This window comes from Budorcas taxicolor, chromosome 3, assembly GCF_023091745.1.
Source record: "Budorcas taxicolor isolate Tak-1 chromosome 3, Takin1.1, whole genome shotgun sequence".
In the NCBI taxonomy this organism is placed as follows: Eukaryota; Metazoa; Chordata; class Mammalia; order Artiodactyla; family Bovidae; genus Budorcas; species Budorcas taxicolor.
The window spans coordinates 76830715-76902803 of record NC_068912.1 but is presented as its reverse complement, the minus strand read 5'-3'; the positions used below and the strand labels follow the sequence as shown (position 1 = coordinate 76902803).

The 72089-nt window shown below is 38.1% G+C and overlaps 1 protein-coding gene across 1 annotated transcript; it reads right to left on the bottom strand.

Moving 5' to 3' along the window:
* Positions 1 to 39138: 39138 nt before the first annotated feature.
* On the bottom strand, positions 39139 to 61316 carry RPE65 (retinoid isomerohydrolase RPE65). Its single transcript, XM_052637533.1, has 14 exons — positions 61306 to 61316; positions 60075 to 60157; positions 58727 to 58877; positions 57167 to 57274; positions 56922 to 57063; positions 50142 to 50289; positions 48706 to 48787; positions 48335 to 48467; positions 48091 to 48230; positions 47290 to 47419; positions 41003 to 41117; positions 40810 to 40904; positions 40588 to 40699; positions 39139 to 39290 (listed from the first exon to the last, which is right to left on the bottom strand). The coding sequence occupies exons 1-14, from the start codon at positions 61314 to 61316 to the stop codon at positions 39139 to 39141; spliced, it is 1602 nt and encodes a 533-aa protein (XP_052493493.1).
* Positions 61317 to 72089: the final 10773 nt, after the last annotated feature.

The window sequence follows — 72089 nt, the reverse complement described above, 5'->3', positions numbered from 1 at the left end:
CTCCTTGGACGCGGGGTTGCTCCTCGCGGCCACTGCCCCTGACCTCGGGCATGGGGTAGCTCCTCTCAGCGATGCTTCTGCGTGGTCTATTGCAGCCGGTGCACTTCTGCGCAGTCTGTCGCAGCTGGTCTAACACCCCCAAAAATGTCCTTTTCATTATAGGGGACTGGAATGCAAAAGTAGGAAGTCAAGAAACACCTGGGGTTACAGGCAAATTTGGCCTTGGAATACGGAATGAAGCAGGGCAAAGACTAATAGAGTTTTGCCAAGGGAACGCACTGGTCATAGCAAACACCCTCTTCCAACAACACAAGAGAAGACTCTACACATGGACATCACCAGATGGTCAACACCGAAATCAGATTGATTATATTCTTTGCATCCAAAGATGGAGAAGCTCTATACAGTCAACAAAAACAAGACCAAGAGCTGACTGTGGCTCAGATCATGAACTCCTTATTGCCAAATTCAGACTTAAATTGAAGAAAGTAGGGAAAACAGTTAGACCATTCAGGTATGACCTAAATCAAATCCCTTATGATTATACAGTGGAAGTGAGAAATAGATTTAAGGGCCTAGATCTGATAGATAGAGTGCCTGATGAACTATGGACTGAGGTTTGTGACATTCTACAGGAGACAGGGATCAAGACCATCCCCAAGAAAAAGAAATGCAAAAAGCAAATTGGCTGTCTGAGAAGGCCTTATAAATAGCTGTGAAAAGAAGGGAAGCAAAAAGTAAAGGGAAAAGGAAAGATATAAGCATCTGAATGCAGAGTTCCAAAGAATAGCAAGAAGAGATAAGAAAGCCTTCCTCAATGATCAATGCAAAGAAATAGAGGAAAACAACAGAATGGGAAAGACTAGAGATCTCTTCAAGAAAATTCGAGATACCAAGGGAACATTTCATGCAAAGATGGGCTCGATAAAGGACAGAAGTGGTATGGACCTCACAGAAGCAGAAGATATTAAGAAGAGGTGGCAAGAATACACAGAAGAATTGTACAAATAAGATCTTCACGACCCAGATAATCACGATGGTGTGATCACTCACCTAGAGCCAGACATCCTGGAATGTGAAGTCAAGTGGGCCTTAGAAAGCATCACTGCGAACAAAGCTAGTAATGGTGATGGAATTCCAGTTGAGCCATTTCAAATCTTAAAAGATGATGCTGTGAAAGTGCTTCACTCAATAGGCCAGCAAATTTGGAAAACTCAGCAGTGGCCACAGGACTGGAAAATGTCAGTTTTCATTCCAATCCCAAAGAAAGGCAATGCCAAAGAATGCTCAAACTACCACACAATTGGACTCATCTCACATGCTAGGAAAGTAATGCTCAAAATTCTCCAAGCCAGGCTTCAGCAATATGTGAACTGTGTACTTCAGATGGTCAAGGTAGTTTTAGAAAAGGCAGAGGAACCAGAGATCAAATTGCCAACATCTGCTGGATCATGGAAAAAGCAAGAGAGTTCCAGAAAAACATCTATTTCTGCTTTATTGACTATGCCAAAGCCTTTGACTGTGTGGATCACAATAAACTGTGGAAAATTCTTCAAGAGATGGGAATACCAGACCACCTGACCTGCCGCTTCAGAAACCTGTATGCAGCTCAGGAAGCAACAGTTAGACGTGGACATGGAACAACAGACTGGTTCCAAATAGGAAAAGGAGTACGTCAAGGCTGTATATTGTCACCCTGCTTATTTAACTTATATGCAGAGTACATCATGAGAAATGCTGGGCTGGAAGAAGCACAAGCTGGAATCAAGATTGCTGGGAGAAATATCAATAACCTCAGAGATGCAGATGACACCACTCTTATGGCAGAAAATGAAGAGGAACTAAAAAGCCTTTTGTTGAAAGTGAAAGAGGAGAGTGAAAAAGTTGGCTTAAAGCTCAACATTCAGAAAACGAAGATCATGGCATCTGGTCCCATAACTTCATGGGAAATAGATGGAGAAACAGTGGAAACAGTGTCAGCCTTTATTTTGGGGGGCTCCAAAATCACTGCAGATGGTGACTGCAGCCATGAAAATAAAAGAGGCTTACTCCTTGGAAGAAAAGTTATGACCAACCTCGATAGCATATTCAAAAGCAGAGACATTACTTTGTCAACAAAGGTCCGTCTAGTCAAGGCTGTGGTTTTTCCAGCGGTCATGTATGGATATGAGAGTTGGACTGTGAAGAAAGCTGAGCGCTGAAGAATTGATGCTTTTGAACTGTGGTGTTGGAGAAGACTCTTGAGAGTCCCTTGGACTGTAAGGAGATCCAACCAGTCCATTCTGAAGGAGATCAGCCCTGGGATTTCTTTGGAAGGACTGATGCTAAAGCTGAAACTCCAGTACTTTGGCCACCTCATGGGAAGAGTTGACTCATTGGAAAAGACTCCGATGCTGGGAGGGATTGGGGGCAGGAGGAGAAGAGGATGACAGAGGATGAGATGGCTGGATGGCATCACCGACTCGATGGACATGAGTTTGAGTAAACTCCCGGAGTTGGTGATGGACAGGGAGGCCTGGCGTGCTGCGATTCATGGGGTCACGAAGAGTGGGACAGGACTGAGCAACTGAACTGAACTGAACCCCTCTTTGTAGCACTTAATTGCTATCCAGAATGCTACACATAATACCACTCTTATGATGGCAGGCAATTTATTGTCATATTCACTATTGTATCTTGAGCACCAAGAAGAAGCACCTGGTTTCTAGTAGACATTCAACAAATATTTGCTGAATAAATGCCTGTCTAGTAACATATAGATATTTTTTGAGTGAGTGAATAAATGAATGCAGTCTTGTAGATGCAACACATACAATTTTAATATGGCATTAAAATGTTACAAGTGCACGGAAGAGGGATTGCTAAGTATTTCTGGAGAGAATGGTGCTGAGCTGAGTCTTAGAAAAAACAGTAGGAATTACTTAGGCTTAGAATGGGCAAATAGGGCCTTCTAATCAAAGGAAACAAGATGCACAAAGATTTGGACATATGGAACAAATAAGTATTACTTAGGGTAATTACAAGTAATTAGGGTATTCTAGAGTCATAAAATATAAAGAAACAAAAATGGCCCTGGAAATATAAGCAGGGATTTCCTCAATCTCTCTTTACCACTGATATAGAAATGTCAAAAGAGCATAATCAACCAAGCAGAAATCATCCTGTATTAATAAATCAATGAGATGTATTAATGTATAATGTATTTATATAATTTAAAAAGTTATTATTAGTTCTCAAGCATCTTTTTTAAGATAGATAAAGGACATCTGAGACACAAGGGTACCAATTACAAACTGATAGTATATGAGCAACTCAGATTACTCCTGGATGATGAACATTTTCTGGAGCTGTAAGCCATGACTTAACTATGACACTGCCTAGAATGAAGGTATCTTCACTGGTGATATATCTCTTGCCCTAAGTGTTATTTCACTGAGAAGAGCAGCAAGTCTATTTCTTGTTGGTTGTTGATTTCTTTCCTAGATTATATGTTTCTTGAAGGCAGGACTTTACATATTTTGTTTATCACTGCATCCCCAGCACCTAAATGAACATTTGTTGAATGAACATATGGATATCCAAGTGGAGGTGTCTAGGAGGTGTTTGCATACATGAATACAGAGGTGGTTCGCTGGATTAGAGGTAAATAAAGATGGTGTTGAGATGGTCCCCCAAATTACCAGTGGCTTTGCAGATTAATTTTATATGTGAAATTTAAATTACCCTCAAAGAAGGCAGAAGTTAAATAGAAGGAGATCTGGACTAGCAGTCAAAGAGTGTGTGTTTGTGGGAGAGTAACTAGGATGTCTATAGGTGATAGCAATCATTTGGGATAGAGAGTGGTATAGATGGATATCAAAGAGGTAAGTGATTCAGCCTGAGTATGGAAAAGTAGCAAGGTACAAAAGAATAGGAAAGAATCTGGACTCTGGTACTTGGACTGAGAAAATAGGCAGCCTTGAAAGGACTTAGGAGAAGACAAATTCTCCTGGGGGATACAGATTTTTGGTAAGACTAAGAAGGTGAAGGAACACCCTGTGACTCAGTTGGCAATATAAAAAGAATTGTTGCAGTGGAATCAAGAGTTTTGTAGAGCACTGAGAAGTAGGAAAGCAATGAAAAGAAGAATCGGAGGTGAGGAAGAAGTGTGAAAGTGTTAGTCCATCAGTCGTGTCCAACTCTTCACAACCCGATGGACTGTAGCCTGCCAGGCTCCTCTGTCCATAGAGTTCTCCAGGCAAAAATGCTGAAGTGGGTAAACATTCCCTTCTTCAGGGTATCTTCCTGACTCCTGCATTGCAGGCAGATTCTTTACCATCCGAGCCACCACAAAAGCCTGAGGAAGAAGTATAGGATTGTATAGAAAGAATAGCATATAAAGGAATAGTGGATTATAAAACATGCATTTTGGCCAATTACCAAAGATGGCAGAGATGAGGGCCACAGTGGCATTGTTCTTGACAGAGGGAGCGTTCTTAATCTGCAACCATCTCCCAAAGGGTTAATTCATTCTACTGATATTTACTGAGCATTTGTCAGCTGTGTTCTAGTCAATGTTAATAGACAGGAGAGTAAAATGACTCTCACCCTTTTTCTAGTGGATGCTATAGTGTAGCAGAATAGGTGGATTTAAACAGCTATTTATGTAATGACAAACATAACAGATCCAATGAAGGACATGTAGAGAACACAATGAGAATTGATGATAAGGGAACTTACCTTAATATAGAGATTCAGAGAAACTTAATCCTAAAATATGAGTAGCAATATGTCAGCTTATAATAGCAGACAAGGGAAAAGTCACTATTCAGTTCAGTCTCTTGGTCATGTCCGACTCTTTGCAACCCCATGGACTGCAGCACTCCAGGCTTTGCTGTCCATCACCAACTCCCAGAGCTTGCTCAAACTCATGTCCATTGAGTTGGTGATGCCAGCCAACTATCTCATCCTCTGTCATTCCCTTCTCCTTCTGCTCTCAATCTTTCCCAGCATCAGGGTCTTTTCTAATGAGTCAGTTTTTCACATCAGGTGGCCAAAGTACTGGAGTTTCAGCTTCATCATTAGTCCTTCCAAAGAATATTCAGGACTGATTTCCTTTAGCTTGGACTGGTTGGATCTCCTTGCAGTCCAAGGGACTTTCAAGAGTCTTCACCAACACCATAGTTCAAAAGCATCACTTCTTCAGTGATCAGCTTTCTTTATAGTCCAACTTTCATATCCATACATGACTACTGGGAAAACTATAACTTTGACTAGATGGAACTTTGTTGGCAAAGTAATGTCTCTGCTTTTTAGTATGCTGTTTCAGTTGGTCATACCTTTTCATGGAATTCTCCAGGACAGAATACTGGAATGGGTAGCCATTCCCTTCTCCAGAGGATTCTCCTAACCCAGGGGCTGAACCCAAGTCTCCCACGTTGAAGGCAGATTCTTTACCAGCTGAGCCACCAGGGAAACTCAAAGGCACTGAGGCAAGGAGAAACTGTCTGGTACAGTAATACACAGTGTTCTGTAAAATTTAGCATGCAATAAACCTTTAGTATTCTGTTATAACATCGAAAGTGTTCCATGCCAAGTGTGGCATTGGGTAAAGTCTTTAGTATAGGCATTTAAAATGTTTTCAAGTTCTATTGTCAGATATACATTCTCAATAGGTTGGTTTTGACATTTTTCTTCAACACCATAGCTATGTCTTTCCTACTGCTAAAGAAAATTGAAAGGTTTGTATTAACCTTTAGGTAAGTAAGTAAAGTCACTCAGTTGTGTCCGACTCTTTGTGACCCCGTGGACTGCAGCCCACCAGGCTCCTCAGTCCATGGGATTCTCCAGGAAATAATACTGGAGTGGGTGGCCACTTCCTTCTCCAGGGGATCTTCCCAACCCAGGGATCGAACCCAGGTCTCCTGCATTGGAGGCAGATGCTTTAACCTCTGAGCCACCAGCGAAGTTGAATTTAATTAGCAGTCCACTGACTGCAAAATGTTGTACAAGATACAAAGATGGTCATGAGCCCAATGAAATTATAATGTCATTGAGATTACAATATATTAAAATAATGAGAGAAAACAGTCATACAATATAACAATATGGTAGATGTTACAGAACAGTATACAACAAATGAAGGTCACAAACAAGAGAGATAATACCGTCTCCTGGAGTTATCTAAGAATTCTTTCTGACGGAGTTGAAGCTTGATATAATCTGCAATATCTCAGAAGAAAGGCCATAGCCAGATATTTTTAATTTGAAGTAATCCTTTTAGAGTTTGTATTATTTAGGATCATTCTGGTTGCAACTAATGGAAAATATAACCCAATGTGGCTTTCATGATAAAGGAAATATATTAGCTAGCAAAACTAAAAATTCCACTAGTAATGCAGATATCAAACACAGTTTGACCAGGGACCTAGTTATATTTCTTTTTAATTATCTTGGCCCTAATCTTCAATATCCTCAGACTGTTTTCCTTCATGCTTGCTTGATTGCTGCATTCAACAGCAAGGGCTACATGCCTCTTTGTTCACATCAGGGACAGAGAGAGATTTTTTTTCTACACGAGTCCTGAGTTTTGCTCTAATAAATCTGTCTTGGGCTTCCCAGGTGGCACTAGTGGTAAAGAACCCACCTGCCAATGTAGGAGACATAAGAGATGTGGGTTTGATCCCTGGGGTGGGAAGATCCCCTGGAGAAGGACATGGCAGCCCACTCCAGTATTCTTGCCTGAAGAATCCCATGGACAGAGGAACTTGGTGGACTATGGTCCATAGGGTCACAAAAAGTCAGACACAACTGAAGTGACTTGGCATATGCATGCAAAAGTTGTCTTATGTCCTATCACAATGACCATGGGGACACTTTGTACCAGTTGTCTCTGGTTTGGGACACATACCCATTCTTGAACCAAGCAGCAAGGGAAGGAGGAAAGGGGAATTAAGAGCTATGTCTTAGAAATAACTGAAGGTGGGGAATAAATTGGGAGATTGGGATTGATATATACACACTACTATATATAAAATAGGTAATTTAAAACAACCTACTGCTCAGTACTCTATAATGACCTATGTGAGAAAAGAATCTAAAAAAGAGTGAATATATATATATATACATATATATATACACACACACACACAAATATATATATAAAACTGATTCACTTTGCTGTAGAGCAGAAACTAACGCAATAGTATCAACTATACTCCAATATAAATCAACTATACTCCAATAAAAATTAAAAAAAGTAACTGCAGTTAGTCAGCCATGTGACAATTAATTTCATGGTGAAATGACCTATAGTTTCAAGAAATAGCAATTTACAAACCATTAATTTTGAACATTGGCTACTTGTCCAGGCCTGTGCTGTTTGTTGTTCGCAGATTTATTTCTATTCAATAAAGATGTACTGCATGCCTATCATGGTGTTGTGCTAAGTGCTGAGGGATATGATGTCAAGAATGAATTACTTCTTATCCCCACCCACCAAAGTATCTTGAAGTGCTATGGTAAGAGTAAAGATAATAGGAAATAGTGCTTTGGGGGAGAGGAGATGCTGATGGGAACCATTCTCAGAAACAGTGCTGGGGATAAGGAAGAAAAACTTAAAGCATGCATAATAAATTTTCCTGTTCAATATTAGTGTGGATTTTCTCTGCTTAAAACAGAAGCAAAGAGTATGCTGACATATTGAGGATTTATGTAACAAAATATATTTGACTTGAAATAAAATCTGATTTAGAGTTAGGCTTATTCTTCTAGTCAATACATACCAGTCAGAAGTGTCTTTTAGTTGTTGTTATTGTTTAGTTGCTAAGTCATGCTCAACTTTGCAACCCCATGGACTGTAGCCCACCAGGCTCCGCTGTCCATGGGACTCTCGAGGCAAGAATAATGGAGTGGGTTGCCATGCCCTTCTCCAGGTGATCTTCCTGACCCAGAGATAAAACCTGCATCTTCTGCTTTGCAGGCAGATCCTTTATCAATGAGCCACCAAGGAAGTCCCATCTTTTAATGGAATGTTGCCAAATTTTGTTTCTTTGGTCAGAGTAGGGGAGGAAAAATAATTTTCCCTCTACCTTTCTGAATTCTTGGTTGAGACTCCTGTAACAAAAGACAAATTAATACGAGGAAAACAAGCAGAAGTTTATTAGCATGTTTACTTCAAGTACACATGGGAGATATCCAGAAAAAAAGAGTAACTCTCTGAGGATGCTTAGAATTCAGATTTAAATACCATCTTAGTAGAGAAAGTGCCAGGCTTCTTGTTGTTCAATTGCTAAGTTGTGTCCTACTCTTTGCAACCTGTGGCTTCCTGTCCTTCACTATCTCCTGGAGTTTGCTCAAATTCATGTCCATTGAGTCAGTGATGGGTGTGATCTAACCCTCAGTTCCATGGACATTTCCAACCCAGGGCCAGGACTGGGAAAAAAAGGTTACATGCAGCTGGGTCTGTTTGTTTCTTTTTTTCTCATCATTCTATATCAGTTAGTTTCTATTGTGTAGTAAACCGTCCCAAACTTGGTGGCTTAAATCAACAATTGTTTATTTGCTTACTCTTCTGTTTTTGACAGTCTGTTCTCCCTTACACATGTGTTGTCAGCTATCAACCATAGGTAGGCTGACTTGTTTGGCAGTCGGCATCCCTGGTGGCTCAGAAAGTAAAGGATCTGCCCGCAATTCAGGAGACCTGGGTTTGAACCCTCGGTTGGGAAGATCCCCTGGAGAAGGGCATGGCAACCCACTCCAGTATTCTTACCTGGAGAATCCACATGTACAGAGGAGCCTGGCGGGCTACAGTCCATGGGTCGCAAAGCAGATACAACTGAGCAAAGCACAGAACACAGCATAACATCAGGGCAATGAATGTTGCCCAGCGTATTCATATGGTTGTGCAATAGGGTTCTTAAAAGCAGCAAGAGACAGCAAGCCTCCAAACCCAAGTACTTTTCAGGCCTCTAGTTGTACCATGTTGACTAAAGTCCCATCGTCACATGGAAGTCACAGGACCAAGACCAGATTTAGAGGGTGGAGAGGCACTCCTCCTCAGTGGGAGAAACTGCATAGTTGCTTTGCAAAAGAGTGTGGACAAGAGGATAGGGCAAATTTCTAGTCAATGTTTATCCCACATCTACCACACACTCAGCAAGTAGTCTCTCTCTCTTTTAAGAGTACAGTGTAAAAATAGGCATAATTTAAAACCAGAGAGTGGACTAGAAGGAACTGATTCAGGCTGCTTGAAAAATCATTGTCAGCCCAGAAGATTTTCTGCATGAGCCAACTTTGAGGGAGAAAACATCAACATAGAATAGATGACAGCATTTGTGAACACCAACACTTTTTTGTTTTAAGATCCAATTAATTAGAAATTGGAAAGATATATGGAGTCTGGTATATGTTAGTAGCTAAGGACGAAACAGTGAAAACAACTCTGAACACGAGATTTGCGATCAAAAATCACCTTGCAATTGTGTACCTCATTGATAGTGGAGGGGCATTCTTGAGCTATATAAATGATAACATGATGAATTATTAGCCTTTTGGTTTCTTTATGGATTCATAGCATTTATTATCATTGGACAATGTTGATGATCTTCACTCATGGCAGGAGGTTGATTTCTCGAACATTGATGATATTATCTCTTAGCTATGCTATTTCCTAGTTATGAAATTACTTAAGGTGATTGATTTCTCTAACCTGGGCTCTTTTATTCAACGGTATCACTGAATTAGCTAATGATAATGTGGTAATATTTCACTTACATGGAATTCTGCAATCACTTTCATTCCGTTCCACAAATATTTTCTGAGCACTCGATTTGGTATAGGCATTGTATAGGCTGGGGATATAATGATGAATAAAGTAGGCATGTTTGGAGCCTATAATTTGGTAGGAAAGACATAGGTTAGTTAATTATAAATATGTTAGATATTTCAGTTAAATCAGCTATGAGATCATGTACTAGGATATCTACCTTAGTTGAGGAATCAGAGATGTCCTTCCTGAAGAACTGATACTTTAGCTAAAACTGAAGAATGGATAGGAGGTAACTGGATGGAGGTAAGGACAAGCTGTACAGAGTAGAGATGAGCTTTACAAATAGACGAAAATGTATGTGGACAGATCTGTAGGTAGAAGAGAGCAAGTATATTTGACAACCTGAGAGTAGTCCATTGTACCTGGATTAGAGACAGCAACGGAAAATGACGGGCGATGAGGCTGGAGGGTCTGTCATGGTCAGATTGTTAAAAAAAAATCACTGAGATTGATAGGAAAAGTATTATCTTTTTTGGAGATTGTCATATATATATAGAACGTGTAGATCTCAAAAAGTATGAAAAATCTCTGGCTGTGCTCTGTATATCCCCTAGGGCAAGAAAAGTGTTCAAACTCTGTTTTTCATGGATTTGCTTCATTATACAGATAGCTGTCTAGTTTCTCACATTTCCCTAAACAAAACATGTGGATTGTTTTCAGTTTTTTGGTATTATAAGCAATGTTCCAATATACATATTTCTTGCAGAAATAAGTTGACTATTTTTGTGGAATAATTCCCAGAAGTGGAAGTGCTAAGTTAAGGTGTATGTGCATTTCAAATTTTGTTAGAAATCATTGCTTCACAAAAGGGGATATATAAATGACCAAATATGTATTTGAAAACAAGGTGCTTAACATTATTATTCATCTAGGAAACGTAAATTAAAGCCACAAGGAGATACCATCAAGTCCCCATGAAAATGACTAAAATTAAAAAGGCTGATTAACCAGTGTTAGAAAGGATATGGTACAACTGGAACTCACATACATAGTTTGTGGGAGTATAAATTAATACAGTACTTTGGAAGACTGTTTGGGAATATCTATTAAAGCTAAAGACATTCTGTGGCTCAGTAATCCCAAGACAGATGAACATATATGCTCACCAAAAGACATGTGCAGGAATGTTTACATTAGCTTTACTCCTAACAGGCCCAAACTGAAAATAATCTAAATGTTTACCAATAGAAAATTGATCAAAAATTTGAACTCCTTACCTATGTGAATGAATTCACAGATGTGTTATTGAAAGAACCCAGATGCAAAAGAAAACTAACTGTATGATTTCCTTTACATGAAACTCAAGAATAGGCAAAACTAACTGTAATGATAGGAGTTACCATATCTTAATCCTGGTGATAGTTACATGATATTTTACATGTGTAAAAAATCTCCAAATTGTATAATTAATACAGTACACTTTACATGCTTTAGCATAGATATCATATCTCCATGAAAAATAAAAGTAATTAAACAGGAAAGATAATACATTTTACTAGATAGTATAAAACTGTCCTTCAAAACACTGTACAAATACACAGCCCTGTCTAAAGAAGTGGATTCCCAGGTGGCTCAGTGGTGAAAATCTGCCTGTCAATGCAGGAGATGCAGGAGACATGGGTTTGATTCCTTTCCTTCCTCTTCCTTCACCTTCTCTTCCTTCTTCCTTTTACTCTTCTCTGCAGTATTAGGCTATTTGACATTTCTTCTCTCAGATGAACTTTGGAGTCAATTTTTCAAGTCAAGTCTTCCTATCCAGAATGTAATATACTTCTCTATTCATGACGTATTTTATGTCTTTTATAAAATTCTAGAGTTAACTTCAGAGAGGTGTTGGATTTTTCTTTTTAACTTTATTCTGAGCTAGTTTAAAACTTTTTCCTTAATGGGATCATTTTCATGGCATTTTGAAAATGAACTTTGCTTGTATACAAGAAAAAGATCTCTTTCTCAGTTTTTACCACAGATTTACTTATCTGGTCTAAAATTCTCAGTTGATTTTTTTTTGAAGTTTCCAGGTAGACCATTATGTTACCTGTAGATAAAGATAAAAATTCCCTCACTTTGTAATATTTTATGCTATTTCTTTTTTCTATTTTATTCTATTTCCTAACATAGCCAGACAATATTAACTATTAAAGTCAATAGTGTTACTATCTTAGAGTCTTAGATTTTAATAGAATATTTCTATATTTGGGAGAAATAAATATATACTTATTAATATTTATGTAAATATATGAAATAAATATATAAATATGTTAGATGTTAGTTTGTGCAGATGAATTTTATTAAGGATGCTTCCATTTATTCTTATTTTACTAGGAGTTTTCATCACAGTTGTTTAAAAATGTGTATCTGTACATTTTAATTCTAAAATCATTTTGGAGGTGACTGTTAAAATTTAGGTATAGTTGATGTACACTATTATACAAGTTACAGGTGCAGAATATAGTGATTCATATGCTTTGAAGATTAAACTCCATGCGTGTGTGCATGCATTTTAGGTCGCTTCAGTTGTGTCCAATTCTTTGTGACTCTATAGCCAGGCTCCCCTGTCTATGAGATTCTCCAGGCAAGAATACTGGAATGGGTCACTCTGCCCTCCTCCAGGAGATCTTCCTGGTCCAGGGATCAAACCAAGTCTCTCATGTCTCCTGCACTGGCAGGTGGGTTCTTTACCACCAGCACTACCATGGAAGCCCTAAACTCCATGTATAGTTATCATAAAATATTGGCTATATTCCCCATGTTGCACAATATATCATTGTAGCTTGTTTTATACCTAATACTTTGTACCTCTTACTCCCCTACTCCTATAATGCACCTCCCACATCAATGGTAACCACTAGTTTGTTCTCTGTATCTATGAGTCTGATTCGTTTTTTTGGTTATATTCACTAGTTTGTTATATTTTTTTAGTTTCCTCATATAAGTTATATCATACAGTATTTCTCTGTCTGGCTTTTTTCATTAAGCATAATGCACTCCAGGCCTATCCATGTTGCTGCAAATGGAAAAATTTCATTCTTTTTATGACTGAGTAGCGTTCCATTGTGTGTGTGTGTATATATATATGTGTGTGTGTGTGTGTGTGTGTGTGTGTGTGTGTGTGTGTATGCCACATCTTCTTTATCCATTCATCTGTTGAAGGACACATAGGTTGCATCCACATCCCCAAGTGAAGTGAAAGTAGCTCAGTCATGTCTGACTCTTTGCAACCCCATGGACTGTGGCCTGCCAGGTTCCTCTGTTCATGGAATTTTCCATTCTCCACGGAATGCTGGATTGCGTTGCCATTCCCTTCTCCAGGGGATCTTCCTGACCCAGGGATTGAACTCAGGTCTCCTGCACTGCAGGCAGATCCTTTACCATCTGAGCCCTGCTATGAACATTGGGGTGTATGCATCTTTACACATCAGTATTTTTAGATTTTCTTTATAGATACATACCCAGGAGTGGAATTGCTCGGCCATATGGTAGCTCTGCTTTAAGTTTTTTGAGAACCTTCATACTGTTTCCCACAGTGGCTGCACCAATTTACATTCCCACCAACAGTGTATGAGGGTTCCCCTTTCTTCACATCCTGGTCAACATTTGTATTTGTGTTCTTTTCTATGACAGCCATTCTTACCAGTGTGAGGTGACATCTCATTATGGTGTTGATTTGCATTTCCTTGATGATTAGCAATGTTGAGCATCTTGGACATCTGAACTTACTCTTTGGAAAAATTATCTATTCAGTAATTTTGTCTATTTTAAAATCAGGTTGTCTTTTTGATATTGAGTTGGATGAGCTGCTCATATATGTATGTTGGATATTAATCCTCTATTGGTCATATTTTTTGCAAACACTTTCTCCCATTCAGTAGATTGTCTTTTTGTTTTGTTGATCGTTTCCTTTGCTGTGCAAAAAATTTTATGTTTACTTAGGTCCCATTTGTTTAATTTTGCTTTAGGAGACAGATCCAAAAAATTGACTTTAAACAAAGGAAAAGGTGCATATACTTAGCCAATTTTCCTTATATTTATATGACTGCTGCCATTAAAAAAACTCTCTATCAGTAACATTATCAAAGTACCTTACTATTTTAAAATCCAGAATTCTTGCATGCTAAGTCACTTTGGTCATGTCTGACTCTTTGCAACCCTATGGACTGCAGCCCACCAGGCTCCTCTGTACATGGGATTTTCCAGGCAGTAATACTGGAGTGGGTGGCCATGCTCTCCTCCAGGGGATCTTCCTGACCCAGGGATCGAACCAGTGTCTCTCATAAATCCTGCATTGGCAGGTAGGTTCTTAACCACTAGTGCCATCTGGGAAGCCCAAGTTTAGAATAAAATTGTATAATTAGTTATAGCTTTTGAATGTTGAGTAGAAAATATAAAGATGTGTAACATACAGTTAATAGTTTGTTTCAACTTACAAATTTTGAATAGAAACTGATTCTTATTTTTAAAGTCTTAATTGAAGCCTCAGGTGGAATTTTTTACTTTGTATCTGTTTGATTCTCATCCCAGGCAGACATTTTTCCAAAAGAAGAGCATGGTGGTAGAATGATACATAGAACATAGTATTAATGCTTTCAGTGAAAATCCCACAGGTACTATACTATTTTTAATTCTGTAAGATTTTAGAATATACATATTTAATAAACTATTTATGCAATATTTTAGTTTCTATTTGTAAAATTGCTACTTACAAATCATTCTAAATATTTGAATTTGTCTTTCCTTTGAAAACTTGTGTGTTTTCACTGTATAATATTTATAATGACTTGAAAAATAAACGACCCAATCAAAAAATGGACCAAAGAATTAAACAGACATTTCTCCAAAGAAGACATACAGATGGCTAACAAACACATGAAAAGATGCTCAACATCACTCACTATCAGAGAAATGAAAATCAAAAGCACAATGAGGTACCATTTCATGCCAGTCAGAATGGTGGCTATCCAAAAGTCTACAAAAAATAAATGCTGGAGAGGGTGTGGAGAAAAGGGAACCCTCTTACAGTGTTGGTGGGGATGCAAATCAGTACAGCCACTGTGGAGAACAGTGTGGAGATTCCTTAAAAAACTCAAAATAGAAGTGCCATACAATGCAGCAATCCCACTGATGGGCATACACACCAAGGAAATCAGAATTAAAAGAGACACGTGTACCCCAATGTTCATCGCAGCACTGTTTATAATAGCCAGGACATGGAAGCAACCTAGATGTCCATCAGCAGATGAATGGATAAGAAAGCAGTGGTACATATACACAATGGAGTATTACTCAGTCATTAAAAAGAATACATTTGAATCAGTTCTAATGAGGAGGAGAAAGGGACGACAGAGGATGAGATGGCTGCATGGCATCACTGACTTGATGGATGTGAATCTGAGTGAACTCCGGGAGTTGGTGATGGACAGGCAGGCCTGGCATGCTGTGATTCATGGGGTCGCAAAGAGTCGCACACAACTGAGTGACTGAACTGAACTGAATGAGGTAGATGAAACCAGAGCCTATTATTCAGAGTGAAGTAAGCCAGAAAGAAAAACACCAATTCAGTATACTAATGCATATATATGAAATTTAGAAAGATGGTAACAATAACTTTGTATGTGAGACAACAAAAGAGACACAGATGTATAGAACACTTTTTTGGACTCTGTGGGAGAGGGCAAGGGTGGGATGATTTGGGAGAAAGGTATTGAAACATGTATAATATCATATGTGAAACAAATCGCCAATCCAGGTTCAATGCATGATACAAGATGCTCAGGGCTGGTACACTGGGATGACCCAGAGGGATGGTATGGAAAGGGAGGTGGGAGGGGGGTTCAGGATGGGGAACATGTGTACACCTGCAGCGAATTCATGCTGATGTATGGCAAAACCAATACAATATTGTAAAGTAATTAGCCTGCAATTAAAATAAATAAATTTATATTTTAAAAAGTAAAAAAAAAAAATCAAAATTCAAAAAAGGGAAAGCAATCACCCTATAATACTGATAAAAAAACTATTTTTCTGATACATTCTTTTCTGGTGTTCTATCCATATACACATGTTTACATAATTATAATCAGAGTAAGCATGTGATCTTTGTAAGTTGTGCATTTAACTTTATATCACTTATCATCTGCATTTTCCTTAAATGATACACAGTTATCAACAATGGCTTCATAATATGAAATTTTTAGATGTATTTATAATTTGCTCAGTCATTTTTTCTTGTGTCAGAAATTTAGGTTATTCCTACTATTTCACTATGATAAAGTAATTTAATATTTTTTCCCCTGAGATCTAAATTTAAAAAAAATTTTTGAAAGTATAGTTGTGTATGATGTTAGTTTCAACTGTTCTATATAGTTAATTGACATTTGCACACACTCTGAAATGTTCCTTTCTTTAAAGGCTAGATTACTTAACACTGAATTTATTGAATAAAAGATTAATCAATTTTCTTATTTCTTTTAATGTATTTTTACAAATTGTTTCCAGAAGTTTTATTCCAATTTATACTCCCATCCATCCTTCCAGAAATGTATGAGAGTGGGATTTTCCTGGTGTTCCAGTGGCTAAGACTCCATGCCCCTAATGCAGGGGGCCCTGGTTCGACCCCTGGTCAGGGAACTAGATCTCAGCTGCTGCAACTAAGATTGAAGATCTTGCATGCCACAAGTAAGACACAGAGCAGCCAAAAAAATAAAATAAATAAATATTTTTGAAAACATAGGATTTCACAACATTCTTATCAACACTGAGTATTATCATGCTATTAAAAGTTTTATTTTGTTATTTCATAAGATGAATTTTTCAGGCATTGGCACAGAAGATAAATATAACCATATAATCTTAAGACCTGAAAGATAATAACTTTTGTTTGCTTCTCTCAGTCACTGCTGTGTGGTTCTTGTGTAGCAGGAGCTGCCTACATTCCTAGCTTAAGCTGAAGAATGTATAATTGTAAACAAAATTGGGTCTGTGTTCTTAGCTGGCCCAGCTTAATAAAAGAAGATATTTCTGTAGAAGACTTGGGAGGAGCCATTCTGAATTCTTGTAAGATAACAGATGAATGAATTAGATGTTCTCAAAAAGTATTATTTAAAACACAGGTAAACTGCATGCTATTTTTATGCAGACTGAGTAATTATAATTAGAGCATTATAAAGAAGGATCAGTTCCTCTGATTGACCCATGCTGAACATTATGCAGTGACCAGTCATAACTAGCGGCTCACCTTGGTTTAGGAATCTGACCTTGAACTTCTCAAAGAAAATCCAAAAGATTGAAATCATACAAAGAATAGACCAACAGTCTCAGTAATCATCCCAGAATGTTAAATAATAAACTCAGAAAACATTGAAATGAAGAAAAATTATATAATAAAGTCGACTGTCTCTTTGAAAAGACTAACACTGATAAGTTTAGATGGAAATTATGAAGACAAAAAGTGAGAAGTTAAAAAAAAAAAAGTGAAAAGGAATGACAAAGGGACATTACAAAGAACCATACCTAGAAGGGTGGGATGGTATGAAGGGATGGAAGAGAGGTTCAAGAGGGAGGAGACATATGTTTGACATATGGTTGATTCAGATTGTTGTATGGCAGAAGCCAACACAAGACTGTAAAGCAGTTATCATCCAATTATAAAGAAAAGAACCATAAGAGTACATTATGAACAAATTAATGTCAGAGCCTTAGAAAATTTAAATGAAACAGACAAATTTCTAGGAAAATAAAACTTACCAAAAATGAGAGATGAAGACAAACAAAATCAAGGAATTATATATAACTTCTAAAAAAAGTTAATGTATAATTAAACACTTTCCATAGAGAAAACTTTGAGTTCAAATCATTACCAATGAGTTTTTCAAAATATATAAAGAAAGAAACAATGCCTCTCACCCAAGTTTTTTTTAGAAAATAGGGGCAAAAAGAACAATTACCAACTTTTTTGTGACACCTATATAACCTTAATAATTAAACCTGATGAGAGCTTAAGAAAATTCAAGCCAGCTTTTTAAAAATAAACCTAGATACAAAAATCCTTGATAAAACAATGGGATACCAAATCCTGGAATTTATAAAAAGAATAATAAAATATAACCAACTTGAGTTTATTCCTAATAATGAAAATTTAGAAAATTTTATTTGTCACATCAACAAAACAGAGAAGGCACATCATATGTTGATAGATGCCAAAAAATCACTTTAATAGTCAACATTCATTCATAACAAAAATTCCTAGGAAATATGAAATAGAAGGAAACATTCTTAATCCAGGAAAGGGTATTTACAAAACACAAAAACCTGTTGAAAATACTTTGCTTATATCAGGCAAATTCATTTTCTCCAAGGAAGCTCATTGTTTACTGCTTGAGTTAAAATTTTCATGGTAGTTAAGAAGCAAATTATATAGATCATCTATCATCATCACAGATACTTAATGAATATTTATTGGATATGTTTAACAGTGCTGGGCACATTATAATAATTTTAAGTTTCTAGAGAAGTGTGAGAACAACTCGTTTCATACTTCCAGTTTTACTATCTAAATGTTTTATTAGTTTTATAATTTTTGAGTGACACTAGAGAGTGCTGAGATTAGGAATTGTTAGTCTTCCTTGATCAAGCATTCTAGGAAATAACTAAGACAAATGCCCTTAAAATGGGCTTTCCAGGTAGCACTATTGGTAAAGAACCTGTCTTCCAATGCAGGAGACTTAAAAGACTCAGGTTTGGATTGGGAAGATATCTTGGAGAAGGAAATAGCAACCCACTCCAGTATCTTGCCTGGGAAATCCCATGGACAAGATGAACCTGGCAGGCTACAGTCCATAGGGTCACAAAGAGTCAGGCAAGACTGCAGCAAGTTGGCACAGGTGAGGGGGCAAGCAGATCCACCTTGGGGTATGAAAGGGATGTTTCCTCAACTGGCTAGAACTAGCTGGTCATTCACGTGGACAGTTATGAAAATCAGGGCAAGGTTCAGGCAAAGAGAGTGGCTTTGGGGTTGTGCTTTAATGTAAGAAGAAAAGAGTGGAGGTAGAAAGAGGAGAGATATTGGGAAAGCAACTAATTCACTTGTTGAGACTGGGTTTCTTTGCTTATAAAAACACCAGTGAAAAAAAATGCAGTTTTATTAAAAAAAAAAAGAAAGTCAGTTCCTGCTGGGGGCCAGCGTGAGGAACTCTGCCCATGGCAAAGGTCATGAGGAAGGAGGCTTGGCATACACAAAGGCATGATCAAGCCTCAGGAAACCCCCTGTTCCCGAGCATCTACCCCAAAACCAGAGTCTGTTTTATGCTCTCACCTACATCTCTGACTTTACGGGGGGCTCTCCCCCATAACCGTTTCTCTCGGAGAAGGAGTAAACGTGCAGCTCCAAGGCAATAAAAATTCCTGAGCATGACAAGAGTTTTTCAGCTTACGGACTCCTCTGAAGGTTATCTAGCCCGCCTGTATAGGTTCATCAGGCCACATGTGATTGTTTACAGCCTCCCAACCTGAGAGGCACGAGATGTTTTAGACTTACTAAAGGCAAATTCTTATAAGGAGTTGGAAATTATTAGTATAGTGGGTTGGTTAGGAATTATATTGGTGAAGGGTTTTTCATTTGTTGTGTCAATAATTGCTGCTAATTCCCTGCCCTGGGTGGGACAAGGACGTCTCAGGTCAAAACTCTCTGCTGACAGACTAGCTTGTGTGACAGGATTATCCATACTCATGATTGTTTACTACCTCTTAACTGTAAACAGCACAGAGAGTTTTGGAGTATTTTGAGAGTCTTAATTAGCATAGGGCTTTTTCTTCTTGTTGAGTCAATGATTGCCACCAGGCCTCCATATCCTTAGGCACCTGGGAATATATTAATCAATGTATTTGGAATATAGAAAAGGAAATATAGTAGTTTTTGATGTTAGCAATACTAGACTTTTTGAGTTAATGGATTTTCTCTTTTGTAATATATCACTGTACTTTGTTATAAATCACTGTGTCCTTGCTATATGAAAATGTAACTTTATCACTATCTTAAGACTAAATAGATCTTAAGGGGAACATTGGTGAAAGGATTTTTATTTGTTGGGCTGATGTTTGCTGCTAAATCTCCATATTCCCTGCCCTTATAATGAATATAACTAGCATATAGGAGAAATAAGCATTAACCTTTAAGCATATAGGAGAAATAAGTATTAACCTTTAAGATTAATCATGTTAACCTTGGGTTAAATAAATTCCTTTCTTGATTGTAACTCACTACACCCTCACCCTATAGGAATGTAACTTTATTTGGAGGGTGGTGCCTGGTTTAAGAAAAAACACACTTGGAAGAAATAAGTTTTTTGGTTATCAGAAAGAAAGGATCATAAAATGTCAGCGGGTCACATGGCCAGAAGATGATGTAATATCCCTAAGACCTTTTTTTATACATTTATGTGAAGCACCTGATTTTGATAAAGGTCAGGACTGCTGACCCCTGCATGACTCTGTATTCATTCCTATGTGTAATAAGAGGTATATAAGCAAACCCAAAAATAAAGAAATTGGATCAGTTTCCAGAAAGACTGATTCCCCCATGTCGTTTCTTTCTTGCTCCCTGTTTTTCTGGCTGAATTCCCATCTGGAGCATGGATGCTATTCCATGTAGACCAAGTTATTCAGCCTCTTTTTCTCCACTAATCTTCCTACTACACTATCCGTTTCTAATCTCTCTATATATCTGTAATTAAATATGTTTTTTTCCAAGGACACCGACTCCGTCCCCACCCTCGAATCACCCTGGATCCACCGGGGCTGGACTCCGGCAAGTTCCTCAATCATGCTATCACCAGCAAACCCCACTAACAATGCCCAAGAATTAAAAATAGAATTATGGTAATAAAAAGTCTAACCTTTTTTCCCTTTGCATTTCATCTAGTTTTAAATTGCTCACAGGCTTAAGTCTTCTCCCTGGTACGTCAGACCAGCATTCTTAGTGCTAAATGGTTGTGCCAATAACACTTCAGCTCTAACGTTGTGTAAAGAGACACTTCGGACGTAGTTCACTGAAATCCAACATGGTGGCAGAAGGCCGTCTGCAGAGACGCTGCACCGGGCACTAAGATCTGGAGCGAGTGCCCTGAGCAGCACAGCCTAGGAGACTCGGAAGAACTCCACCCAGGCTCTGCTGAGGTAAAGCAGCCCCTCCCACGTCCTGTCGGGAGAGCATGTGCTCTAAAGTGTGAGCTCCTACCTTTCCATTCTTTGAAGGAAGAAGAAAATTTTCCTTGGCTTTTGAACTAGACTTGGTCTCGTTCTTTGGCTCAAACAACATGGGAAAGAATTCTTGTCAGGGCTCAACTTGTGAAGGTGGGTTTTAATGATGGCCACATCTGAAATGATCAATAGTCATATGTGGCCAGTGATTATAGCATCGGACAACACAATATAGAACATTCCCACCATCACGGGTCTAGACAGTACTTGGAACACAGTGGTTGCTCAATAATATTAGCTGAGTGAAAGAGTTGAATAAATAATATTTGCTTTGCCCACTTTACAAAGTTTTTGAGAATCAAAAGCTTTTTTCAGATGGTGAGGGATCTGGGCATGTTGAAGAACCTTATTTCCTTAATGGCTGCCAAACAACAAATACTTCAGTGGAGAACCTTTTGTTCCAGTGTTACACAAAGAATTTTTACTGTTAGCTGTGTTGTACGAATGGTGTTTCCTTGTGTTCCTGCAGTTAAACAAATCTTCCCTTTTGATTGTGAGAAACAGGGTAAACTTGATATAACTGTGTGACATCGTTAGTTCTTCCGTTTTTCTCTTTAACCATTTGATTTTGTTAAAAACCCCTTTGGGATTGCTCCTAGGAACATTTGGTGAAGTAGTCTAAGGGGAAAAAAAAAATGTGTGTGTGTGTGTGTGTGTGTGTGTGTGTGTGTGGTGGTGGTGGTGGTTGTGGTGGTGGTGGTGGTGGTGGTGGTGGTTGTGAGCCGAGCTGGCAGTGAAGGGGTTTGCAATCCACTTGCAGTGGTTTCCCAAGCAACCTCTCTAGATGACAAAAAAAGCTGCTTTCAATAACAGGAGTAAAAGTGATTTGACTTCTTTGTGCTTTGGTTTTAATTTATTATGTTTTTAAAATTTCCTTGCTAATTGATCTATTTATTACTCTCAAAATGAAGTTACATTATTTGAATCAGTGCCTTATACTTAAATCTGTCTCCTCAGTTTATTAAAATGTTTATATGTCATCTCACTTGTCTTAGAATGGTTTCAGAGGATGGTTGGGCAGATATAATTATTGTGGCAAACAGCATTTTGAGTGTTTTGCTTCAGGTTATGTAGCTTATGAAAAGCAAAATAGGGCTAAAATCCAGGGCTTCTGATACTTACTCCTTTACACTCTGCAGCCTAATTTACTTTGAAGGGGGAGGAACCCAGAGGTAGGTAGTATTATAGATACTAACTTGAGCCTATTTCAGTTTTCTCTAATATCCTTTAAACTGGGTTGTGTTTTGCAATTCTTTTATCTTTGCTTAACTTAGATACAATGAAGAATGGTAGGATAGAATGGATTTTTAAGTCAGACAGGTTTGAATTCTGATGTCTCCCCCACAACTAACTAGATGAATACATTTGGACAAGTTTCTTACATTTTCTGAACTTTGGTTTACTCATTAAAAAACAAACAAACAAATTGGCAAATCAGGAACATCAGCTTACTTACAAGTATACTATGACTGAGTAAGCTTCTTATAAATACAGCATTCTCCCCCTTTTAGAACTGTCAGTGACAGATCTCAGATAAAGGTTAGGCAGTCCATGTGTTCTCAAAAGGCCTACCACTTATTTAAGTATCTACTGCTGCTGCTGCTGCTAAGTTGCTTCAGTCGTGTCCGACTCTGTGAGACCCCAGAGACGGCAGCCCACCAGGCTCCCCCGTCCCTGGGATTCTCCAGGCAAGAACACTGGACTGGGTTGCCATTTCCTTCTCCAGTGCATGAAAGTGAAAAGTTAAAGTGAAGCCGTTCAGTCGTGTCCGACTCTTAGCGACCCCATGGACTGCAGCCTACCAGGCTCCTCCGTCCATGGGATTTTCCAGGCAAGAGTACTGGAGTGGGGTGCCATTGCCTTCTACTATGTGCCCCTAAAATGTGCCATGCCAGGCTCATCAGAATGCACACTCTGTGTTCTTGTCCTTTGAGGCTCTGACACAGCCTATTGATTAGTGAACAAATACTGAAAAATGGTAAGATGTAGCCTTACACATAAGATGAAATCTTAACTACTGGACCACAAGGGAAGTCCCTCCCATGTCCTATTCTTAATCTTGTCATATGCCTTACTGCGAATTCTCTACAGTCTCAGTTTCACATACTCTATTCTGCAACCATTACTGTCTATTTTTTCCTATTACAAAATGGTTTGGCTGGACATGACCAGTGACCCTATCCTAATAATCTTTTATCTTCCTGTTTCTCTCTCTGCTTAAATTCCATGTCTATTCATTATAACTTTTTTGCATGATACCACCTCAACCCATCCAAAATATACATGCCTCAGATTCCATTTTTTTCTTGTCTTTTCAAGGACATTGCCCTATAAATTTTCTTCTGTTTCTACCAACTCATCGTGTTCTCCTCTTTACTAGATCATTCTTAATAGCATAAAAATTAGCCATCATCAATTAAAAAAAAGCTTTTTGGATCCCAATTTCTCCCAGTTACCCCCACTATCATTTCACTGCCCTCCTTCCCTTTATGGAAAAGCCTGTTGAAGGTGTTTGCTATGCTTTATGTTTCTGTTTCCCCCTTTCATTTCTCTTGCACCTGTATCAGTCAAGTATCATTCCCCAGCACTCTGCAGAAACTACTCTTAACAAAGCCAGCCAATGACTTCCACATTAGTAAGCTAAATGAGCAGATGAGGTTAATTCTCAATCCCTCTCTAACTTGACCTATTGATGACCACCCACCTTTTCTTAAAACACTTTGCTTCCATAACATCCATTTTCTTTTTTTCATGTATATTTCTGTCTACCCTTTAAAAATTTTCAATTAATTCCTTCTCATCTCCCTGCCTTCTAAATGTTGGAGTGTCCCAGAGCTCATCTTTGAATCTCTTTATTTCCCTTTTTCTATCTTTTCTTTTGTTGATTTTATTTAATTCCATGGCTTTAAGTACCATGCATGTGGTAACAACTCCCAAATATATGTCTGCAGACCTGATTTCTCCTCAACTCCAGAAACTTATAACCAGTGGCTTACTTAATATGTCATGTGGATTGCTATAGACATCTCAAAGTTAGCATGTCAAAAACAGTTCCTGATATTTGTCACTAAACCAGCTCCCCCCATTGACATTTCCATTAATCGTAATTCTATCTTTCCAGATGCTCAGGACAAAAATTCTAGTTTTACTATTTACTCTTTACTGTCTCCCCTCAACATAATTTGTCAGCAAATCTTTTTGGCTCTATCCTCACAATACATCCAGAATTCTGCTTCTCATCACTTTCGTCACCACTTTTTCAGTCCAGACTTTCATTCTCTCTCACTTGGATTATTGCAATAGCTTCTTAAAAGCCTCCTTATCTCTGCCTTGTTCCATTGTAGTCTAGCCTCTGAATAGATACTCCAAAGATGCCTTAAACCTGTTTAAACCAGATGACCTTAAACCTGTTTACCTCTCCAGTGGCTTGCATCTGAAAGCCCATGAGATCTCACCAACCTCCTGCTTCCGAAGACCTGTCTGCCTACATACTTTGCTAGTTTATTCCATTGTAGATTCTTCCATCAGGAATGACTAAAATTTCACCTAATTAAGACTAGCCATCTCTTTTAAAATTTTCATCCCCTCCCAATATTTCGTATATGTCCTCCTTCATTTAACACTAACCACTATTGAACACATGTATTTTTACTTACAGTGTTCATTTCTGCTCAACTCACTAGAATACAAGCTCCATGAAGTCAGGGATATTTGCCTATTTTGTTTCACCTTGTGCTTGGAACAGAGAGCCTGGCACACAGTTGATTATTAGTTGGTACTCAAGATATTATTTAATTGTAAATCAACATAGAACTAATAACCCCTATGCTCTCTTAATGTATGCATCCTATACAGAACTCTCAAAGCTAGAAGGAGCCATAAAGATAATATGGTCCAATACCTCTCATTTTGAGGACACTGGAGAACAGAGAGATAAGAAGACATTCACAATCCTATGCATGACAACAGAGCCCTGCCAAAGCTCTTTTATTACATGTCTTATAGTAACCTTCATCTTCAACATTTACATTGTCAGGGCTTACTTATAACTTCATGTAAAACTAGCTGTTTATTTTTCAGTCACTGTCATGTCGGACTCTTTGCAAAACCACAGACTGTAGTACACCAGGATTCCCTGTCCTTCACTGTCTCCCAGAGTTTGCTCAAACTCATGTCCATTGAATCAATGATGTTATCTAACCATCTCATCCTCTGCCAGCCCCTTTTTCTCTTGCCCACAATCTTTCCCAGCATCAGGGTCTTTTCCAAAGAGTCAGCTCTTCACTTCAGGTGGCCAAACTAGCTACTTATGCCATAATCTTAGTTTACTAATATTTTCTTAAGTTAAGTTTATTAGTTGCAAGTGAACTCCCCTGAAGTCAGAAAAAGCCATGTGACACATTTCACTTACATTACGCTAAACACATTTCTAGTTTGAGGGATTATGGTTATACAACTTAATTTTTAAGATCACAAAATTTTAATATCTTAGTGATTATTATTGTACTGTTTGTAATATTATGATTTATATACTTTGAATATACTTATTATCTAAGGCTAACATAAAAAATATTCACAAGCACCACTTTCTTAGAACAAACCAAGATTTTTCTGTTGTTTTTCTTGGTAAGAGAGTTATTGTTTATAATCCTAATGTAAGTAAGTTTTACCTCAGTAAAAATTAGCTTTCTCACAAATAGAGCTGTAAATTAGTGTACTCACTGTCTCAGAAATAATGGGTTCCTATCACCAGGGAATTGAAGAAAAGATTAGATAATACCTTCCATAAAATGTGAAAGAGATTTATATCAGATATAGGCTGACCTGGATGACCTTTCAATTTCAAGATTCTCTTATTCCAAATTGGTGTCAGGTATTATGCAATTTCTATTTTATAAAATATATGGTGGGAAGTACACACAAGTACACATATTATACAATTTTTAAATTAATCTGCAAGCTTTGTGAAAAGCAAGTTTTGAAATACCAGTAACAACTATTAATAAATATTTCTAGGAATATTATATGTATATTCATATACACATGTGTATATTATATATTATATCATATATTACATATATATTATGTATGTATATTACATGTATATTATGTATATTACATTATGTATAATTACATGTATATTATATATTACACATGTGTATATTATATACCCCAAAACTGATAAGTTTCTTCTCAGCTGTTTTTGGAAATGTTTTCTCCTTTTCTGTAAGTTGTTTTTTCACTTTATTGATGATGTTCTTTGAAGCACAGATTTCAGAAATTTCCATAGGGGACTTCCCTGTTGATACAGTGGTTTAAGACTCCATGTTTCACAGCAGGAGGGTGTGGGTTCAATCCTTGGTCAGGGAACTAAGACCTTGCATGCTTCCCTGTGTGGCAAATTATTTTTTCCCCATCAAGTCTAATTTATTTGTCTTTTTATTTTGTTATTTATTCTTTTGGTATCACGTCTAAGAAACCAGGGTTTTGGAAATTTACCCTTAGAAATTCTGAAGTTTTAGCAGTTACATTTAATTCTGTAATCAATTTTGAGATAATTTATATATATTATGTGAGATAAAGGTCTAACTTCATTCTATGGCATGAGTACATCCAGTTTTTTTTTCAGGCACCATTTGTTGAAAATACTATTCTTTCCCTATTGAATATCTTGGTGCCTTTGTTGAAAATGATTTGACTAAATGTAAGCAATAATTTCTGGACTCTCAATCCTGTTAATTTGATCTATGTCTCTATCCTTATAGTGATACCATACTGTCTTGATTACAACAGTTTTGAAGTGGAAAGGTATGAATCCTTCAATTCTGTTCTTTGAAGATCATTTGGGCTATTTTTGGTCTCTTCCATGTTCTATGAAAATTACAGATACCAAGGGAACATTTCATGCAAAGATGGGCTCAATAAAGGACAGAAATGGTAGGGACCTAACAGAAGCAGAAGATATTAAGAAGAGGTGGCAAGAATATACAGAAGAACTGTACAAAAAAGATCTTCATGACCCAGAAAATCACAATGGTGTGATCACTCACCTAGAGCTAGACATCCTGGAATGTGAAGTCACTACGAACAAAGCTAATGGAGGTGATGGACTTCCAGTTGAGCTAGTTCAATCCTGAAAGATGATGCTGTAACAGTGCTGACCTCAATATGCCAGCAAATTTGGAAAACTCAGCAGTGCCCATATGACTGGAAAAGGTCAGTTTTCATTCCAATCCCTAAGAAAGGCAATGCCAAAGAATGCTCAAGCTACCACACAATTGCACTCATCTCACACACTAGCAAAGTAATGCTCAAAATTCTCCAAGCCAGGCTTCAGCAATACGTGAACCGTGAACTTCCAGATGTTCAAGCTGGTTTTAGAAAAGGCAGAGGAAACAGAGATCAAATTGCCAACATCCGCTGGACCATGGAAAAAGCAAGAGAGTTCCAGAAAAACATCTATTTCTGCTTTATTGACTATGCCAAAGCCTTTGACTGCGTGCATCACAATAAACTACGGAAAATTCTTCAAGAGATGGGAATACCAGACCACCTGACCTGCCTCTTGAGAAACCTATATGCAGGTCAGGAAGCAACAGTTAGAACTAAACATGGAACAAAATACTGGTTCCAAATGGGAAAAAGAGTATGCCAAGGCGATATATTATCACCTTGATTATTTAACTTGTATGCAGAGTACATAATGAGAAAAGCTGGGCTGGAAGAAGCACAAGCTGGAATCAAGATTGCCAGGAGAAATATCAATAACCTCAGATATGCAGATGACACCACACTTATGGCAGAAAGCGAGGAAGAAATAAACAGCCTTTTGATGAAAGCGAAAGAGGAGAGTGAAAAATTAGCTTAAGGCTCAACATTCAGAAAACAAAGATATGGCAACCAGGTCCAGCATTTCATGGCAAATAGATGGAGAAACAATGGAAATGGTGTCAGACTTTATTTTTTGGGGCTCCAAAATCACTGAAGATGGTGACTGCAGCCATGAAATTAAAAGATGCTTACTCCTTGGAAGAAAAGTTATGACCAACCTAGATAGCATATTGAAAAGCAAAGACATTACTTTATCAACAAAGTTCTGTCTAGTCAAGGCTATGGTTTTTCCAGTGGTCAAGTATGGATGTAAGAGTTGGACTATAAAGAAAGCTGAATCCCAAAGAATTGATGCTTTTGAACTGTGGTGTTGGAGAAGACTCCTGAGAGTGCCTTGGACTGCAAGGAGATCCAACCAGTCTATCCTAAAGGAGATCAGTCCTGGGTGTTCATTGGAAGAACTGATGTTGAAGCTGAAGCTCCAATACACTGGCCACCTGATGTGAAGAACTGACTCATCTGAAAAGAGTGATTCTGGGAAAGATTGAGGGCAGGAGAAGGGGATGGCAGAGGATGACATGGTTGGAGGGGCATCACCGACTCAATGGACATGAGTTTGAGTAAACCCTGGGAGTTGGTGATAGACAGGGAGTCCTGGCCTGCTTCAGCCCATAGGGTCACAAAGAGTCAGACATGACTGAGTGACTGAACTGACTGTTGTTCTATGAATTTTAGAATCAGCACATCAATTTTTGTTTCAGTTCAGTTCAGTTCAGTTTAGCTCAGTTCAGTATGCGGTCCAGGTTGGTCATAATTTTCCTTCCAAGGAGTAAGTGTCTTTTAATTTCATGGTTGCAGTCACCATCTGCAGTGATTTTGGAGCCCCAAAAAATAAAGTCTGACACTGTTTCCACTGTTTCCCCATCTATTTGCCATGAAGTGATGGGACCAAAAGGCATGATCTTTGTTTTCTGAATATTGAGCTTTAAGCCAAGTTTTTCTCTCTCCTCTTTCACTTTCATCAAGTGGCTCTTTAGTTCTTCTTCACTTTCTGCCATAACGGTGGTGTCATGTTTAAAGACAGTAAATTTCACTGAATCTGTAGTAATGCTAGCTTAACAATATTAAATCTTTCAATCCAAGAACTTGGGATGTCTTTCCATTTAAAAATTCTTTAATTTCTTTCAACTGTGTGTTACAGTTTCAGGATACAAGTCTTGAAACATTTTTCTTAAGTTTATTTCTAAATATTTTATTCTTTGATACTACTATAAATGGACTTGCTATCTTAATTTTATTTTCAGATTGTTCATTTCTGGTATATAGAAATAAATTAATTTTGTGTATTGGTTTTGTATCCTGCAAGTTTGCTGAACTTACTAGTTCCAGTACATTTTTTAAAAGATAATTCCTTAGAATTTTACACATACATTAATGCCATCTGTAAAGTTTTCCTTCTTTTCCAATTGTATACATTTTATTTTCTTTGCCTAATTGCAAACTTCCAGTAAAATGTTGGATAGTAGTCGGAAGAGCGTACATCCTGTTCCTGATCTTGGGGAGACAATTCAATCTTTCATCATAAAGTAGAATGTTGCTGCTGCTGCTAAGTCACTTCAGTCGTGTCCGACTCTGTGTGACCCCATAGATGGCAGCCCACCAGGCTCCCCCATCCCGAGGATTCTCCAGGCAAGAACACTGGAGTTGGTTGCCATTTCCTCTCCAATGCATGAAAGTGAAAAGTGAAAGTGAAGTCGCTCAGTCGTGTCTGACTGTTCGCGACCCCATGGACTGCAGTCTACCAGGCTCCCCCGTCCATGGGATTTTCCAGGCAAGAGGACTGGAGTGGGGTGCCATTGCCTTCTCCAAAAGTAGAATGTTAACTGTGGGTTTTTCAGAGATACTTTTTATCAGGATGAAGAAGTTCCCTTCTATATGTGATTTTTAAAATTTTTAAAATGAATGTTGAATATTTTCAAATGCATTTGCATCTACTGAGGTGATCATGTGACTTTGTCTGCTGCTCTATTAATATGCTGAATTATACTGATTAATTTGTGGATATTAAGCCAACTTTGAATTTCTAGGAGAAATCCCACTTGGTCATGGTGTAGTCTTTTTTATACATTGCTGAATTTGGTTTGTTATTGTTTTATTAAGGATTTTTAATGTAAATTCTTAAGTGATATTGGTCTGTGGTTTTCTTTTCTTGTGATGTTTTTGTCTGATACTGTTATCAAGGTAAATTTTCCCTCATAGAATGAGTTGGGAAGTATTTCCTCTATGTCCACTTTTGGGAAAACTCTGCAAGTAATTGGTATTAATTCATCCTTAAATGTTTTGTACAATCCATGAGGGAAGCCATGTGAACCTGGATATTTCTTTGGGAAAATATATAAATTGCTAATTTAGTCTCTTTCTTTCTTATTGGTATATTCAGATTTTCCATTTATTTTTCAGTCAATTTTTACTTTTATCATTTTTCTAGAAATTTGTCTATTCCATCTAGGTTGCTTACTTTGTTGGCATAGAGTTGTTCATACTATTCCCTTATGTGTTATTAAAATATACCCTATCATTACAAACTGTCTTTGTCTCTAGTAACAATTTTTGTCATTAAAGTCTATTTTATCTGATGTTAGTATAGCCATTTCAGTTCTCTTTTGGTTACTTTTTCCATTCTTTAAAAGAAAAATCTATTTGTGCCTTTGAATCTAAAGTGTGTTGCTTGTACACAGGCTATCAGTAGATCATTAAAAGAAAACACATCTTGCCAATCTCTGCCTTACGATTGGAGTGCTTAGTCCATTTATATTTAATTGCTGATATGACTTTTGCATAACATTTTGCTATTTATTTTATACATCTTTTGTTTTTTTCCGTTCCTTTCTTCTTCCATTTTTGTGTTTTTTGTTAAATTTTTCTAGTGCATATTTCAATATGTAACACATTTTAAAAGTTAGCATTTTAGTGGTTGCCCTGGTGATTACAATTAACACCTTTAAAATTTTAAAGCACTGGATATTTATTAGGGTTCTAGCTTGTTTTTGGAGAAGGCAATGGCAAACCACTCCAGTACTCTTGCCTGGAAAATCCCATGGACGAAGGAGCCTGGTAGGCTGCAGTCTGTGGGGTCACACAGAGTCGGACACGACTGAAGTGACTTAGCAGCAGCAGCTTGTTTTTGAAACATATGTCTCATGATATGTGTCAAGAAAAAAAGTGCTACCCTCATATAAGATTGAGAATTGTTTTATACTCTCTCTCATGTAGTATATCATGAAATACTTTAAATATTAAAGACAAATCATGTAGTAAAGAAAGCTGTTAAGTTTGTTGAAACCCCAAGTTAAAAATATTAGCTATCACTTCTTGAGCAGCTTAGGGGCTTTTCTGATAGCTCATTTGGTAAAGAATCCACATGCAGTGATACACCACATTAACAAATTAAAAAATAAAAACCATATGATTATCTCAATAGATGCAGAGAAAGCCTTTGACAAAATTCAACATCCATTTATGATAAAAACCCTCCAGAAAGCAGGCATAGAAGGAACAAACCTCAACATAATAAAAGCCATATATGATAAACTCACAACAAACATTATCCTCACTGGTGAATTGCAAGCATTTCCCCTAAAGTCAGGAACAAGACACGGGTGCCCACTCTCACCTACTATTCAACATAGTTTTGAAAGTTTTAGCCACAGCAATCAGAGAAGATAAAGAAATAAAAGGAATCCAGATTAGAAAAGAAGAAGTAAAATTCTCACTGATGCAGATGACATGATCCTCTACATAGAAAACCCTAAAGACTCCACCAGAAAATTGCTAGAGATAGTCAATGAATATAGTAAAGTTGCAGGATATAAAATTAATACACAGAAATCCCTTGCATTCTTCTATACAACAATGAGAGAACAGAAAGGGAAATTAAGGAAACAATTCCATTCACCATTGCAATGAAAAGAGTAAAATACTTAGGAATAAATCTACCTAAAGAAACAAAAGACCTATATATAGAACACTGATGAAAGAAATCAAAGATGACACAAATAGATAGAGAAATATACCATGTTCATGGATCAGAAGAATCAATATAGTGCAAATGAGTATACTACCCAAAGCAATCTATAGATTCAGTGCAATCCCATTCAAGCTACCAATGGTATTTTTCAGAGAACTAGAACAAATAATTTCACTATTTGTATGGAAACACAAAAAACCTTGAATAGCCAAAGCAATCTTGAGGAAGAAGAATGGAACTGGAGGAATCAACCTGCCTGACCTCAGACTATACTACAAAGCTACAGTTATCAAGACAGTATGGTACTGGCAACAAAGACAGAAATATAGATCAATGGAACAAAATAGAAAGCCCAGACATAAATCCATGCACCTATGGATCCATGCACCTTATATTTGACAAAGGAGGCAAGAATATACAATGGAGAAAAGACAATCTCTTTAACAAGTGGTGCTGGGAAAACTGGTCAACCACTTGTAAAAGAATGAGCTAGAACATTTTCTAATACTATACAGAGAAATAAACTCAAAATAGATTAAAGATCTAAATTTAAGACCAGAAACTATAAAACTCTTAGGGGAAAACAGGTAAAACACTCTCTGACATAAGTCACAGCAGGATCCTCTATGACCCACCTCCCAGAGTAATGGAAATAAAAGCAAAAATAAACAAATGTGACCTAATTAAAATTAAAAGCTTTAGCACAACAAAGGAAACTATAAGCTAGGTAAAAAGACAGCATTCAGAATGGGAGAAAATAGTAGCAAATGAAGCAACTGACAAAGAATTAATCTCAAAAACATACAAGCAGCTCCTGCAGCTTAATTTCAGAAAAATAAAGGACTCAGTAAAAAAATGGCCTAAAGAACTCAACAGACATTTCTCCAAAGAAGACATACAGATGGCTAATAAACACATGAAAAGTTGCTCAACATCACTCATTATCAGAGAAATGGAAATCAAAACCACAATGAGGTACCATCTCACACTGGTCAGAATGGCTGCTATCAAAAAGTCTACAAACAATAAATGCTGGAGAGGGTGTGGAGAAAAGGGAACCCTCTTACACTGTTGCTGGGAATGCAAACTAGTATAGCCACTATGAAGAACAGTGTGGAGATTCCTTAAAAAACTCGAAATAGAACTGCAATATGACCCAGCAATGCCACTGCTGGGCATATACACTGAGGAAACCAGAATTGAAAGAGACATGTGTCTCCCAATGTTCATCAAAACACTGTTTACAACAGCCAGGACATGGAAGCAACCTAGATGTCTATCAGCAGATGAATGGATAAGAAAGCTGTGGTAGATATACACAATGGAATATTACTCAGCTACTAAAAAGAATGCATTTGAATCAGTTCTAATGAGGTGGATGAAACTGGAGCCTATTATACAGAGCGAAGTAAGTCAGAGAGAAAAACACCAATACAGTATATTAACGCATATATATGGATGTGAGAGTTGGACTGTGAAGAAAGCTGAGTGCCGAAGAATTGATGCTTTTGAACTGTGGTGTTGTAGAAGACTTTTGAGAGTCCCTTAGACTGCAAGGAGATCCAACCAGTCCATTCTGAAGGAGATCAGTCCTGGGTGTTCATTGAAAGGAATGATGCTAAAGCTGAAACTCCAATACTTTGGCCACCTTATGTGAGTAGTTGACTCATTGGAAAAGACTGATGCTGGGAGGGATTGGGGGCAGGAGGAGAAGGGGATGACAGAGGATGAGATGGCTGGATAGCATCACCAACTCGATGGACATGAGTTTGAGTGGATTCCGGGAGTTGGTGATGGACAGGGAGGCCTGGCGTGCTGCGATTCATGGGGTCGCAAAGAGTCGGACACGACTGAGTGACTGAACTGAACTGAACTGATGGAAATTAGAAAGATGGTAACGATGACCCTTTTTGATAGACAGCAAAAGAGACACAGATATAAAGAACAGACTTTTGGACTCTGTGGGAGAAGACGAGGGTGGAACGATTTGAGAGAATAGCATTGAAACATATATATTATCATATGTGAAACAGATCACCAGTCCACATTTAGGGTATGAGTCAGGGTGCTCAGGGCTGGTGCACTGGGATGACCCTGAGGGATAAGATGGGGAGGGAGGAGAAAGGGGAGTTTAGGATGGGGAACACATGTATATCCATGGCTGATTCATGTCAATGTATGGCAAAAACCACTACAATATTGTAAGGTAATTAGCCTCCAATTAAAATAAATTAATTAAAAAATTTTTTTAATTCTCATTAAAAAAAAAAAAGAAAGAAGCCACCTGCAATGCAGGAGACCCTGGTTTGATTCCTCCTGGGTTGGGAAGATCCACTGGAGAAGGGATAGATTACCCACTCCAGTATTCTTGGGCTTCCTTTGTGGCTCATCTGGTAAAGAATCCACCTGCAATATGGGAGACTTGGATTTGATCCCTGGGTTGGGAAGATCCCTTGGAGAAGGGAAAGGTATCCACCCCAGTACTCTGGCCTGGAGAATTCCATGGACTATACAGTCCATGGGGTCACAAAGAGTTGGACATGACTGAGTGACTTTCACTTTCATTGCATGTTAGGCACTATGTTAGGTACATAATACCTCACCCAAACCATTCAAAGGCAGATCTAGTACTATTTAGTACTACTTCCTTTCATAGCACTGAAATAATAACTCATAACCACTTATCTTATAAAGAATATTCAAGTCTCTTTTACATTTCACATCAGCTTAGTCATCACATCAAGGCTTTTACAACTTTCTTTATAATAGCTTCAGCCATAATGTATATTTTTTGCTTCTTGGATTAGTTATTCATTAGTAACTCTATTACAAATGTACTATTATATAATTCCCTAACACTTAGCAATATTTTTTCTTTTAGTGTGGTAGATTGTTTAATCTTTAATTCTTAGTCCTATGTCTCAATGCAAGGGTTGCTCTTATAAAGGGGTGATACCCTTTTGCTTACTTTTTGGAAGGAGTTTAAGATATATGTGTATATGTATATGTATGTGTGTGTGTGTGAGAGAAAGAGAGAGAGTATATATATAGATATGGAGATGAATCCAAGTTAAAAAAAACTCGAGAAACAGTGAGTTTTGAGATTATTGTTGGTAGCCTTTTAAACATATTTTATCAATCTAGTATAATATTGTCAACATATTAGAATCTGAAATATCCAGACTAATCATATAAATATTGAATATTGTTCTTTCATCTTTCTTTTTTCAAAATAAGTAAAGCTCTTTAATGCAAATTTAATGTAATAACTGATATAAAATGGCTTGAGGATGAATTTATAAACTCATTTAAATCAAAACCCTCTAGACTAGGTCCTATGAGGTTACAGCTTTACCTACTAAGTTAAAAACAAGAGTCTCAAACAGAGATTCTCTAACTTTCTTGCTTCACAAAACCTTTACTGTCAGAATTGCTTTTTATGGCACACTAAAAGAAATACATAAAACCTTTGCTTATTACATAGATAAGTCCAACTGACACAATAGACATCTTTGTTCTAATAGCTTAGTAACTGTTACTTCTCAAACTTTGGAATCAGACCGGACACGGTCATTATCACTTTGTATTCCACATTAATTTTTGCATGTAATATATTTTCACAGAAGTCAATGAAAAGTGGTTTTTTAAAATGTCATCAAAAGGAATGTAGTGATCTAATGCTGAAATTGTGAACTACCTCAAGATAGTAGTTCGTGGTGCTCAACAGATACAGATGGTATTTGGAATCAGATTTTCATTCTGTGTGGAAAGTTGACCAAGTTATTTAACTTTATTGAGCTTTACTTTCTTCACCTGAAAAATAGCATTATCAAAACTATATATTTAAAGACTAATTAGTGGAATCCCTGGCATAATATATACTTGTTATTTGGTTACTATTATTCAAGGAGCATTTGACCCACTATCAATAGTAGGGGTTACTAAATTGTCAAAGATTTTATTTGACAGTAAAGCGTGTGCCCACAATGCTGGAGACCCGGGTTCCATCCTTGGGTTGGGAAATTCCCTTGCAAAAGGAAATGGCAACCCACTCCAGTATTCGTGCCTGGGAAATCCCACGGACAGAGGAACACGACTAAGCGACTTCACTTTCACTCACTTCACTTTGATGACTGAGTAGTATGATAGTGGTTGTATTTGGAATAAATTTTAAATTAATAGAAATATTTTAGAAAGCATCAGAAACCAAAATTTTAATGGAAGGACTGATAGGCTTAGATTTCAGTTTAAGTTTTGTGACTATTAGAAAAGTTACTTGACTTCCCTTTCCTGATCTTTAAAATGGTGAAGATAGTATCATGGGGGGTATAATATTCGGAGTAATTACCACCTTTCTGTAAAAGTAAAAGGTACTCAATGAGTATAAGTTTACTTTTCTCCTGTCTTTCAGAGATTGTTTTCCCACTGAGACTGATTTGGTATTCCCTAAGGGATCCCTTAGGAGACATTTTCTCTTAATCCTAATCATTGATCACTCTTATGTGTTTACAGAAGAAAGAACTGCATTTTATTCTTCAGCCAGATTGTAGATGATAGAATAAAACTGCCACAGAATTCTCGGAAGGTAGGCTGGCTTTGCTGCCTGTTGATCTTTTTTGGTTTAGAATATAGTATAGGAACTCTAAAAAGCAGAGCCATTACTTTACCAAAAAAGGTCCATATAGTCAAAGCTATGGTTTTTCCAGTGGTCATGTATGGATATGAGAGTTGGACCATAGAGAAAGCTGAGCACCAAAGAAGTGATGCTTTTGAACTGTGGTGTTGGAGAAGACTCTTAAGAGTTCCTTGAGGAAAACAAGGAGATCAAGCCAGTCAATCCTAAAGGAAATCAGTCCTGAATATTCATTGGAAGGACTGATGCTGAAGCTGAAACTCCAATACTTTGGCCACCTGATGCAAAGAACTGACTCATTGGAAAAGACCCTGATCCTGGGAAAGATTGAAGGCTAGAGAATGGGATGACAGAGGATGAGAGGGTCGGATAACATCACTGACTCGATGGACATGAGTTTGAGAAAGCTCCTGGAGTTGGTGATGGACAAGGAAGCCTAGCATGCTGCAGTCCATGGGGTCCAAAGAGTCGGACATGAGTGAGTGACTGAACTGAATTGGCTGATAGGAACTCTGTCTGGATAGCCATGAGGCAATTATCAGCTACTAATTACTTTTTTATATTCTCAAAGATGTTATTATTTCTCCTTTGCTATGACAAATAGGGTGCTGAAATGGAAAAAAGCTGACTTCAAGCAACTTATTTCAAAAGTAGCTACTTACTAATAGGTTTATTTATCTTAATTCAATTTGAATTTTCCCCTTAAAACAGATTTATTTGTTTTTGGATGAGACATGATTCTCTTGATTCCTCCAGATGAATACCTTTGATTCTTAGAAATCAGGTTACTTAATTTTTTCAATCTGAATTTCTGAGTTAATCCTTCCTGCTTGACTTAAATCTCCCTTATCCTAATTTAAGTTTTTAAAACTCATGTTCTATCTTTGCACTTGTAAAGCAGCTCCTAAGCCTTTTTGGTATAATATCAGCAATGATTATATAGACAATCCAATTGGTGAAAAGGTATTGACAGAATGTTCCTTTAGTCAGATGTGCCTCTCTCCCTTCTTAACACTATGGCTATCTCCACAGAGCACAGAGCTCAAAGTGGGATCTTCCAACTGGAGAAGCAGGCATAAAGAACTGCCAGACTTTCCTGTCAAAAAGGAATGGGAAGAAGGTAGGGGCTGACTGGCAAGTTTGGGAAGTGACAGTATTAGGAATTTTTTTAAATTTAGAGACTTAAATAAGCACAAAAGTTGGTAATTATTCAGTAATTTATTTTTTGCATTTTAAAAATAAATGTATGAATAGCTTTCTTTGTGTAATTAAGTTCATGTGCCATGTCTAGAGACAAAATCCAGCAGATTGATGTTTATCTACAGTCACATAGTCCATGTTATTTTATGGCATTTTTCTTTTTATTTTTTTGAGATATCTAGGTTTACCTAGGAATTACTCCCAAAGAAACAATGATTACATTAAAAAGCCACATGTGGGAAATGATGGAAAAGACCAGTAGTTGTGCTTAGATGAGCTCTGTATGATTTTACCTTATAATTTCTGCTTTTTTAAAAAAATGAGTTTGCATTTTATCTAAATAAAGAAATCAAATGGATGCATCAAGTACCCAAGTCTGTCTGTTCCTTCAAGCTGTTTTTACTTAGTAAAACAGGATTAAGAAATAGAATAAAAATTTTTGTCAATCTTCATTTTTTTTGCAACATGTATCTCAGAAAAGAATAATTTTAAAAACAAAAGTGCTTAAACTATATTCATATCTGAATGTTAATGACAGTATTTTCTCTTTTTTCACTTTCTCTTCAGTCAGGTGCACAGTGCTTAAATGTAATTAAGCAGAAGAGGCAACAAAGTATAACCCCCCCCAACGTTATTATCCCCATAATCTGATTTTAAACAGCAATTATGTTTGTAAGTATTTTATGCTATTAAAAAAATAGTCACTACTATATGTAATTGCTTTGATGTTATATAAGTTTCTAATAGATAACATAATCTCTGAGAAGTTATTTGGTTGAGAGCCCTCAGTGAATTAGAAACAGGCTTTTTTACTGTGAAATCAGAAATAGTAATAATTGCCTATATAAAATGGAAATACTAAAGTTTAAACCATGAGAATCTTTGAAAATAATACATATGTGCATACAATGATTGTCTTAGATCAAAGTCCCTGGTTCGAGAAGAAGTTTGATTTGACATTTAGTAACTAAGCCTTTTTTCCAAGATGCTGCCTTGACACAGCAAAGCCATATACATATCAGCTGTAGAGTACTTTGGCTTTTAAATGTTAAAAAGTAATAGGAGCAGATAGGTGCCTAAAATACACTTTTATAATAGGAATGAAGAACAGTTTAATAAATTCACATTCAATTTCTATTTGACTGTAAATATATAAAGAGTTTTTAGTTATGATGTGCCTGTCTCACAAAGTATGATTATCTAAATAAGCACTTTTAAAAAGGAATTCCTTACTTAGCTCTGTGCTTTCTGTAAAATACTGCAAAACGGTGTGCATCTGCAAGTTAAAACCCTTGTAGACAGGAGGCTAAAGCTAAACATAAATTGATTGCAGACCTAACTATGTTTTTCTGTGTTTTGTCACTAGAAACATGTCATGCTAGAATGTGCTCAGGATTTTTTGAACAGTCCATGAAAGGTGACAGGGATGTTAATCTCCACTTCAGCCCTGGCAACTTCACTCAAGTCCTTGGCATTCAGAATCAGAAGATAAGCAGGCTTTTGTCCTGCCCCAGGGCTCACCACCACACTCAGAACTACACCTGTTAATGAGAAGTTAATAAGGCAGTGTTGAATTAAAAATAAAAAAAAGCCCAGAGCCATAGATTAAATATCATTGAAATAATACAGGAGACATTACACTCACAAATAAAGAAAACCAGATGACATGATAGCTTGTTCTGACTCTTCTGTCACCTGGCTGTGTGGCAACCATGCAAGTGAAAGTGTTAGTTGCTCAGTCGTGTCTGACTCTTTGCAACCCCATGGACTGTAGGCTGCTAGGTTCCTCTGTCCATGGAATTCTCCTAGCTAGAGTACTCTCTTGCATCACAGGCAGATTCTCTACCGCCTGAGTCACCAGCAAAGTCCATGGCAACCATGAGAGGGATGTTAAATTTTTCAAGTCCCCTAGACTATAAGCTCCAGGAAGGGAGTGACAGTGTCCTTTTTGCCCACCATTGTATCCTGATAGCCTACCACAATGGTTAGAACACAGTAAATATTCATTGAATTCTTATTTAATGAATGTTTCTGTGTTTTTATTTGTGTCATAAGATTTAACACCTGCTCTATTTATTGCAAAAAATGTTGTGACAATCAAATGAAACATATATTAAAGACTTTGAAAACAGTCAGGTATATTATTTCTTCAATTTCCAAGACCTAGCTTGGATGCTTACTTCTATCAAACTAAATAGGAACAAACTTTTTGCAGTTTTAACTGGATGCACTGCAAATGTAAAATCACTTAGTGTAAAATGGCTCTAAAACTCTTTATTCTATTCATTTCTCTGTGGTCTCCCATATTTTAAACCCAGAGAGTATCACCTACCCTGCTGTCCCAGCTTTGTAGTTGAGTGTATCTGAACTGCTGTTTTATAGACTGTTGCTCTGGATCCCCTTCTAGCCTCAGCTTACTAAAAACAAAAACTAGAACCAGAATCTCAAAGCCTCATTCTCTTGGATCAGTTAGAATATTCAGTTTCCCTCCTTAGAACCCTATTTCTTTTCAGAAATGTATCTAGGTCAGGAAAGGCAAAACCTAGATAGCATGCTGCTCCTTCTTCCTTCTCGCTTCCATCTAGAGCAGATACTGATATTCCATTGTGACACCCAATGGTGCTCTAAGCATTTTTCCAACAGTACCTAATGAAACCTGGCCATAAGATAAAACTATTTTTCAAACATATTTACATTCTTTAGTGCTGTCCTATTCAATAGCAGGAAGGATTATTTTTGAACATTTGGAAATAATCAACATAACTGCTCTCCTAGTGAATTCACTATATGAACTCCAATGAGAAGAGAGGGTTCAGACACATCTATTACTCTCATTACCATCATCTTCCTCCAAGGCATCTGGGTGAGAAACAAAGATAGGTTCTGAAGGGTATGAATCAGGCTCTTGCCATACCCAGGTTTCTTTAGTTTTGACGTTCAGCTTACAGAGCTGCTTATAAGAAAGAAAAATTAGTCAATAAATTAGTCAGTCAATATGCTTTACTTGACTTACATATGATTCAAAGTACCGTTCAAATATTAGTCAGAGGAATTAATTACCCTGTCTGGAACAAAGTGATTCAAGCCAAGTCCATATGCATATGTGTAGGGTTTCCCACCATACTTCTGGTAATTGATTTGAGGAAACTCAAATGCTACAAAATAAAAAACATGCTTAGGAAAACTCAATTACTCTCTCGGAGTGGAACATTTTGTTCTCTCACATGTGAAGTTTTTTCCTATACCATCTCACCTTGGCGAGGCCCTGAAAAGAGAACCTCAGGTTCCAGCCAGATGGTCTCGTCACTGCACAGAATTGCAGTGGCAGTTGTGTTGGGGAGTGTGACTAAATTCTTGCCTGTGTCAGCCTAAGAAAGAGGATAACAGAAACCTCAGTGAGCAAGGAATAAAAATCAAGCAGCAGTGAGAACAGTTTCCAAGTTTAGTTTCCTGAGTTCTTCATTTCTTAAGTCAACATGTAGAAGAGTCAGTACAGGAAACTCTAGAAGGGAGAGACAAAGAACACGACTGAGAAAGCTGCCCATGTCCATGTAAGTCACTGAGTGTGTATCACTGGGAGAGTCAGAGATATATAAAAGAAATATAACCTCGTAGTCTTCTCATCTGTGAAATGAGACGGACCTCAAAGAACATATAGGGCCATATAGGCCCATATAGGGCCCTGAGGATGTGGTTCTGGGAAAAGAAGTATTTTGCTTCACAGTAACAAAGACTTCAACCTCTAGGTATCCATACAATGTTTATCTCCTTTAAAGTTAGCTATATTTTGATTTTATTGGAAAAATATCATATCCTTATGTTGTCAAAAAAGAAAACAAATGAAAAAACTTCTGGACCTGATGTTTTCTAAGATCTCTTGATACCAAAATTGCCCCCACATCATTTTTCAGATTATATTATGAAAGGAATGAATATCATGAGCTCTTCAAAGAACATATGCATTTAGTTTTGCATTAAATACTTGAATACCTGGTTTGTACTAGACTCTATTCTAGGCATTTGTGATATTTCAGAGAACAGAGTTCCTATTGTTATGGAGTTTACATTCTAATTTGGAAAACTATAAATATAGATAAAGTGTTTAGTATACCATGAATGTGAAAAGAAAAACAGAGCAGAGTATGGGGGATCAGAAGTGTGAAGGGTAAGTGATTTATAATTTTAGTAGGTAGTCAGGGTGGGCTTCACTGATAAGGTGATATTTGGGGTAAAACTTGTAGGAGATGAAGGAAGCAATGTAGATATCTGGGGAAGAGCATTTAAGCAGAGAAAACAAATTGCAAAGGCGTGAGGCAGGAGTATTGTCAGGAGTGCTTGAAGAGCATTAAGGAGACCAGGTTGGCTGTGCTGACTGAGCTGGGGGGAGAACACAGGAAAGGAGGGTAGAGGGGTATAATGGGGTCAGACTGGTTAGAGCCTGATGGGTCATTGTGAAGACTTGGGTTTTTCTTGTGAGCAAGAGATGAGCAGAAGAGTTTGCAAGGCTATGATTTATTTTTAAAAGAATCAGTCTGGCTGCTCTGTCAAGATCCCTTTAAGAATAGGGGATATGCAGGTGTGAAATCAGGAAAACCAGTCTGTCTTGTAGTAGTCTAGTCAAAGGAAAACAATGGTTCAGACTGGACTAGTAGCACTGAAGTCAGTGAGGAATGGAAGGCAGAGCAGAGGATTTCCTGATAGGTAAGATACTGGATAGGGAACAGGCATGAAATTAAGTGAGAAGTCAAGGATGGCTTCAAGGTTTGGGGCCCAAATAGTTAAAAGCTGGAGTTGTCACAATAAAGATGGGGATTACTGGAGATAGGATAAAGTTTTTGGTAGGGGAAGAGGAGAAGTTTGAGTTTTGTCTTATTAAAGTTGAGATGTTTACTGAACATCAAAATAAAGACTTAGCATTGGCAATAACATACAAGAATCTTGAGTTAAAAGGAAGTTGGAAGTGGAAGTGCAGGTTGATTTAAGGCATGAGTCTTTAAAAGGAGTGAAAGTACAAATAGAAGCAGGACAAACGGGTGAGTCCTGGTGCCCTCCAACATTAAAGGGGCCACAAGACAGGAAAGAAGGGATAAATGAAGGGGCAAGAAGAGTCAAGAGAAGGATTTTATAAGAAGGCAAAATAACAGCATGATATGCATGAGTTAATAAAAATAGGAGGAGAGTGAGATATATGACAGAATGGGAGTGTTGTAGAATAATGTCCTGGAGTGGGTGAGGAAGGATGGGAAAGACTAGTTCTGAATAAGACGAGGGATAATTCAGTATGAGTACAGATGCTGGTGGGTGGGTAGATGTGGTGGCAGGAGTTTACATTCTTTTCTGATTTCTTTCATTTGTTTAGTAAAAGAGGAAACAGAGCCATTAATTGAGTATGAGTGTGGAGGTGGGAAGTTTGAGAGAGGAGGGTGTGAAATACTTAACTAGGAAAATGAAGTTGGGAAATGTTGCAGTAAGGTTTGTGGTCATATATTTAAAAATGGGCCAATTAACACAATTGTGTATTTTTAGCACTTGATTTGAGTCTTAGAGGTACAAGCATGGAGTGGGTGGAGAGTTGAATTTAACTAGGATTTATGACTTTGACAAATAAATTCTATAAAGTAAGAAAGTGGCAAGAGAAATGAGGATTTACTCAAGGGGGTGATTACAATGATCATGAAATTTTAACTGAATAAGGAGGGAAGATAAGTCTTCAGGGGAGTGAGAGCTGGTGAGCAGGTTCAATAGATTGGAGGTTCTGGTGGGAATTGTAATAGGGTTGGTAATCTTGAAAGGAAAGTCAGAATGTGTCCTGTATGAACCAAGGTTATGATAGAAGCACAGTCAAAGGTAATAGCAAGGTCAATTGTATGACTTGGGAAGTGAGTGGCTGAGTTAGAATGGAAGACAGGATCAGTGGAAGATGTCAAGGAACTGAGGCCAGGCTGTTGGAAGAATCATCTATGATGTGTATACTGAAATCACTGACAGTTGGAAATAGATCAGGGAGAGGAGTGTGACACTTAACCAAAAGAAGAAGGAGTGATGATTGGTACATGAAAACAATAATGAAGGGTTTTATATATATATATATATATGTACACATACCACTTGGGTATATAACTAGTTGAAGTGAGATTTGAAACTGAAAGATTTTAAGGGTGGGCAGAAGGAACAATGGTTTGGAAGCAGCAAAGTGGAACAAGTGTTCCAACTCCAGGCCCAGTGGTACAAGGGCTGGAGGAGAAACTGCTACCCCTGGAAACTGCTGCTGAAGAGACCAGTGTCCTAGAGAGTGTCAGATTTTTTGGTAAAAGAGATAAGATGGAAGGAACCTTCTGAGCAGAGGATAGATGGAATTTTTCTGGTGATGTACAATGAATTAAAAGGAAATAGTGAAAGATTTTCAGAATTGGGAAGAGATAGGAGGTGAGGAATGGATCTTGTAAGATTCCATGAAGTGTGACTTCAAGGCTCTTCATGGTGATGTTGGGAAGCAGAGAGCAGCATGTATGTATATATACATATTGATATATGACTACCTAAAGGTGGCAAAATAAAGAAAATTTTATATATGTCTCTCTCTCTCTCTCTCCATACAGAAGACCTGGAAATAACAATTGATCCAACACAGTGAGTCCTTATGATTTGTAGCATTGTATGAATTAAGAAAAAAAATACAATTAGTTCAAATGTTGATGTTGAACACTTTACTTCTGGGACTGTAACTTTAACGATTTTTCTCTGTTGTATCTTATTTTTTCTATTATTAAATTCAGGCTTTTTAATGTAAGAGATCTGTAACATCATCTTTGCTTTCCAAACCAGCACCTCCTTTTCACTCTCCCTCTCACTATTTTTCTTTTTAAAATAGATGTGTTTATCCTCTGATACTGCAAACTCATTTCTGAGAGTCTATCCTATTGCTATATCTGCATATACATAAAAGAACATACATACAAAGTTATTCCTTGTGAAATTATCTGTAACAGTCAAAAAATGGAAATGACTTGCTCAGCAGTGAGGGACTGCAGCATATTGGTAAAAAAGTACACTGTGTGGTTGAAGAAAGTAAGATCTTCAATATATATTTTAAAATGAAAATAAGCAAGGAATAAAAATGTGGATATAGAAAGTTACTTTTTGTGTAAAAAGTGGGAATAATAATTCTATATGTTGGCATTTTATAATATTTTCATAAACAAACAAATGCAAAGGAAAGACATTAAAAGTTAAACATAGAAGTGAAGAGGAATGGTATGGAATGGATGCAGAAAGAGGTTGGAGTGACACTTTCAGTGCAAACCTTTTTAGATTATTTTGATTTTCTGACCAATTAAATGCACTGCCTATTCAAAAATAAGAAAGATATATTAAAAAATATCACCATTATTTCAATCACTAAACCTGAAGCTTTAGTCATCTTATACTCTTTCCCTTCCTTAGTCCTTCCTTCACTTTTTTAATCTCTTCTTTCTCTAATTTATGATCTAGTTTTCTCTTCATTGCCAAACTTTAAAAGTACAGGCTATAGTAATTGCTACCACATTGTCACTGTGGCTTGAAACCTGATTTCTTCCTCTCTCCCTATTCTCCTAGAGGTCACTAAATCTGGGTTTTGGCTCCTTTTTTCAGCTTCATGTTTTTCAGCTTGCCTATACATAGCAGTGGACATCAATGAAACCCTCTCTTGCTTTGTCAATGTGGCATTTTCCTCTCTTAGTTGTAACTAGGACCCTTTAGTGATTTTTTTTCTTTCTTTTTCTGACTCCTCTTTTCCTACCACTTTCTGCCCATGGGTGTTTCCCCAACTTATGTGCTTGGCTATCTTTTCTTTCAACATTTTCTGGCTGTCAAGTTCTTCATTTTTAAAAATCAACAAATTTGTAAGTTTCTTTTAGAATGCTTACTCCAAAGTATGAACTTTTGCTGCTAGCAATGTCTATCCTCATATATTTGATCATCATTTCAATGCCAGTAACTATTAGCTCTTTTCTTCAAGTGGGCAGGTCCTTGTGACACAAAGCAGGGTTAGAAGAAAAGAGCTAATAGTTACTGGCATTGAAATGATGATCAAATATATGAGGATAGACATTGCTAGCAAGAGAAGTTCATACTTCTTTGTTGTTGATGAGAATTATAATGAATATTATTTAACACTTAGTTTATGTGGGGGACTATATTCAGAGATTGATATATATCACCTCATTTATTGATCACAAAAATCCTGTATGGTGGATATAGATAAAGAAAATGAAATGAAAGTGCTAATTAGTTGTGTAAAACTCTTTTGTGACCTCATGAACTGTAGCCTATTGGGCTCCTCTGTCCATGGAATTCTCCAGGCGAGAATAATGGAGTGGGTAGCCATTTCCTTCTCCAGGGGATTTTCCCAATCCAGGGATTGAACCTGGGTCTCCTGCATTGCAGGAAGATTCTTTACTGTCTGAGCCACGAGGAAAGTGCAGATAAAGAAAAGTGGACGTGAAAAGACTAAATGTCTTGCCCCAAATCCTACACTAGAAAGCTGGAAGCCCCAGTCAACCTGTGTTTGTCTTCAAGTCAGCCCTTACCCTCATTATTACCCTTTCCTCCTAGTTCTACAGTTCATGTTTATCTCCAAATTTGCTCTGCCTATTGCATTTCCTATTTCCAAAGGTATCAACACTTTAGACACATAGGGTTTTGCATGTCTAAGACTTAATTCATTCTGCCATCCAGTCAAATGTAGTATCCTTTTAATTCTATCTGTAGGAATGCTCACTTTTGTCTTTCTGTCGCTACTACCACTACATTTTTCTGGCACCTGAGTAATTTAAATTGTCTACAATCACAGGTCCCTATCTTTCTCCTTCACTTCCAATACTACTTACACATGACTCAGCCTTATTTTAGAAAATCAAAACAGCAAATGACTTAGTTATTATTTAGTCCAATTTATTTAGGTTTCAGAACGGGCATCTGAACTTTGGGGTAACTTGCTCATTGAGAGACTTGCTCAGGGAAGCTGGACATTTAGCAGGAGAGACAACTAGAAAAGTCAGTACACTTTATTTATACCCAGTTCACCAACTCTGAATATGGCTTTCTTCTATTCAAAATCCTTAACTCCCTACCACCTGTCAAATAAAATGCAAACCTTTTACCCTAACCTAAAAGCCTTCAAAGATTACCAACCTATTGTTTTAAGTTATTTTCGCCCACTTATCCCACTGTTTTTGTTTATGTTCTAACCAGTTGGATTGCAATCAGTTTTTTGTTGTTTATTTTTTAGCAATCAGTTTTTAAAAAGATTTTGTGGAAAAAAGAAAAACAGGTTGAGAGTGAAAACTGGCTTCACTTTGACTCTTCACAACTGGATTTTGCTAATTCATGAGCTTCGGTTTCATTTATAAAATGAGGGGAATTGAATTTGCTAATTTTTAAGGTCCCTTCCAGTTCAGAAATTTTGAGCCTTTATGTATAAACACACAGCAGGAGAAAAAATCCTGAGAAAGATGAAACATTCTTGTTATATCTGAAATCTATGTAGAGGGTGGTTACCTTGTCAATATTCAAAGGAAGTACGTATCTCCTAACTTCAGGCTGAGGAGCCTTTCTGGCATTTTTTTTCACCTCTTCCCAGTTCTCACGCAAATTGGCTAAATATAAATAATTATAAACAAATTCAAATCTGCAAAAATAAAAAGTCAAACATGAGGACAGACAATTACAAAAATTTTAGAGACATGATGCATGTCTTTTAAAAGCACAAATGCCTGTCTCTTCTTTAGTCTCCAATCTAGAAACTCCTAAAGACTCAGGTATACTGCAGCCACTTCTGCCCGCTCTGGGTGGAGAAAAGAGTCCTGCTTCATGGATATGTTTAAAAACAGCAGCCTTTGAAACTTTCTGCTCTGTTTCTCTATCACCATTTTGTCTGTGTCTTCAGGGGCTACTGTCTCTTTTAGTGACTTGCTGCTCTGAAGAAAGAATGTCTGTCTTTTTAAAAAAAAATCAAACCCAGAGTAGATGCAGTTTAAGGCTCCTCAAATGATCTTGTTAAATTTGAGGGAAATTAAGTTTAAGTTCATTCATCAAGTCATAGAATCTTTTATTTTCAGGTCTGTTTCATGGACCTGAGCAGTTTTCAATCACTAACCATGGTTTTTAGGTTCAGTTTTTGTTTCTGATTACCTAAACTCCCTACAGCTTTTTAAATCATATTTTGTGACTTAAGCATACTTTTAAAAGATATAACTCAGATTAAACATTGAAAGCAGTATCTCTGAAAACAAACAAACAAACCTGATCTCCAGGAGCAACTGGAGATGTAACATTTATTCATTCAGTGTACTCTCTTACCCTTTCCAGCAACAGAGATCCACAATCAGAAACTCATGGTCTTCATAGGTATTGATGTGATGAAAGAGGTTAAAAGGAGAGGTCCTGTATTTATTATTGATATACTTTTTTCTTTTTTTGTCAGCAATATGAAGCCAAACCTAAAAGTGAGAATATTTTGATGCATTTAAAAAGAAAAAAAGTCTGCATTATGAAACACATATTCTTTGGAATCATAAACCTGACAAATAAATGTAAGACTTACGCCCATGGTTTCATTGGACTCAAAACAATCCATGTAGTTGGCTCCCCAAAGACTCCATGAAGAAAGAAACTTGAATAGATTAATTTTGACTGGTGTCTCCACAAAAACAATATAGTTGGGAGTCAAACCAAAACTGTTCAGAAACAGAAATAAACTTGTGAGTGGGAAGGGTTGATGCTCAAACCACAGAGAAATATGTACACATGAGGTATGCTCAGTTATATGAATCAACAGTGCCTACATGAAATTAATTACATTTAAATTTAGGTTTCTGCAAGAAAATGTCATGATCAGGACTGGTATCAAAGGTAGGCAAAGCAGATCTTTAAACTTGAGTTTTCCTGAAGATTCATAGCAGGCCTTCGAGTTACCTATGGACGTAAGATGGCTTGAATCGGTCACTGCAGGGGAATTGTACAACGATCTCTGACTTGCTTATTGGATCTTCCTTGTCTGAAATAAAGTGGTTTTAAAAGGCTGTGGAACAGCCTCTTTTTTTTTTTTTAAATACAAAGCATTTAGAACAGCTTATGCGAGCAAAGAAATACATTTTCAGATCTTGATTTTTTAAAGAGTTTATTTCCATTTTCTCAGTCACTGGCATTTCTGAGGGAAATTTCATGTGGAGCTGCCATCACCCAGGAAAATCCAAATAGCAGCAGATTTGGAAAGTGCACTCAAACAGTGTGTGGTAGATAGAGTATAGTGGAGTCACATCTTACTATCTGAAGGTGGGTTCTAAGTCAAGGGAGTAGGCAAAACTTTAGTATGGTCAAAGTGACTTTTACAATCTCTTAAATTAGCTGTAAAGTTACAGAATATGTAGTTTTGTTGTTTGTGGGTGCTAAGTCCCTTCAGTCATGTCCAATTCTGTGTGGCCCTATGGACGGTAGCCCATAAATCTCCTCTGTCCATGGGATTATCCAGGCAAGAATACTGGAGTGGGTTGCCAGACCCAGGGATCAAACCCCTGTCTCTTATGTCTCCTGCATTGGCATATACCACTAGTGCCACCTGGGAAGCCCTTTCTGTGTCAATAGCCTGGTACAATAATTCTTAAGCACATTAAAGTTTATTTGCTACTAAGGCAGTGTCTTTAAACCTTAGTGTACACCAGAAATACATAAAGAGCTTCTGAAAATACTGAGCATGGGCCCACCCTCAGAGTTACTCATTCAGTCTACCTCAGGTGGGGCTTGAGATTTGTATTTCTAACAGGTTTCCAGGTGATAAACTAAATAAAAATCCATATATACTCAAATAATTCTATTAACAAGATCAATATCAAATTTCTTGCAACGAATGGAGGGTGAATGTAGAATTCTAAAGAGTACTCTCTTCTGTTTTAGCATTCTTTATAGTCTATATATGAGTTAAAATGTTTTGTTTGTAGTTTGGGGAATTAAATACATATAAAATACTGAATACACTTTCATATACGTACACATATGTTTGTTTAAAATCTTAATTGTGTCTGGCACATGGATAAGTGCTTAATAACTATTTGCTTGATTTAAATATAAATTTGATATGATCAAAGTCACATATACACTACATCTTTGAAACACTGTAGAACAGAACATGGCCACAAGTTTTTGTATTTTCAATTTGTTATTTCCTACTATGGTGCTATTGGGTATTTGTTCCCTGGTAGGGTGAGGATGAGAATAGTTTTCTGAAAATCTGAAAGTAATTTAACAGTCCATATAGTGCAGTCCTCATATTTCTGATCTGACATCTTGTATTTCCAGTAATTTTCTCACATTATAGATACTTGTTTTAAGAAGAATCAAAGTGGTAAACTGACCTGCTTGTAGTGGTGGGATCTTTACAATATTGTAGGCAATTGAAAAATTTTTCCCAAAGCAATTACCAATGTTGTAAACAGTCCCATCATTTTCAATGTGGGGGTGAGCAGTGGCTCCATTAACTGAGACATAGTTGCAAAGGTCAACCTATGGAAGGAAAAGAGATGTCACCCATGTTAAGAGAAAAACTGTATTGTATCTTTGGTCCCTCAATCTGACCTCACCATGACCATTTGCACCTTTACCCTAAGTGCACTTTCTCTTTCCTTCTATCTCTCTGGGGTCCTACTTTCTTTCAAACCTGTGGAAGTTCCAACTTTAGTGTAGAGCTCTTCTCTGACCCCCACATTGACCCTTCATGCCTTTGAAATTTTTAAGTTCTCTCTGACTGTGTTCTTCTGTTGATGTAGACCATGCATTTCTCTGTTTGGTTATTTTCCTTTTGTATATACAAGCTGTCCTCAAACAGTGATAAATTTTAATCCTGAAACATCTTTACATTTTCCTTATTGAATTACATTGAACTGCATGTTGATAGTTATTAATTTTCATTTTGCAAAAACACAAAGTTTGTATGATACAACCTAAATACCAAATCCAGTGTCTTACATGTAAAGGAATTTGGAACTGAAAGAAACCTCAGAATTCTAGTATAGAAAGTCTTAACCTAAATAGACTTCAGGGGAACCATGAATTCCTGGAATTAATGGAAACTTCTGAAGACAGGATTCAGTACTTCAGTTGAATTTGGATTCTTATAAAAAATTCAAAACCATAATCTATCACAAACCTCTCAATTTACCTAAGGAGAACTTGAGGAGTCAGAGAAGTCAAGTGACTTGTCAAAAGATGTAGAGCACTAAAATTTCTGCTTGGGACCTACTCGGTAAAGATTTATTGAATAAATAATCCATGGTTATATATTTGTCTAACCAAAGTTCTTTCTATTTGATTAAGAGAAAATGTTTTAAAGCTTAGGGAGTTTTTAGCACTCTCATTTAAATATTAGGCAAGACATCAATTCACTCAGTCATTTGTCAAGTACTCGCTGGGCTTCTATTATATGCCAGATGCTGTGTCAGTGTCTAGGAAAACAGAGATAGTCCTTGCTTTTCAAAATTTCAGTACTGACTGGCAGTATCCAATACTGCAGCCACATGTAGCAATTTAAATGTAAGTTAATCATAATTAGACAGAACTTCAAATTCAGTTCCTCCATCACATTAGCCACATCCATGTACTCAACAGCACTTGGACAATGTAGATATAGAAGTGTTGTAGAAAGTTCCATTGACAGCACTGTACTAGACAACTGATTGGTTCAAGACTGAGAAAGGAGTACATCAGGGCTGTCTGCTGTCACCTTATATGCTGAGCATATCATGAGAAATATCGGGCTGATAAGTTACAAGCCGGAATTAAGATAGGTGGGAGAAACATCAACAATCTCAGATATGCGGATGATGCCACTATAATGGCAGAAAGCAAAGAGGGACTAAAAAGCCTGTTGATGAGAGTGAAGGAGGAGAGTGAAAGAGCCGACTTAAGACTAAATATTAAAAAACTAAGATCATGGCATCTGGCCCCATTACTGCATGGCAAACAGAAGGTGAAAAGGTGGAAGTAGTGACGGATTTCCTCTTCTTGGGCTCCAAAATCACTGCAGACCATGACTACAGCCATGAAATCAGAAGACAATTGCTTTATGGCAGGAAAGCGATGACAGACCTAGACAGTGTGTTGAAAAGCAGAAATGTGATTCTGCTGACAAAGGTCCGTATAGTATAGTCTTCCCAGTGGTCACATACAGTTGTGAGAGCTGGACCATAAAGAAGGCAGAATGCCAAAGAATTGATGCCTTCAAACTGTGGTGCTGGATAGGACTCCTGAAAGCCCCTTGGACAGCAAGATCAAATCAGTCAGTCTTAAGGGAGATTAACCCTGAATACTCACTGGAAGGACTGATGCTGGAGCTGAAGCTCCAGTATTTTGCTTATCTGACAGGAACAGATGACTCATTGGACAAGTCCCTGATTCTGGGAAAGACTGAGGGCAGAAGAAGAGGGTGTCAGAGGATGAGATGGCTGGACAGCATCACTGATGCAATGAACATGAACTCGGGCAAACTCCAGGAGATGGTGATGACAGGGAGGCCTGGCATGCTACAGTCTGTGGGGTCGTAAAGAGTCAGACATGACTGGGTGACTGAACAACAACATTAGAACAATAAGCTGGAATAAGTGTAGTAAGTGCAAAACCATATCTATAAAGAAAAGCCATTTAACCCAAACTGGGAGATTAGGCAGGGCTTCCCAAGGGCGATGACTCCAACTCATGTTGAAAGATGAGTAAAAGTCAGTCAGATGCAAAATGATAACAATGTGTTCTAGGAAGCAGGAACCTTGCTGTAAAGGCATAGAGTTGTAAATAGTGAATGCTGCTTAGGGAAGTCTAGTCATTCAGCATGGCTGTGGTGAAGAGCACACATGGAGAAGGAGAAATAAAAATGGGCCAGCCACAAAGGTCTGTGTTTTAACTATATCTTGGAAACTGTGGGTGCACTAGATGGAATAGCACATTTATACTTGCATTTTAGAAAAAAAAATACTTCTACTAAATTAAGGAAGTTGTATTTAAGGGAATCAGTCTAGAGGCAAAGGTACTTGTTAGCAGGCTATTTCAGTCATGGTAAACAAATAAACAAACAAAAAACCCTCAAAATTTTAAAATTACATTTTTATATGAAGTTAGGGTATAGTGCTGCTCACAATGAACCTTAACTTCTAATAAAGTCTATTCTGGAGCCATACCATGAACTTCACACTTCCAGTTAAATTACCATGGCAATCTGATATACTGTCAAAGTCAAATGAGTAGTTTAGAAATTTAATTTCAGAACTTCTCTAAATGATTTACACACACACTCATATGTGGTTACAAACATACATCTAAACCAAGAAAAAGCTGTTGAGAATATGTCAAACCTTAGTAAACAGTCCGTGGGATTATAAATCAGCCTGTAGTATTGAGACCCAGTGTTGTGACTACTTTCCTTTCTATTCCTATTACACTCAGTTTCTCCTTCTGGTCTTCAGTTCCACTAGCTAGTCTCCTAGTTCTTTTGCCCTCCCATACAGCTTATGCATAACTTCCAGATTAAATAACCTAAAGCTTTGCTATACCACTTCTCTGAACAAAAACTTTCAGTAGTTTACCATCAACCAAACAACTTATTCCAAATTTTTGTCCATTATTCAAACTTATAGTTTCACTCTACCCTTGACATGGCATGCTCTGATCACTAGTTTGCACCTAGGAATGCTTTTGTCCCCTAGCGGGGAAGTTGGAAATGTTGGGGAGCATTTGGGGTTTGTGCAATGATTGAGGACATATCTGGTGTTTAGTGGGTGAGACCAGGGATGTCAAACCTCTGCAGTAGGTGAGACAGTCCCCATAATGATGAAGTGCCACCTGCCCAGGTGGCAATGCCACCTCCATTGAGAAATACTGCAATTCTAGCCAAAAAAAAAAAAAAATCCTTATTCTCCAGTTTCCCACCTCTGTTTGTTTGGTCATGGTACTTCCTATATCTGAAATGTTCTTTCCCCAAATTCAATGAAGTTTTGCCTTCCCTCTAATTTCTAACTCAAATACAATACTTTTAAATCTTCCTTGATCTGCCCCACTTCATACCCTTCAGCACTGCCAGAAGTAATCTTTATATGCACTTCCATAGAAGGATTCCTTTTGTGAAAGGACTTACTATATTCTGTGTTCTATTATAGTTAGTTCACTTCAGTTCAGTCTCTCAGTCGTGTCTGACTCTTTGCAACCCCATGAATCACAGCACGCCAGGCCTCCCTGTCCATCACCAACTCCCGGAGTTCACTCAGATTCACATCCATAGAGTCAGTGATGCCATCCAGCCATCTCATCCTCTGTCATCCCCCCTTCTCCTCCTGCCCCCAATCCCTCTCAGCATCAGAGTCTTTTCCAATGAGTCAGCTCTTCCCATCAGGTGGCCAAAGTACTGGAGTTTCAGCTTCAGCATCATTCCCTCCAAAGTAATCCCAGGGCTGATCTCCTTTAGAATGACTGGTTGGATCTCCTTGCAGTCCAAGGGATTCTCAAGAGTCTTCTTCAACACCACAGTTCAAAAGCATCAATTCTTTGGGGCTCAGCTTTCTTCACAGTCCAACTCTCACATCCATACATGACCACTGGAAAAACCATAGCCTTGACTAGACGGACCTTTGTTGACAAAGTAACGTCTTTGCTTTTCAATATGCTATCTAGGTTGGTCATAACTTTTCTTCCAAGGAGTAAGGGTCTTTTAATTTCATGGCTGCAGTCACCATCTGCAGTGGTTTTGGAGCCCCCCCAAAATAAAGTCTGACACTGTTTCCACTGTTTCCCCATCAATTTCCCATGAAATGATGGGACCAGATGCCATGATCTTCGTTTTCTGAATGTTGAGCTTTAAGCCAACTTTTTCACTCTCCTCTTTCACTTTCATCTAGAAGCTTTTGAGTTCCTCTTCACTTTCTGCCATAAGGGTGGTGTCATCTGCATATCTGAGGTTATTGATATTTCTCCTGGCAATCTTGATTCCAGCTTGTGCTTCTTCCAGCCCAGCGTTTCTCATAATGTACTCTGCATATAAGTTAAATAAGCAGGATGACAATATACAGCCTTGATGTACTCCTTTTCCTATTTGGAACCAGTCTGTTGTTCCATGTCCAGTTCTCACTGTTGCTTCCTGAGCTGCATACAGGCTTCTCAAGAGGCAGGTCAGGTGGTCCAGTATTCCCATCTCTTTCAGAATTTTCCACAGTTTATTGTGATCCACACAGTCAAAGGCTTTGGCATAGTCAAGAAAGCAGAAATAGATATTTTTCTGGAACTCTCTTGCTTTTTCCATGATCCAGCAGATGTTGGCAATTTGATCTCTGGTTCCTCTGCCTTTTCTAAAACCAGCTTGAACATCTGGAAGTTCATGGTTCATGTGTTGCTGAAGCCTGGCTTGGAGAATTTTGAGCATTACTTTCCTAGCATGTGAGATGAGTGCAATTGTGCGGTAGTTTGAGCATTCTTTGGCATTGCCTTTCTTTGGGATTGGAATCAAAACTGACCTTTTCCAGTCCTGTGGCCACTGCTGAGTTTTCCAAATTTGCTGGCATATTGAGTGCATATTGATTTGGGTCAGGTATGATCTAAATCAAATCCCTTATGATTATACAGTGGAAGTGAGAAATAGATTTAAGGGACTAGATCTGATAGATGGAGTGCCTGATGAACTATGGACAGAGTTTCGTGACATTGTACAGGAGACAGGGTTCAAGACCATCCCCTTGGAAAAGAAATGCAAAAAAGCAAAATGGCTGTCTGAGGAGGCCTTACAAATAGCTGTGAAAAGAGGAGAAGCGAAAAGCAAAGGAGGAAAGGAAAGATATAAGCATCTGAATGCAGAGTTCCAAAGAATAGCAAGAAGAGATAAGAAAGTGTTCCTCAGTGATCAATGCAAAGAAATAGAGGAAAAGAACAGAATGGGAAAGACTAGACATCTCTTCAAGAAAATTCGAGATACCAAGGGAACATTTCATGCAAAGATGGGCTCGATAAAGGACAGAAATGGTATGGACCTCACAGAAGCAGAAGATATTAAGAAGAGGTGGCAAGAATACACAGAAGAACTGTACAAAGAAGATCTTTAAGACCAAGATAATCACGATGGTGTGATCACTCACCTAGAGCCAGACATCCTGGAATGTGAAGTCAAGTGGGCCTTAGAAAACATCACTATGAACAAAGCTAGGGGAGGTGATGGAATTCCAGTTGAGCTATTTTAAATCCTGAAAGATGATGCTGTGAAAGTGCTGCACTCTATTATAGTTAAATAATATATTAATTGATTTCTCCACTTAGATGTTAAGTGTTCTGAAAGTAAAAATGATGCCTTGAAAACACTGGGATGACCCAGAGGGATGGTATGGGGAGGGAGGTGGGAGGGGGGTTCAGGATGGGGAACACGTGTACAACTGTGGCAGGCTCATGTTGATGTATGGCAAAACCAATACAATATTGTAAAGTAATTAGCCTCCAATTAAAAGAAAAAATTTATATTAAAAAATAAAATAAATTAATTAAAAAAATAAAATCACAAAGCAAAAAAAAGAAAGAAAGCAGCTGCAACTTAATAAACATTGGTTGAAAATGTAGATCTGTTTTACTGAATGCTGCACTGAGACTGCCTCATATCTCAGCAAAATTGATCACTTTCTAATATTACGTTTCTTTATGCCTTTTCATTTAAGGTATGGCTTTTATTTTTAACAAGAAGTTGTATAAGAAGGTGTAAGATTGGTGCAATACACTTTCCTAGAACCATGAATTTAATCTTTTCAATATTAAATGTGCCAGTTCCATGCTAGCCTATAAAAACCACGAAGAGCAGGGACCATGTGTCTTACTCATTGATATATCTTTTGCATCTAGCATACATTCTGGTACATGGAAGGGACTTAATACTTGTGTCACAAATAAATATGTTGGGCATTTTATACAGTTTTCCTCTAATTCACACAATAAATATTTAAAATTTCACAAATGAGAAGAAAATTCTGCTTTATGTCACATCGCTAGTAGTTGATGACAAAGCAGGGATTTGAAACTTAATCTATCTGGCTCTCATGTTCTTCCAAACAAAATGTACAGTGGACTTAATTCTAAGGTACAAATTCTAAATTCCTAAGCAATATCTTTTGAGCACTGTGTCCTACCTGCTTAATTGTTTCCAAGGTCTCAGGATTAATCTTTGTAATGAAGTTGGTCTCTGTGCAGGCATAGTAATCTTCCCCCACTGGGTAGATATTAACAAGGGCATTGTCAGTAACCTCCACTCCTCGGAAGTAAGAAAAAAACCTGTAGAAGCAAATGGATTTTTTAGTCCAGTAACTTTCAAGCCATGACAGAAAAATGGCTAATGTAAAATATCTTTAATAACATGCAGTTGGGTTTCAGAAACCTGGAAAATATATTCTTGCAGGGATCTGGGAAAGCACAGGTGCCAAATTCTGTTATGACGATCCTTTTCTCAGTCATTGCCCGTACGTAAGCATCAGTGCGGATGAACCTGAAGGACATTAAGATATAGGAAATGTCACAGAGAAGGGGAATTAGCGTAGTCCCTGGGGAGCATAGAAGGTCATTCCATGTGCCCTTATCAAGAATCATAAATTCACAACATGGAGAATGAAGAGTCAGGTCACTTTCTTGGGGTGACTGAAGGAGAAGGAGACCATGTGTCATAAGCTTCAATTATAAACTTCACAGTGACAGATGAGAAATCAAGGCTCAGAGAAGCTAATGATCGGCATATATGGCCTGAGCCAGAAAATATGACTTTTCCATATCATACTACATAGTCCCATGGATAGTTCAAATTGGGCTTCTGACTTCCTGTACCCTATGACTCACCAGCCTACACTGAGCAGGGAGGTATAGAACATGGTATGCTGAATTAGATTTCCTTCAATCTTCCTTCTATTCCTCTAGTGTTTTTCTTTAATTTAAAATTTTATTTTGCTACTTTTAAAAGTAGATATTTTTGAATCCAGTCTCTTACACAGGCAGACCTCCTCAACCATATCCCAGACTAGACAGCATACGTTGCCTAGGGTTTCTCATGTGGAGAGCCAATTAAAATTTGATTTTGTACTTTTGTAAAGAGGAAAAAGTACCAAGGTCTTTAGAAGGCTTTCTCTGACCTCCAAAATAAGCTTTCATAGCTAAATTTTTGCTTGACTTGATCTGTTTCTCTTCTAAAACAGTCCAAGTTATCCCAACTACTTCAAGACTCCATTTATTCTTACTTTTGATGTCTCTTCAGAATGCCTGAAATCTGTGGTGATCAACAAAACCACTAACAGGCCTGAATATTAAAACATGAAACAAAGTATTTATTGTGGTGCTAATGAGTCTTTGTAATGAAGTTGGAGTGATGGCTTAGGGCCTCAAGCCTTTTAACCATCTCCTGTTTTTAGAAAACTTATTCCTGGTATTATTATGACATATTTGGTCCTTGCCTGCTCTGTGACACCCCTTCCCTCCTTCCCATTGGCCTTTCTGATTACAAAAAAGGAAAGAAATCAAGCGAAACATGGTCTAATAATACTAAAATGACTATTATTATTATTAAATGCTTCTGATGGACTAAGCACTGTGTTCTCATTTTATCCTTGTAATAAACTCTGAAGTAAATTCTTTTACTTCTCCCATTTTTATAGATGACAAAACAAAGAAGTAGAAGTTAACTTGCCAAAGGGCACCCACCTAGACAAATGGTATCTAGGGCATATAGGATTTGATGCCAGGCATGTCAGACCCCAAAGCCCTAGTTCTTTGCTGTTTCTTTATCCTGTCCTATAGCTCCCAGGTGTCCATGCAGACTCATGGCCCAGGAGGATTCTGAGTGGAGGTGAGTATAAAGTCTCCTATTGGGTTCAGGAGGTTAAAAAGAACATGCAAGGAGGAGCTGAGCTAGGCCCCAACCCTAGGAAGGGGAGTGGAACCTAGTGTTCTTTACCTTCTGTGGTATGTGACATGTCCTTCTTTAAAGTCAAACTTGTGCAGGAGGGCTTGCCCATCAAACAGGTGGTAAAATGGTTCTGATCCAACTTCAAAGAGTCCTGGCCCACATCGAAGGAGACTGCCGGTCAGCCAGAGGGGGATCCTGCCTGTGAGGAAAGTGAGACACAGAATCTTGTTTCTTATACCTGCTCTTCTCACCCCTGGTAAGGAGCAGTGATTATATAAGCCATCAGGATGGGCAGCCTTTTACTTCTAAAGCTGGCAGTGATTTCCATTCCCAGCTCTCACGCGGAGTAGCTCTCAGGAAATGCCTGCTGGCTGACTCTCCTTTTTCTAGGGAACCAAGGTTGGGAAATGTGGCAGCATCTCTGAGTTTAAACAAAAGGTTGGAAGGAGACAAGGAAGAACATCTGGAATGGAACAGGATTCTCCATCTAACAGATATTCCCAGCTACCAATACATTTGCATTTTTACCATCTTACTTTTAAGAAAAAATTTCAAATTTCTTGATATGGGAGGGATGGATTAGAAGTAGAGATCAAAATACTAAAAAAAAGATGTGTTGATAGAACAAACCATTTCTGTGAAACAATAGGAAATTGGCTTTTTAAAATATAGAGCTAAATTCCTTTGAGAATATGGGCTATTGTCCAGATAAAGGTCACCTTGCGGTAGCAGAAAGTACACAGGGCTGTCAGAGACCTGGATTCTGCTTCAGGATTTGCTGTGTGCTATCTCTGGGCCTCAGTGTCCTTCTCTGCAAAATGAGGGACACACAATAAAGGTTTTAAGGCCATTCAGTCTAAACAGGCTGTGCCCTGTTGTCCTTGAATGTACAGCATATGGCAGTATTTGTTTAATCCTTGTCAACTCTCCAACCTGAAATGTATTATTTCATACAGCTCAGTTTCAGCAGTCCACTTTATACAGATTTATATTTCTGATAAAAATTTGAAAAGAAGACATGGCTCACCTAACAGACACACCATTAATTTGATTGCTTGCATCTAGACTGTTAACATCAGAATCTAGTTGAGAAAGAGCACTGGGTTCATCTTTTCTATTTTCCAGAAGAGGCAATTGGGAGGAGACAGTTTAAAGATGACAAAGGTATAGTCCCAGTAGTTAATGAATTCCACTTAGGTAGCATTTTTAAAATGTATATTTTAGAAAAGTAAAGAAAAGAGGAAATGAGTTCTTGGTATAAAAAGCCCAAATCTCCAGATTTCTCTCTTTGTAGCCCATAGGGGAACCTATGCTGAGAGATGCCAATGAATAAGGGGACAGCAAAGAGAGATCGCAACAAAAAAAAGAAGATGGCTTCAAGAAAGCTGAGACCAACCTGTAACATGGGCTGTGAGCGGTGAGGATAGTTCCTCCACAGTTTCAAACAGTTTCTTGTAACCACCAGCTGGATGTTCAACTCTGAAATGGTGGAATAATGAGGAAGAAGTTCATGTGGAATCTCAGGGAGTCCATGGAGACAGAGGCAGAGCTCCACAAGAAAAGATGCCCTCTACTCAATGCTGGTGTGTACTGCCAGTCCAGCTGGAGCTGAGAGTACAGTGTTTTGGGAGGAGATATGGTGGTGGTGGTAGAAACTGGGGAAGGGTGGCAGAAATGTATCACGTTGGCAAAGGCCCAGGTTGGTTTTTCTCCTTTGATGACAAGGAAAATGACCTCCCTTTTAATATTACAGTGGACTTACCTTCCGCAGTTTTCCCATATTTCTGAGGACAAGTCAACAAATCCCATTATCATTGTCACTTCTCTTCCTGACCAAGTCCTTCCCACAGAATTATCCTACCCTGTCAGTACCCTCAGCTTACTGCATCATTCATTCTCTTGACTCCCAGTCTCATTCCTCTCCCTCTTATGAACTGGGAGACCACAGGTTTTGGGGTCAATACCTAATCCTTTGCTATTCATGCATATTATACCATCATCTCTTCCCACTGTCTTATTTCGTCACCAATCTCCAAGAGCTTCACTACATTTTAAAAGTAGTCAGATAAGGATATTTAGGTCATATATACATATATATATTTTAATGTTCTTCCTTCTCACTTTGGCTCATTATATGACTTCTTGGAGTGAGAGCTCTGACAAGACTGCCTAATTTAGGCACTTATCTTTTATTAAGCATTTACTATGTGCCACATACCATCAAAAGGAATTTATATGCTCTTCATTCATTTAAATATCACAGCACCAAAATGGGGTAAGTATTACTTATCTTATCTATGGAAAAGCCTAGACTTTAAAAAGTAATTTGCCTAAGATAACACAGTTAGGAAATGACTGGACAAGAAGTAGAACCCAGGTCTGCCTCATTGAATCTTCATGCTCACTACTGCTTCCAAGGCCCATTCCAAGCCATAAAATCCCACTGTAACTTAGACCTGACTTCTAGATATTTGCTTCAATATGTGTATAGGAAGAAACAAACTCTCCCACCAAGACCCAAGGCTTTTCCTAAATGGATCCTCAGTTGTCTTCAGGAGTTCTTGAAATAGCTCATTTACCATCAACGCATGAAGGCATTAATAAAAAAATCTCCCAGAGATACTTACTGGATGGACATTTTCTCTCGGTAGAGGATTGAGAGTTCTGGCACCAACTGTGGAGTGAGGAAGCAAGTCCTCAGCCAGGGGCCTTTATATGCCTTCTAAATCTCCCTGAAAGGAGAGGTGGCTTTGGGAACCTCTTCCCACCCCCTCAGCTGAGAGAGGGAAAACAGAAGTGGCTTTCAGGACTCAGATACTCCTGATACTTGAGCATTAACTTGGGCTGGCTGCTCGCTTAATTGGTTTTTGGCCATCTTCCAGAGACCGCAATCCTTCCCAAAGAGAACAAGAAGTGGATTAGAAAGAAAGGAGTTGTGTGGGAGTGGCTAGCATCAGGCCTGAGCTGATCCGTGTCACCCCACGGGAGCCTGGTATCCTTCTCTGGTGCCTACCTCTCTCCTCCTCTATGCCCTCATCTTTACCCTCATTCACTATTCTTTCACTTACTTATTTTTGAAAATATCTGTTACTCATTGTCTATGGAGCAGGCATAGATAAGCTATCTCTGTCTTCACAGATCTTGTATCTCTGCAAGAATGATAAGAAACTAACAAGCTATTCTATAAAATTTTATCAGCGCTATGACTGGAGAAGTATGGAGTGTTATAGAAGCACACTGCAGTACCTCTCACCCTCTCTGGTCACATTTTTGACCCCTTTCAGGGCCCATTTCTGACAAGGCTGAGGAATTCAGCTGTGTTCTTTTGATGTGCTGCAGATGAACCCCTTATGATATCCTTGCTTTTCACTAAAGCTTGCCTGAACTCCACGTCACCTTCCTATTCCTTGGTACATGTGCTGCACTCAGAAAGTAAATAGCAATATTCCATTCATATTTCCACACACTTTTTACTAAGCCTCAATAGTTTGTCAGCACAAACGTGGTACTATCCAAAGGGCTCCCCAAGAACATACGAGATATATGCTCTACCAGCTGATAACTAACATTTTTAAGAAACTCATTAACTTATTAACCTGTTAAACTCATTAAACTATTTAACTCATTTCAATATTAATAAGTGGTTAGGCTACTTATCCTCAAGATCTTCAACAAACCTATAAAGCAGTATATCTGAGCATTCTTCAAGATAGGTGACAAAACCTTACTTTCCCAGCATGTTTTGCACTGAAGATTCAGGCATGTGACCTGGACTCCATCAATCAGAGGCAAGGGCAGAAGTCTCAGTGGTACAGTGCCCAAGATCAGGGGTATCTCTATTCATCCAAGGCATCGTGGTGTGGAACCATTCTACAGTGGGGCCTGGAGCATTATCACTGGCCTGGTAGTCTCCCAGTCTCATTTTTTAGCTATCCCGGAGATGCTATTAGCTATCTAGTATTTAAAATTTGTGTGTGCAGCTTTGACTAACTAGAGGTAGTTTTACTATTTATAACTAAGAACTCTGTATCTAGAAAATGATGGTAATATAGGATACTATAGTATCACACAGAATGAACATCTGTATTGATATATGGAAGATTTTTGAGAATGTATCTAAGATGAGATAGGAAGAATATATAAACATTAGCCAGTCAAAGTGCAGGGAGAAGAGTTTAGGAACAGCCTGGAGGAATTTACAAAAGTCTGGAAGTGAGCAAGATTTGGGAAAATGACAAGAGATGAAGTTAGACTAGAGATAATCATAGGCCAGATTTTGCGGAGCCCTGTGAACTATGAAAATAAACTGATACCCATATCATGAGAACAGAGGAAGTCACTGAAATATTTTACCCAGGAGAGTGATATGATCTGATCTGCCTTTTATTAAGACCACTCTGATTACATTGTGGACAATATGTTGGAATGGGAGACTTGGGCAATTTAAACTAGAAAGTGACCAAATAAGTGAAGGTAGTGGATGAAGGGGAATGGGGGGGGGGGTGTGTGGTGGGAGGATGTGAATGGTCAGATTCAAGAACTGTTTCAGAGAAAGACTGATAAAACTCTGTGCTTGGTGAATGTATGGAGAAATAGAAGGCAGAACAAGGTTTGCCAGAAGGTTTCTGACTTGAAATATGGCACAGTTCAACGAGATAATGCATCAGTTCAGTTCAGTTGCTCAGTTGTGTCCGACTCTTTGCGACCCCATGAATTGCAGCACGCCAGGCCTCCCTGTCCACCACCATCTCCCGGAGTTCACTCAGGCTCACGTCCATTGAGTCCATGATGCCATCCAGCCATCTCATCCTCGATTGTCCCCTTCTCCTCCTGCCCCCAATCCCTCCCAGCATCAGAGTCTTTTCCAATCAGTCAACTCTTCGCATGAAGTGGCCAAAGTACTGGAGCTTCAGCTTTAGCATCATTCCTTCCAAAGAAATCCCAGGGTTGATCTCCTTCAGAATGGACTGGTTGGATCTCCTTACAGTCCAAGGGACTCTCAAGAGTCTTCTCCAACACCACAGTTCAAAAGCATCCATTCTTTGGTGCTCAGCCTTCTTCACAGTCCAACTCTCACATCCATACCTGACCACTGGAAAAACCATAGCCTTGACTAGACCGACCTTAATCAGCAAAGTAATGTCTCTGCTTTTGAATATGCTATCTAGGTTGGTCAGAGCTTTTCTTCCAAGGAGTAAGCGTCTTTTAATTTCATGGCTGCAGTCACCATCTGCAGTGATTTTGGAGCCCCCCAAAATAAAGTCTGATACTGTTTCTACTGTTTCCCCATCTATTTCCCATGAAGTGATGGGACCAGATGCCATGATCTTCATTTTCTGAATGTTGAGCTTTAAGCCAACTGTTTCGCTCTCCTCTTTCACTTTCATCAAGAGGCTTTTTAGCTCCTCTTCACTTTCTGCCATAAGGGTGGTGTCATCTGCATATCTGAGGTTATTGATATTTCTCTCTGTGTTATATTTTAGCAATGCAGACAGAGAAAAGCCTGATTTTAATATATTTATTAAAAGAAAGACATTACTGGGAGTTGTGATAGTTTGAAAGCTTTATAGAGAAGTGAAATGAGTTGGAATCTGAATGACAGCCTAGATATGGAGAAGGCAGAGAAGATGGAGAGGTCACTTCTGGTGAAGGGAGAGAGTGAAGGCAGTAGAAGAGGCACATGTTAGAAGGATTTTCTGACTCCTACACCATTTCTGCTGGATTTCATTTCCTCAGAAGGAATCTCATTTCCCTGAGTAGAGCCATGTGCCATATTGTGATACCTGTACACTGGCAGTCCACTGAAGAGAAATCTCAGGAATACCAGGACCCAGATGCTCTTCTTCATGTTCACCTCTCATTACAAGGAACCAAAAAAGAAGGCTTTGTAGCAGCCAGGTGCCAGAAAACTATACTACACTGTACTACTACACATTGGCTGAGTGACGGGGCATTAACAAACTGTATTTTATATTGAATATCACTTCCAGGGAAAACCAGTCTTATTGGTGACCTCAACTGCACCAAACACCTTTCTTAGGTATTCCTGTGCTGCTTTGGGTATTCTGCAGGTGTAGTCATGTTATTTAAAAACAAGAACTGATTCTAGTGATTTTTGTATTTTTCTTTTCATCTTTGGTAGCCTTTATTTTTCAGCCTGTTTTAATATGAAAAGCCAGCTAGCTGCTTGAGGGATAACTGTCTGAAAAATACAAATAATGGCAATTCTGGGAAGGCTTACAGACTCATGGATTGTATGAAATGTCAAGTTACCATGTGTGATTAAAGTCACAATGAAAACTAATTACTATGTACAGAACCTCACTGGGTTCTAAGTTCTTCAGGTATAAAGCAAGAAAAATAAGTATTAGTATTTTTTTAGCTAAGTACTCTGCATAAATATTAAGCAATACCAAAACTGATTCTCAAGGAGTTTGATTTCATGTCTAATTGTTCAGCTAATTCCTTCTACCTCAGGTAACTTATTTCCTCTGTCCTGTCTCTGTGAAGTTAGAGAACAGCTGGATTATATCCTTTCCAAAGCCCCAAATGTAGACCTCTCTTCCAGGTCTGAAAGCATTAGTAGCTCGGTTGTATCTGACTCTTTGCAACTCCATGGACTGTAGCCCACCAGGCTCCTCTGTCCATGGAATCCTCCAGGCAAAAATACTGGAGAGGGTTGCCATTCCCTTCTCCAGGGGATCTTCCGGGCAGAGGCTTTATGTTTGAGCCACCAGAGAAGCCCCCTTCTAGGTCTAACTGTATCCTTCTGTCATTTCAGTGTGATACACTGGACCTCCAATGGAGTGTTACTTTTTCTTTCATCCTCTCCTCTTATTCTCTCCCTAATTTTTTTTTGTTGTTATTTGGTAAAATTAAATCATTATGTTTGATTTCTGTGTTTCCAAAGAAACTGTTTCATTGTGATAATTTTTGGTGGTGGTGTTGTCATTCAATCACCAAGTTGTGTCCTACTCTTTGTGACCTCATGGACTGCAGCACGCCAGCCTCCTCTGTCCTCCCCTTTCTCCTGAAGTTTGCTCAAATTTGTGTCCATTGAGTAAATGCTGCTATTTAACCAGTTCATCCTCTGCTGCCCCCTTCTCCTTTTGTCTTCAATCTTTTCAGCATCAGGGTCTTTTCCAATGAGTCAACTTTTCAGATCAGGTGGCCAAAGTATTGAAACGTCAACATCAGTCCTTCCAATGAATATTCAGTGTTGATTTCCTTTAAGATTGACTGGTTTGATCTCCTTGCAGTCCTAGGAACGAAGGACAGGGAAGTGTTGCAGTGCATGGGGTTGCAGAATCGGACATGACTTAGCGACTAAACAACAAAATTGGATTTCTAGGTTTTTGCTTGAGCATTTAAATGAATATTATACTCTTCCTTGAGACTAAAAGAGGAATAGTTGAGTAGGAATGGATATATCAAGAGTTCACAGTGAAATCTGAGATGCTATAAGATCTTCATCTTCTCCATAGGGGTTAGCTGTTTATCCTTCCCTCCTGTATCACCTCCTTACCCTGAAATAACTTGCTCAGTAGAAACAGAATTTCAACCAAAGCAGTCATATTCCAAGGTCTATGTTCTTATAAATATTACTCTCATCCACAAATGGAAGTCCTGGTAAATGTTATTTTCTTGATTTCATTATATGCCCAATGATATTTTAGTGCTCCGTGCAGACAGATGGTCCTGGAAGCTTCTCAGCTAACTTGTCTTCAACCATTCCCTAACCATACTGTCAGAGTCAGTCCTCTTAAAGAAAAATCAGATCATGTCCCTTCTATACTTAGGACCTTTCAAGAGGTCTGCATTACCACTGGATAAAGTCCAAGTACTTTAGTACAGCAATAAGATCCCACACACCTGCCCCTGCCTACTTCTGTGTCAACATCTGCCACTCTCCCCTTTCATCTGTGCTCTAGCAGTCACAAGGTGTTTCCTGTCAATTGCATACTGTTTCGTGCTTCCCTTTCTTCACACAGGCTAACTCCTTTACTTGGAGCTCCCTTCCTTCTTTTGTCTGGTAAATTCCCAGTTTCCACCACAACCCTGATAGAGCATTGCTTTCTTGTGCTACCTCAGACAGGATATCCTCTTTTGTACTTTTTTTGGAAATTCATGTGTAAGTTTAAAATTTTTGTATATGTCACACCATCCTGTTCATTTGTTAGCATGTCTGTCTTCCACTTTTGATTGTATGCGTCTTGCTTATTGTGTGCTCAGTCACTTCAGTTGCCTCCAACTCTGTGACCCCATGGACTAAAGCTTGCCAGACTCCTCTATGGGATTCTCCAGGCAAGAATACTGGAGTGGGTTGCCATGCCCTCCCTCAGGGGATCTTCTTGAGCTAGGGATTGAACCAGCATCTCCTGCATCACAGGCCAATTCTTTACCCCCTGAGCCACCTGGGAAGCCCTTGCTTATTGTAGAGAGAGAATTAACTCACCCTAGTACAATGACATTTGGCTAAGTCATTTGACATCTGTCAGGAAGGAAACTGGCAGCCACCCATCTGGTCCCTCAGGGTGAGAACCAATAGACAGTCAAAAGTTCTGCACTTACTTCTGCTGCCCCCGTCTCCCCCCATAAATCACATATAAGGCAACCCACCCTGCACCTCTTCTCTCCCCTGCCACCACCAGAACTTAGTCTGCCCTGGCACCATTTAAAAAGATAATCGGGAAAGAAGGATATGTATAGATATCCTTATGATCATGCACACTCTGCCTCTCTCTTTCCTCTGGGGATGTTAAGAGTGCCTACTTGCTGGTGGATCCTTGCTCATGGAATCCCCCTTGCTTTGTACATGCCTGTTTCAGTAATAATTTGAATAGCTTTTGGTCTCAGTTTTGAGTGTGGTGTATTTTGATGTCTGATATCTTGAAAACATAGAGCCCAGCAGCAGCCTACAGTAACATTTATGCACTGTTCTGCTCAGTGCATCAGTATAAGAAGGAAATAAAGCTTGTCTGCTCAATCAAGTTAATAGAGGCCACTAGAAGAACTGCCTTAATGAAATGAACACAAGAATCATTTAAAAATTGAATTTATAAAAGAGTTCTTAAGGATTTGGGGTTTTTTTTATTGGAAAGAATTTGAAATATTTTACTTTTTCTTAAAATCTTGATTATACCCATTTTAATTAATCAGCTCTTGATTCACAGAAAAAAAGGCACAGTAAAAGAAAGTTCTGGGCCAGCCTCATTGGATTATGATGCCTCAGCTATTGAAGACCTCAGTACGCTTTTAAGTTCTCAGGTTCTGCAAGTTGGTACAAATGTAAAAAACGGGGGGGGGGGGGGTGGTTGGTTACTGAATCTTTTAGAACAGACTCCCCCTACCTTCTGGGCCAGCCAGAGAACCGGTTTATTAGACAAAAGAACCTTACATGTGGATTAGGAAAACTTATCCTCTTTACTTCAGGCACATGAACATCAGAAAAAGAGCTGTTCTAATAGCATTAGGAATTCTGGTTGCACTGATTCAGTTTATGGAATTACTGGATCACTTATGAGTCATTCTCAGACAATGGAAGAATAGGTTTCTTAACAAGAGGAAGTTGTTAGTATATTTAACCTTATGTTCGCTCTTAATTGTATTTCTTATCAGAATGTTATATGTTTTTGTGTTTGCCCTGGTGGCTCAGAGGGTAAAGCGTCTGCCTGCAATGCAGGAGACCTGGGTTTGATCCCTGGGTCAGGAAGATCCCCTGGAGAAGGAAACGGCAACCCACTCCAGTATTCTTGCCTGGAGAATCCCATGGACAGAGAAGCCTGTTAGACTACAGTCCATGGGATCACAAAGAGTTGGACATGACTGAGTGACTTCACTTCACTTCACCCACTGAGTATAGGACTTCCCTAGTGGCTCAGATGGTAAAGCGTCTGTCTACAATGTGGGAGACCCAGGTTCGAGCCCTGGGTTGGGAAGATCCCCTGGAGAAGGAAATGGCAATCCACTCCAGTTCTATTGCCTGGAAAATCCCATGGACAGAGGAGCCTGGCATGGACAGAGGAGCCTGATAGGCTGCAGGGGTCGCAAAGAGTCGGACACGACTGAGCGACTTCACTTCACTTCACTTACCTACTTAGTGTCTTGAGGACTGTGCCCTTATTTATTTGTTACTGTGTTGTAAACCTCAGCATTAATAACTAATTGTTAAACATTATATGCTATTGTAAATGGTACTGTTTTATTAATATGAATTTATTCTTTGTTGATGCTAGTGTATAGAGATAAATTTGATTTTTGCATATTGATCTTGTATCTTGAAATTCTTCTAAACTCATTAAGAGTCCTAGTAGTTTTTAAAAATAAATCATGTTTTCAACGTAAAGATCATGTTGCTATGAACAAAGACTGTCTTACTTCTTCCTTTCCAATCTAGATGCATTTTACTTCTTTTATTTTCTTGTCTTATCACACTGAGGACAATGCTGAATAGAAATAGTGAGAAATGACAGCCTCATGTTGTCCTTATCTTAAGGAGAAAGCATTGAATCTTTTCGGAGAAGGCAATGGCAACCCACTCCAGTACTCTTGCCTGGAAAATCCCATGGGGGGAGAAGACTGGTAGGCTGCAGTCCATGGGGTCGCTAAGAGTCGGACACGACTGAGCGACTTCACTTTCACTTTTCACTTTCATGCATTGGAGAAGGAAATGGCAACCCACTCCAGTGTTCTTGCCTGGAGAATCCCAGGGATGGGGGAGCCTGGTGGGCTGCCGTCTATGGGGTTGCACAGAGTCGGACACGACTGAAGCGACTTAGCAGCAGCATAGTGTCATTTCTTTTCTATTTAAAGAAGGCTTTTCAATATTTCCTTTAGGATAGATTTAGTATTGCCATCATCTTTTAGCTTTTGCTTGTCTGAAAAATTCTTTCTCCTGTTCTAAATGATAATCTTCCTGGGTAGAGTATATTAAGTTGAAGAGTTTTCCTTTTCAGGACTTTGAACATATCTTTCCACTCCCTTCTGTGGATGCCAGACATTTAAAATTTTACTTCATTGGTTGTTAAGTTTATTTGTAATCTTTTAAATATTATTGAACTTTATTCTGTGACTCACTGTTTTCAGAAACAGTTTGGCCTTTGTTTTTTAAGAATTTTTAGGTTGGATTGAAGCAGTGCTAAGACCAATTTTCCTTAATACTGTATTATACAATGGTACTGTGCAATACTGAGTCAAGAGTCTTCTGAGAATTCTACCAAATTCTTCATGAATCACGAGGCTTTCTAGTCTTCTGTGGTGGGAACAGGTACTATATACTCAATTCTGTGTGGGTGAGTAGCACTGTGACCTCTAAACCACTCAGGTGATTCTCTTGGCCTTGGGTAATTTCCAAATACAGTAGTGCTAATAAGTATTTCAGCTGAATACTCAAGGGGAACACTTCACAGAGCTTCAGAATTCTTTGCAGATTTCCCCTTTTATGACTCTTTCCTGTGAACTCTAGACCTTTTGTTTCCCATAATTCTCAACTCCATCTCCTCAATTTGGAATTTTCTAGGCTGTATGGGCATTACAGCCTAGAATCCTTTCATGGCATTAAGCTGATACAGTTAGGTGCCTCATCTTGTCTAGTGGTCTTTGTTTTTTTTTAATTATAGCTTCCAGTATCTTGAATAGCATTGTTTTTTAAACAACAATTTTTAAAACAAATTATTTCATTAGTCTGGTCCTTAGTACTTAATTTTTGGTTGGGAAATTTCACTGATTGGTAAGTATATATTTTTGTTAATTAAATTTCAGAGAATTGCCTGAGCTTCATATAGAACAGTGTGAGGAGCTTCTGTTATACATTTTTAGAAGTGGGAAGATGAGATTAAGGAGCTCCATGACTGAGGGCATTAGGTATTATACAGTGGTACTAGAAGTAAGACAATGCAAGAGGCAAGAAAATTAAGAAAGACTTTTCTATTAAGACTTATAAGATACAAATGTGTCAAACAGTATGTATATATGACAGTGAATAAAAATATCAAGTCTCTTTTTTCATTAAACTTCATTCCAATGTGCATGAAATCAAGTTTTGAGTACCTATTATTTTTGTATTCAATAATTGAGATGTTTTACTTAATTAAGGTAGATGATGTAATACAAAAATACACAACATGTGATACATGTTACCTCATAGCCTTATACTTTGTTATAACACTTGTTACATTATAGTTGACATTTATTCATCTCTTTCTCTAACCAGCCTGTGAACTTCTCTATATCAGGACTAGGGTTTCTTATTTAGTCTTTTAACTCCATTGTCTAGCACAATGCAGTGGACACAGCAGGTATTAGTGAGTGAATACACGAATGGATGAATGGAAGATTGAATGGTGCAACTTTTCTGTACTACAGTTGATTGTCAAGGGAGTTGTTTTGAATAAATAGGCCTTCTGCCCACTGTCCTATCACCCATCAGTCAAAATGGCTAACACATTTATTCTCAAGCATGACTGAGGTTCGTGTGTAATCATAGGTTAAGTGTTCAGTACATGTTTTCTAAAGTTTTAATACTAAACTTCTATGACAACTTCAAGCTTTATTACCTTTAAATTTAAATGAGCAGCAGTAATTCTTAAATTCAAAGAAGTGAGAAGCTAATTATGTATCTACTTGAGTGTTACTCAGTAGTTACTTCACAATATGACAAAGGCAGTTCTGTAATCTTTTATGTAAGAGAGAAAAAAAATGAGGCAACAGAGAATTGTGGCCCATGTCCATGGCAGCAGGATATTTTTGTCTCTAGGATCTAGAACAATGCCTAGAAATGAAGAGAGGAACACCACCTCATCCTTCTCAAGGCTGATTCACCATCAGCAAAATGATTCAGTGCATAGCTTAAAAAAAAAAAAAAGTGACTTCATTTTCGATAGTATCAATTTGTGATGAGGATGCTATTATTATAGTTTATGAAGAGAATTCTAATTTATCAAAGGGTTTCTTCTAAAGCTGCCTCTTTGTAAAAGCAGATATTCTCTAATCAAATGGGTGAACAGATTGCTTTTTAGCATATCTGTGGAATATAAGGATTCAGCTTAAGCCAAACTATTGAAGCCATGATTCAATATCCCGAATTCCAATCAGATTTGTAAAATAAGATGTCAGATTGAAAACCTCGGTCATTCTTTTTTTTTTTTAAATATAAATTTATTTTAATTGGAGGCTAATTACTTTACAATATTGTATTGGTTTTGCCATACCTCAACATAAATCTACCACAGTTGTACATGTGTTCCCCATCCCGAACTCCCCTCTCACCTCCCTCTCTGTACCATCCCTCTGGGTCATCCCAGTGCACCAGCCCCAAGCATCCTGTATCATGCATTGAACCTGGACTGGCGATTAATATCATATATGATATTATACATGTTTCAATGCCATTCTCCCAAATCATCCCACCCTC

Coding starts and splice junctions, on each gene's coding strand:
- RPE65 (XM_052637533.1), bottom strand. Junction 58,878..60,074: donor GCTCACAGCCCATGTTACAG/GTTGGTCTCAGC, acceptor CTTTCCTCACAG/GCAGGATCCCCCTCTGGCTG. Junction 41,118..47,289: donor TTCCTTTGAATATTGACAAG/GTAACCACCCTC, acceptor CCTCTTTCTTAG/GCTGACACAGGCAAGAATTT.